At 44.9% G+C, this 72,089-nt stretch overlaps 1 protein-coding gene across 1 annotated transcript; it reads right to left on the bottom strand.

Annotated features, from left to right (window-relative positions):
* Positions 1-25,878: 25,878 nt before the first annotated feature.
* On the bottom strand, positions 25,879-48,013 carry sstr5 (somatostatin receptor 5). The gene is made up of 2 exons (XM_002932283.5): positions 47,450-48,013; positions 25,879-28,588 (listed from the first exon to the last, which is right to left on the bottom strand). The coding sequence occupies exon 2, from the start codon at positions 28,519-28,521 to the stop codon at positions 27,412-27,414; it is 1,110 nt and encodes a 369-aa protein (XP_002932329.2). The 5' UTR covers positions 28,522-28,588; positions 47,450-48,013; the 3' UTR covers positions 25,879-27,411.
* Positions 48,014-72,089: the final 24,076 nt, after the last annotated feature.

Below are 72,089 nucleotides of genomic sequence, written 5' to 3'. Positions count from 1 at the left end.
TGTGTAGGCACCTGGGTCACTCAGTAGAAGGAAATATGATTTAAAGACATCCTGTTCCGAGCCTGCTCTCTCCCAGCGCATATGGAATATATCAGCGGTTTGGCTCCGCTCATGTGAACAAAACCTCCAGCTACTAATGAGAAACAGGTCATAGGAGATTTCATGTTCTGCTCCCATGTACAAGCTCCAAAACCACTTCTATTGTTCTGTTCACTCTTTCACTGCCTGGCAGGTTTGCGGCAGGAATAATGAACGTTTTATCATTGCTGTCGCCCAGGGCTTGCCGACTGGAGCTGACCAGGCTAGACATGGGTCTCCAGAGGATTTTTATGGTCTCCAAAGTGTCCAGAATCTCTATAAACATTTTATATGGCATCATTATTTTTAAAACAATCTGTATTTGATTATTGGCCAACTTGGTTGAAACATTTGGACAGCACAAGTCTAGCCTGGAGCCAAATAATTAGGCCAGCAGAGCAAGGGCACCGTGTGGGGCTAGCGATGCACCTGTTTCCAACCCATTCCTTCTAAACTAGGACCTGACCCAGCATGAAGTTAGGATAGAACTTTGGAACACATGCTGACATCAGGGCCGGAACTAGACCTAGGCAATAGGGGCATGTACCTAGGGTGCAATCAGAGGTGGCGTAATAGGTAGGGGAGTGGATTGATGGGGACACTTAAGGTGGTCATACACCTTCAGATCCGCTCGCTTGGCCATGTCACCAAGCGAGCGGATCTTCTCCCGATATCCCCCATCTATACGTGGGTGATATCGGGAGAATCCAGGCTAATAGGCCAAATGATCGAATTATGATGACGGGTATAGGCAAAGTCGGTTCGGGGACCGCCTCAACGAGCTGATGCGGTCCCCGATCCGACTAAATTTTTTAACCTGCCCCATCGATATCTGGCTGATATCAGGCCAGATATCGGTCGGGCAGGCCCGTCGGTAGTGCCCCTACATGGGCCGATTAGCTGCCAAATCAGTCTAAGGGACCAATATCGGCAACTAGAATCGGCCTGTGTATGGGGACCTTTAGGGTTCTGGCACACGGGGAGATAGTCACCCGCGACAAATCTGCCTTGTCACGGGCAACTAATCTCCCCGAAATCATCCCACTGGCGAAAATGTCGTCGGTGGGATGGCACAAGCTGCGCAGGCGATTTTGGCAATGCGCCGAAAATGCCTCACATTTTCGCCGGTGGGATGGTAGTTCGGGGAGATTAGTTGCCCGTGACAAGGGAGATTTGTCGCGGGCGACTAATCTCCCCGTGTGCCAGAGCCCTTTGAGAGAGAAGTAGGGATTGGATTCAGATAGTGGCAGGCAGTAGCAAGCAGCAGTATTGGCCAAGGGTGGGAAAGCTTTGGTTTGGCTTATGGACTATGGGGGATTACAGTGAACAATGGAGGTTGGTGTTGGGGGACCAGTGGTGTGCAGACCAAGCTGGGTGGAGTCCTGTTGCACCTTGGGCACCAATAATACTTGGCCCAGCAGGCTCTCTGATGCATAAGGAACTGGAGTGATCTGGGGAGGTTGTGAATCTAAAGTAAAACCTCACCCACATCCGAGTAAGCCCCACCTCTAGTGATCTGAGATTGGAACCTTTACAGTCCATGCCTAAATGATTTTTAAAACAGGCCCTGGCATTTCATGTACGCTAAGGATTAAACAGGCCCAACTTAAGGCACCAGTCTATGTTGGATAAGTCTTTAAAGAAGACATATCATATAAAAACTAAGAATGTAGCAGTGAATTATATTCCTCTAGATATAGAAGGATTGTGCTTAAAAAAGTTGTGTTTCGGACTGATTTATTGAGAAATTCCAGTAGCCCCGCCCCTCTGTTCCACTTCCTGCTGGCTGAATTCTCTGGATGTGCAGGGGGGGCGTTGGCTTTCAGTACACGGCACTGCAGGATAGGAACCAATCAGCAGCTAGGCTGACCTGATAGGGAACTGAAGCCTGTTTTTGCTTGTGTGACTGTAGGGCTGTGATTGGCTACTCCCCCTCCTACTGTGCTTCTGGCAGGGACTGTTAGGCCACGCCCACCCATCATTTGAAACACAGACAGGGAACGGATAGGATCTATAGGAAAGTAAAGGAGCTATTTTCACAAATAGGATTAATGTTTAGCCCAAAGTGAAACCAGCACCGTATATTACTCATAATTGCCTACAAAATTAGTTTTTTTTTTCCATTTATCCAATATGTCTCCCTTAAGTAGCTTCTCTGGCATTTGCCAGAATTATACAGGAGACCATTGGGTAGATATTGTATCATTTCTTGATTAAGAAGCTTCATTGGCTCCACTGGGGCAGCGCTGCGGAATGCGTTGGTATAAATAAAGGATTACAGTTGATAAAGAGAAATTGTATGTAGGGAATGAAAGGGTTAATCAATATAACCCTCAGGCAGATGGGATTTGTTGTTAACCAGCCTGGAAACCCATTCAGCACTATTCCGGGAGATTTTCTCTATAAAAGCGCCAATTAGAGTTTGCCAAGTGACCTTTGCGTGTTTCTCCGGTCGCTGCGCATTTGCATGCTGGGAGGCCGCTTTATGGCAGAATGCTGCACTTGCTCTGTCATTATAGCTGTGGGCTGTCACAGGCTTTTAGTGCGGCGGGGACGCTGTGTAGGAATAACTAACAACATGGCAACGCTAACGACTGAAATCCTTTCTTTTCTCCCCGCGTACAATTGGCTTTCAGCGCCTCGGGGGCCACATAAACTTTCTCACCGATGTGTCATAAATAACGTGTATATTAACTTGTTGCAGAAATGTAACGTACAGCCCTGTTATTGTTGGGAACAAGCCCGGATACTGTTAGATTAGTATAAGTTCTATTTATTGGGGGGGGAGCCTAACCAATTGGCACCCCCACACTTCAGTGAATAGCACTTTCCTTGTGAATATACACTGACAACTTTCTTTGTCTTTTTAAAGAGCTATATATCTTCCATAGCATTGTTGCCCCACCCAAATGTTGCTGCACTACAACTCCCAGCATTCTCCCAGCATCTTATCATTATAAAGCTTGATGAGAGCGGTACTCCAGCAACTGTAGCCATAGATTCCTAAAGCAAGACTGTGCCCTTTTTTGATGCGGCCACCCTCTTTTTTGCCGCAACCACGCCCTTCTTTTACATGGCTGCGCAAGTTTTTACGGCAAAATTTCACGGAAATTTCACAAAAAAGTTTGCCAATGGAGAAATGCAGAATTTCACTGTGAATCCATGCCTGGCAAAAAAAATTCGGTCATCAATAGACTTAAGGTGGATCGATGGGAAGACTGATATTATTTATTTATTATTAACATTTATTTATAAAGCGCCAACATATTCCGCAGCGCTGTACAATAAGTGGGTTTCATACATTGGACATACAGAGTAACATATAAAGCAATCAATAACCGATACAAGAGGTGAAGGGAGCCCTGCCCAAAAGAGCTTACAATCTACAAGATTATTATTATTAACATTTATTTATAAAGCACCAACATATCCCGCAGCGCTGTACAATAACTGGGTTTCATACATTGGACATACAGAGTAACATGTAAAGCAACCAATAACCGATACAAGAGGGGAAGAGAGCCCTGCCCTAAAGAGCTTACAATCTACAAGATGGCAGGAGCGTTGGCTATTGGTCGTCCCGTCGATCATGTGGGATGATCTGTGTTTAGGGCTGGAGGGAGTGGAGGGAACAAACGACCAATGTTCGCAGGAAAGATCGTAATTGTTAGTAGTGATGGGCAAAATAATTGTCACCCACGTCAAAAAAATTGTTGCATGTGTAAAAAATAAGATGCACCATTTTTGCCGTTCCGCGCATCTTTTCAAAGGTTTACAAATTTTTCGGAGAAGCAAAACGGGAGAGATTCGCTCATCCCTAATTGGAAGGGGTATGGCCACCTTTAATCCCCAAGGGCTGGCAGATGCAAGAGAATCATCCAATGGGAATCAGGCTTGATTAGTACATATCTTGTAGGTTTGTTTGACGTATACCCCAACGTCAATGGCTGCTGTCGGTAGAAGTGCGGTATTGGAAGAACAGTTCTACCCCAGCTGACACATAGTGATGGATAAGTGAGTCTATGGGGGCTGAATCCATCTCTCGGTGCCCATAATGCAAGTGTTGAGCCCCCATTCTCCTACCTCTCCAAGTGTTGAGCCCCCATTCTCCTACCTCTCCATGTGTTGAGCACCCATTCTCCTACCTCTCCAAGTGTTGAGCCCCCATTCTCCTACCTATCCAAGTGTTGAGCCCCCATTCTCCTACCTATTCAAGTGTTGAGCCCCCATTCTCCTACCTATCCAAGTGTTGAGCCCCCATTCTCCTACCTATCCAAGTGTTGAGCCCCCATTCTCCTACCTATCCAAGTGTTGAGCCCCCATTCTCCTACCTATCCAAGTGTTGAGCCCCCATTCTCCTACCTCTCCAAGTGTTGAGCCCCCATTCTCCTACCTCTCCAAGTGTTGAGCCCCCATTCTCCTACCTCTCCAAGTGTTGAGCCCCCATTCTCCTACCTCTCCAAGTGTTGAGCCCCCATTCTCCTACCTATCCAAGTGTTGAGCCCCCATTCTCCTACCTATCCAAGTGTTGAGCCCCCATTCTCCTACCTATCCAAGTGTTGAGCCCCCATTCTCCTACCTATCCAAGTGTTGAGCCCCCATTCTCCTACCTATCCAAGTGTTGAGCCCCCATTCTCCTACCTATCCAAGTGTTGAGCCCCCATTCTCCTACCTATCCAAGTGTTGAGCCCCCATTCTCCTACCTATCCAAGTGTTGAGCCCCCATTCTCCTACCTATCCAAGTGTTGAGCCCCCATTCTCCTACCTATCCAAGTGTTAAGCCCCCATTCTCCTACCTATCCAAGTGTTAAGCCCCCATTCTCCTACCTATCCAAGTGTTAAGCCCCCATTCTCCTACCTATCCAAGTGTTGAGCCCCCATTCTCCTACCTCTCCAAGTGTTGAGCCCCCATTCTCCTACCTCTCCATGTGTTGAGCCCCCATTCTCCTACCTCTCCAAGTGTTGAGCCCCCATTCTCCTACCTATCCAAGTGTTGAGCCCCCATTCTCCTACCTATTCAAGTGTTGAGCCCCCATTCTCCTACCTATCCAAGTGTTGAGCCCCCATTCTCCTACCTATCCAAGTGTTGAGCCCCCATTCTCCTACCTATCCAAGTGTTGAGCCCCCATTCTCCTACCTATCCAAGTGTTAAGCCCCCATTCTCCTACCTATCCAAGTGTTGAGCCCCCATTCTCCTACCTCTCCAAGTGTTGAGCCCCCATTCTCCTACCTCTCCAAGTGTTGAGCCCCCATTCTCCTACCTCTCCAAGTGTTGAGCCCCCATTCTCCTACCTATCCAAGTGTTGAGCCCCCATTCTCCTACCTATCCAAGTGTTGAGCCCCCATTCTCCTACCTATCCAAGTGTTGAGCCCCCATTCTCCTACCTATCCAAGTGTTGAGCCCCCATTCTCCTACCTATCCAAGTGTTGAGCCCCCATTCTCCTACCTATCCAAGTGTTGAGCCCCCATTCTCCTACCTATCCAAGTGTTGAGCCCCCATTCTCCTACCTATCCAAGTGTTGAGCCCCCATTCTCCTACCTATCCAAGTGTTAAGCCCCCATTCTCCTACCTATCCAAGTGTTAAGCCCCCATTCTCCTACCTATCCAAGTGTTGAGCCCCCATTCTCCTACCTATCCAAGTGTTGTGCCCCCATTCTCCTACCTATCCAAGTGTTAAGCCCCCATTCTCCTACCTATCCAAGTGTTAAGCCCCCATTCTCCTACCTATCCAAGTGTTGAGCCCCCATTCTCCTACCTATCCAAGTGTTGAGCCCCCATTCTCCTACCTATCCAAGTGTTGAGCCCCCATTCTCCTACCTATCCAAGTGTTGAGCCCCCATTCTCCTACCTATCCAAGTGTTGAGCCCCCATTCTCCTACCGATCCAAGTGTTGAGCCCCCATTCTCCTACCTATCCAAGTGTTGAGCCCCCATTCTCCTACCTATCCAAGTGTTGAGCCCCCATTCTCCTACCTATCCAAGTGTTGAGCCCCCATTCTCCTTCCTATCCTTCCATATACTCAATACCCCCCTGTGCAGCCTCGCTGCCCTCCTTCATAACCCTTATCATTAACCTGCTCCTTCCACCCCCCCTCTCATTAGCCTCACTTAAATGAATCCCTTGGAGAAGACCTGACTGATGGATTGTAACCTGCATTAGGGTTGCTTTTCCCCAGGAAAGGCAGAATACATGTTAACCCTTACATTTCCAAACACTGGGGCTATAAAGCAGAGTTACAGTTCGGTTATTACTTTAGCAGTAAGGGTGAAGACACACTGAGCTACTAGTAGCAGCTACTTTTTCATGGCTACTAAACACCAGAAAATACCCTGCCATAGACAATACTGAGAATTGCCTCTGCTAAAACACACATAGACAATTATCAGTAAATGATCAGAATTGTCTGTTTTAGTAGCCACAAGAAGTAGCTGCTACTAGTAGCTCCGTGTGTCTTCACACTTATTTCAATAGAAGCTACTGAGCCCCACAGCGCAGTCTTTTGTTTTCGGGACCCCAAACAGAGGGTAGGAAGGTGATCTGGTTCAGAATTTGTATTTAAAATTGAATATAGTGTGCTGTATGCTATTGGGCCCCCTTACTGACCTTAAATAGAACGACCATTGGGTCCAATGGGTAAAGTGCAGAGGATTTTAGTTCTGTGTGTGTGTAAAAAGAACCCGGCCAGACTTTTAAAATGTCTCACTTTGTTTTGTTAAATCCCTTTTCAACCCTGTGGGATTAAACAAAGAACAGGTCCCTTTGATGTTCTTCAACAAGATCTTTCGCTGAACTTGTTATCTTTCTCACATAAATGCTCCCTAATCCCCTTCTCAGGGGCAGAACGACAACCCTTGTGTTTTGGCTGCACTTCAAATGTCGACTAAACAAACAAGGTAGGGGTGAAGCGCAATTTGGCAACGACTTTATTACAGAAATATAGGTGGCATCTGGCTCTCTCAACTGGGAATAGTTTGAGACTTGCAGAACAAGGCTTATATGATAACAGCCATTAGCAAAGGTGGGAAGTCTGGGAAGAAGAAAATATAGTCTGTAACCTCAGGAATGCGACACTTACCTACAGACATAAGCAGACACACGCACACAGACATATAAACCTCCTATGAAGTTATCCCATCTCTCCAGTCTAGGGAGTCTGAACTTCATTCTAGATGCAAGAGGGGTCTCCAATGAGAATCCTGACTACAAGCACTAAAGGGTCATAGACCTTCGCCAACTGTGTCCTGTACCCTGATGATACTAGACTGCAACTCCCTGTTTATTCAAAGACTATCAGGAGCCAGAGGCCTAAAGCTGGCCATACACGCACCGATAATATCGTACGAAACCTTGTTTTGTACGATATTCGGTGCGTGTATGGCAACTAGTCGGTGAGTTGACCGATATCGCAGGAGGCTGCGGGTGGGTTAAAAGATTTTGATCGGGCGCCATAGAAGGCATCTGAGCAAAATCTGCCGTCAGGGCTGAATCGGCAGAAGGAGGTACGACCGATGGTCGCACGAACGATCGCAAATCACCACGTATGTGGCCACCTTAAGGGCTGTGACAGACGGGGAGAATCTCCCTTGTCGCATGTGACTAATCTCCCCGAAATGCCATCCCACCGGTGGGATGGCATACGCAGCGCCAAAATCGCCAAAGTTTCCTCTCAAGGCAACTTCGGTGATTTTGGCAAATCGCGGCACCGCATATGCCATCCCACCAGCGATTTACATTCTAGCCGGTGGGATGGCATTTTGGGGAGATTAGTTGCACGTGACAAGGGAGATTTGACGCACAGCGACTAATCTCCCCGTCTGTCACAACCCTAAAGGTATTATCAAGAGCCAATGGTTCTAAGGCAGGGGTGGGCAAACTACGGCCCGCGGGCCACATCCGGCCCCTTGGCCTTTTTAAACAGGCCCGTCGACGACGCCAAGTCTCATCACGCAAGACTTGGTGTCATTGGCGGGCCGGAATTAAACAGACTAAGGGGGCGTAACGCTGGCCTGGCCCTGCCCGCCCTGGCCCAGTCTGGCCCGGGGTTAAGTAAATGTGGCCCGTTAGCCAAAAAGTTTGCCCACCCCTGTTCTAAGGGTTAAGAGACACAGCGCTACTAGTAGCAGCTACTTTTTCATGGCTACTAAACTCCAGAAAATCACCTGCCATACTAGAGACAATAATCAGTAAATGATTTAATGATCAGCATTGTCTATTTCAGTAGCCATGGCAAGTAGCTGCTACTAGTAGCTCTGTGTGTCTTCACCCGTAAGAGTTGAAGTGTCCAAGAAAGAAGCATCAGAGGCATCTGTAATTAAGTCTAGGCCATATCGATGGAAAGATTCACTCGCACACAAGTTTAACTGTTGGACACTCGGTTACATGAAATTAGAAGCAACGCTGCCAGCCCCCTTTCTCTTTTCCAGCCTTTGAGGCATCTAATGATCGTCACCTAGAAGATCTGGAGCTGTTCCTGAGCAAGGGTTCCTACTGCCACTATCTCATACCGTTCAGAAGTTCATTGGCTTGATATTAATGCAAGATTTCTTTGATCTTTGGGTGGGGCGGGGAGGAGAATAAGTAGAGAAAAGAATGATATTATTGCAGCTGTTAGAGGTTTGCTCTTGGCTGGGGAATCCAGGGCTTGGAGCCAGAATACATTAAAGTGGTCTATAGGTTGTTAAGCAGAGGTTGGCTGTAACAGTTCCAATGCTTGCAAGGATTCAGAATTAATTATATGTTCATTTTAAGGTCTTTCTTAACCACTTCTGTGTCTGTTGTGTTCTTTATTCAGTATTCTTTTTAGCTCTGAGTGTGTGTAGGTGCCTCCCCAATGGCGTACTGTCTTCCTGTTTCCTTCAATGCACAAATGAGGTGCATGGGGACTGTGGGCTGGGTGACTGAGCCTTGTACCTTGACTGATACTTGTACCTTCAGTCCCTGGAAGGTTTATTTGTGGATCAAAGGAATCTTAGGAGGAAAGCAGAAAGAGTAATGGGAATAGGGCGGTAGGATAGGGCAGTAAGAGTGGTGAGCATCAGGGTTGGCGATCACATTCAGCTTTATGCAGAAGCAGTCGTCCATAGTTGGGCACTACTGTAGCAGCCAGCAACATCAACAATAAGCAAAGGTTGGGCTGCTTCCTGCAATAAGTATGGCTAACGAAGCATAATATCATTAATTGAAGAGCTCACTGTGCCTGGGGTAGGAGATGCATGAAGTGGGAAGGTGGAAGGGAGCAGAATTAAAATGGAGAAGGGATAAGAGAGAAATGGGAATGAAAGAGGGGAGAGCACAGTAAATGGGGAAGGGTGGAAGGAAGGGGCAGCGGGAAGAAATGGGAGAGAGGAAGAGGAGAAGGGCATGGGAAGAGGGGTGAAAGAAGGGAGAGGGCATAGCAGGGAATGGCCCACCCCACAAGTGAATTACTATTAATATTTCAGAAAAAAATCCAACCTTTTCAGAGAAGTACTTAGTAAAGTGTATGGGTAGAGCTCCTTCTGTGCACAGACTGAACATTTCTCCATGTTCACATTAACTCAATAGGACTTGCCTCAGTACCGGCATTGTGCTTTCCATTAATAGAGCCGGCCATATATGTACGTTGTAAAAATAAATATTATATTGAAGCTTTACAGGGCTTGTTTATGCTCTCTGGGTGCAGCGAAAATGCTGAGCCCACTTACACCAGAGCCCCATTTAACTCCTTTAGTAAATTAACTCTTAAATGATTTTCAAAACGTGTACCACCCCCCTGTAACACTTAAAGCTTTTATGTTGACGTATTCCTGGGCTATGCTGGCAATTGGAGTAAGGGGGAAGACACACTGAGCTACTAGTAGCAGCTACTTGTCGTGGCTACTAAAATAGACAATGCTGATCATTTACTACGTGTGTTTAGCAGAGGCAATTCTCAGTATTGTCTATGGCAGGGGATTTTCTTGTATATATGTAACTTTATTTATAAAGTGCCACAAGGGTACGCAGTACTGTACAAAATACAAAATTACACACAGGGAGGACAAGTGTTATAGTAAATACAATAAATAAGTATAAATACACAGGGAATAAGGTATGAGACACAGTAGGAAGGAGGTCCCTGCCCGTAGAGCTTACAATCTTGAGTTTAGTAGTCGTTAAAAAGTAGCTGCTACTAGTAGCTGTGTGGCTTCACCCTAGGAAAGAGACTGGAGATACCACGGCTGAGGTTAAGTTCTATAGTAGTAATGTCCAGTAAAAGGCAATTATCATTATCATGCAGTTATTTATGGAACATGTTCACCCATTCACATCATTACCTGCCTCAATGGAGCATACAGTCTAATTTACCCATTGTCATAAACTAGGGTCAGTTAATCAGGAGTCAATTAACCTTAAGGACAAATACAAGAATACCCAGGTAGGATTCAAACCCAAGATCAAAGGCAACAATACTATTCACCATTCCACCCTGTAGAATATGCTACAGCGTCCAATGGAGCTTTTCGCCAGATTAAATAATTATATCAATATAATAATGGACAACCTGGAATTTCCTAACTGATTGGCCAGTAGGCTTAAGGTCCCCATACACGGGCCGATAGTAGCTGTGGATATCGATCCCTTAGACCGATCCGGCAGCTAATCGGCCCATGTATGGGCACTACCGACGGGCCTGCCCGACCGATATCTGGCCTAATATCGGGCAGATATCGATAGGGCAGGTTAGAAAATCTAGTCGGATCAGGGACCTCATTGGCTTGTTGATGCAGTCCCCGGACCTATACCTGTCGTTATAATCCGATTGCTTGGCCCCAGGGCCTGGATTTTTCACGATATTGCCCACTCATAGGTGGGGGATATCGGGAGAAAATCCGCTCGCTTGGTGACATCGCCAAGCGAGCGGATCTGCCAGTGTATGGGGACCTTTAGTGATCTAATTCTGATTAAGCTATCCAATTGGCTGAAGAGAATTGCTCCATTTGCTTTCCGCCCCAAAGGTTTATTTTGATTGACTCTGACTCCCATGATCGTTGTCCATTAAACCAATTAGCAAGTTCTAACTTGTTACACTGCACGAATCAGAATGTAGATTAATATTAATGCAGTTTTACTCGTAGGGAGCTGGCAAGGAAATCCAAATGTGCTGCTGGGCTGCGGAACTCATTTGCAGAAAGTCAAGGATTTGGCCGCGTTTCAATATCTTCCTTTTAATGGAGATATAATTGACCCAATTACTTTCCCCTTGCGTTTTATTACTTGTAAAGGTTTCCTGGTATTCATTCTCACAAGAAAAGGCAGAAAGTCATCCCTTTCAGCCTTTGGAAATGCCAAACTGGGGAGGTGGAAGGGTAAAATAAGGACAGTGAAAAGTCCATAAAAACTTTAAAAGGGGACATCTAAAGGAGTTTATTAGAATCCCCTCTAACAATGCCGATGGCACAAAGGACAATGGAGCCTTCTTTACTTAGACTTTCAATTTAATGAAGAATTTGGTCAAGGTCAGGCAGATGAAAGGAGAGGCTTGTAGGGATCGGCTTACTCCTCTGCTCTGAATTTTGACCCATTAATTGATATCATGAAGCATTTTCTTCCCACAGGACACCAGCTGCAGAGTCTGTAATGTAAGAGTATTTGCATTGACAGGGCATATAGCTTCCAAAGTAATAGGCTTGTCAATATGGAGATCATCCTAGGCTGTGTATAGATGTACCGGCATCATCAGGAGCAGAGACATTCCAGCTGGGCATGTTTAAGTTGACGATTCAACTCTTTTAAACTGTATTGGCAGCTTATCTACCTGTGTAAAGGTCCCCATACACGGGCCAATTCTAGCTCCCTTAGACCGATTCGGCAGCTAATCGGCCCATGTATGGGGACTACCGACAGGCCTGAAATCGACCAGATCTCAATCGGGCAGTTTAAAAAATCTAGTCGGATCGGGGACCGTATCAGCTCGTTGATGCGGTCCCCTGACCGACTTTTCCTATACCCGTCGTTATAATTCGATCGTTTGGCCACAGGGCCAAATGATCGAATTATCCTGGATTCTCCCGATATCGCCCACCCGTAGGTGGGGATATCGGGAGACGATCCGTTCACTTGGCGACATCGCCAAGCGAGCAGATCGGCCTGTGTATGGGGACCTTTAACCCTCCCCGACTATCTCCCTTACAGATATCAGGCTAAAATTCAGCCAGATATCTATTGGGCAGGTTTAAAAACAAACAAACCAGGAGAGGTGTGCTGATGTGGGCCTTCATAGACCCTATTATAAGACCCTAGGGCTCAGAATGTAAGTGGCCCAATTGTGCCCTGATCCTCTCCTAACAATCTGTAACTATTATTTTTAAATAATTATTATTATTAACATTTATTTATAAAGCGCCAACATATCCCGCAGCGCTGTACAATAAGTGGGTTACATACATTGGACATACAGAGTAACAAATAAAGCAATCAATAATCGATACAAGAAGTGAAGAGAGCCCTGCCCAAAAGAGCTTACAATCTACAAGTAATTGCCCATATGTTGATTTTTGGCCAGACTGATTTTCTGCTACAGTAGTGGCCAACGTTGGCCCATGTAATAAGTTATTTATGCATTATGCCTTGTAATATTTTTTGGGAGGGGCTAATTTTGAAAGAATGTTGGCAATGTCAAAAAGCTCTATAAGACTTTATCTAGGGAATGCAATGTACATTCACTCCAAAGCTCAACCTATTTGAGTTTCTGGCTAGTCTCCCATCCGCTGGTTTGAGCTCCATTTTGGTGGCCTGCCCACGGCTTAGGAAGAAGATTCTATAGAGTTCCAGGGCCATTTGGTGAAATCCTTTGGAGGGTTCCATACAGACACTGGGGCCACTGGAAAGTAAGATTTCTGGGTTGTGATGGGGGTAAAGCATGGAATGGGTGGGTGGGTTGCAAGAGAATGGGTGGGTGGGCAATCATGGTTTCAGCACAGTGGGGCATGGCTAGGGCAGAGGGCCATTTTGTTTTTATTGGGGCCCATTCTACTTGTTGACCAGGGCCCTGGGCTCCATGATTCTTGGTGAAGGCCCTGGGCAGTATAATAAAAGGACTAGCAGACCCTGTTTTGCCTCACGTTTTACCAAGACTGGTTTGGGGGCTATATGGGGGCTAATAAGGCTTTTCTGCGCAGCCAATTAAATTGCAGTTAGTAGATGCAAATATTTATAAATGTGCAGGTGTGAGAGCTGGGTCCTGGGGGGGTTTTGCTATTTTTAATAACAATTACAGCTGCCATTTTCCCTACAGCTGTGGAAACAATCAGAGCCATATTTATTAGCAATCAGTAACATTTCTCAGTCGTTTGCGCTAGTCGTTGCCAGGGAAAAACCTTGCTAGTAGGAAAGCATGGGAAAAAATTTATATTGACTCACCATGAACATGAAGAAACTTCTGCCTACTGGAAAAAAAACATTTGTTTTCAAAATTGTGCAGGAAAAAAACTCAACCCTAATTTAAAGGGAAACTCCGGCTTCTGAACCAAAATGAGTTAAAGAGCTCCACACGGCACAGAAACCCCAAATATACTGTATATGCTGAAATAAAGCTGCAAAACAGCTCTTCTCTTTCTGCATCGTTTGAAATCCTGGCAGGGGAGGAGGGACTAAAACATTCATGTTACAAATTGTAGCAACTTCTCCGCAGCTTACAGACAGCATGCAGGAACTACATAACCCACAATGCATTGCACTGGGATGTTCCTTTCCTTATTGACATCACGTGTGCAGGGAATTGTGGGATTGGGAGGAGGCAGGCTGAGCGGAGGCGACTACTTTTACATTTTATCTCAAAGTAGCCAGCCAGATCAGCAGGGGAACAGGGGGAGGGGCTTAGGGAACGGTTCCCAACCATATTATTACGTTACAAATCATGAAAAGGCTGCATATTTTTAATTGGTGTATATTGCAAAGTTGCTTGAAATTACCGTATATACTCGAGTATAAGCCGATCGGAATATAAGCCGAAGTACCTAATTTTACCTAAGAAAACTGGAAAAACGTATTGACTCGAGTATAAGCCTAGGGTGGAAAATGCAGCCGCTACTGCTAAGTTTCAATAATCAAATAGCAGATAAATAATAGATAACTTTAGAGAAAGAAAAATGCTACAGCAGCAGACAAAAGCAAGTTTGGGAAGGCTAAGGAAGCTGCCATACTAATTATCAAGTACTTGCCATCCTGCTGTGTGCTTTGTGCTCGTCCCATTGGTTCTGTGCGCTGTGTGCGCTCCCATCATTAGTGAATCTCCATGACCAAAAACAATTACTTACAAGTCCTAAGTAGGCACAGTGCATCATTGGAGCTTTTTTATTTCTAAAGATCTGCCCTTAAGGAATTGAGGACGGTAGCAGTTTGCATCTGCGAGAATCCATATACCGTATATACTCGAGTATAAGCCGAGGGTTACTTTTTCAGCACATTCTTTGTGCTGAAAAACACGGCTTATACTTGAGTATATACGGTATGTTTACTTTTTAAAAGCTTAAGTTGTGTTTGGGTGAGTTCCCCTTTAATCTTCCCCTCAATAGATAGCATTGTTACCTTGAATAATGACAGTACACTGGATAATATTTACCAGCAAAATAAGAGGATTAATAAACGACCTCGGCACTAGTGATGAGTGAATCTGTCCCATTGCACTTCGCCGAAAAATTCGCAAATCTTTGAAAAGATTCGCGAAACGGTGAAAAATTTGCGAGATGTCGAGTGTCAAAAAAAATTGTAATTTTTTTTTTTTATGCGGGTGACAATTTTTTGAAGCGCCGAACTTTGTCGCCCGTTTCACAAAAAAATCTGCCAATGGCGAAACGCAGACATTCGCCGCACATCCATGCCTGGCCAATAATTTAGCCCATTAATTGTTTTGCAAAAACTACTGCAAAATTTTGCAGCAAAAAGTTTGCGGTTGCATCAAAAACTATTTTGACGCAACCATTTTGCCGTGACTGCAACATTTTTTGACGCGCAACTTATTTTTTCTCAGAAGATTTTCGCGGAAGTTTCGCGAAACAATTTGCCAATGGCGAAATGCGGAATTTTACCACGAATCCACGACAAGCAAGAAAATCGCTAATGGTGACGATGCACATCCCATTGTCTCCTACGGCATCTCAACTGGTTTTATGTGGCATCATTCAAATTCTCAAGTTTTTCTATTTTGTTCAAAATAAATCGGGCAAAATTGGGGATTTTTCTGCTTGATTTGCACAGAAATCTGTGATTGTTGATAAATGGACCCCCCTAATCTAATTGCCACTAGTGATGAGCGAATTTTTTCGCCAGGTATGGATTCGCAGCGAATTTCCACATTTCACCATTTTGAATTGTTTCGCAAAACTTCAGTGAAAATTCACCACGGAAAAATTTGGCACGCATCAAAAAAAAGTCAAATTGGGCACGGTCGCAGCAAAAAAAGACGCACGTGACAAAAAACAGACGCAGGTGACAAAAAAAGTAGAGCGTCAAATGTGTTTCACGGATTTTTTGCCGTTTCGCGAATTTTACTGATGTTTCATGAATTTTTCGGCAAAACGAACGGGACAGATTCGCTCATCACTAATTGCCACTAAGGGGCGTGATTACTAACATTGGAGATAAATATCACCGGTGATGTTGTCCATAGCAAATAGATTTAGTGATGAGCGAATCTGTCCCGTTTCGCTTCGCCATAAAATTCGCAACAAAACGGCAAGAAAATTCTCGAAACACATTTGTTGCGCAATTTTTTTGTCCCCTGTGTCTTTTTTCTTGCGACCACGCCCAATTTTGACTCGCGACAAAAAAAAACAAATTCTGCCCTATGAATTTTTCCGCTGCAAATTTTCACGGACGTTTCATGAAACAATTCGCCAATGGCGAAATGCGGAAATTTGCTGCAAATCCATGCCTGCTGAAATAATTCACTCATCACTAATTAGATTTAAACAGTCACTTACAAGTAAGAAAACAAATAAAAAATCTGATTGGTTGCTAGGGGCAACATCACCGGTGATATTTATCTCCAATATTAGTTCCTTGCCATCTGACTTCATACCCAGGGCAGAAAGAGCTTTAGCGATAGCATTTCTGCACAAAGTCGCCTTTCGGCACAGTGTTGGTAGCTGCGAGATGGGGTAGAAATTCCGTAGATACAATATTTACAAGGGGAGGCTGAGAGAATCGACACTTATTGAAATGCATATGATATTCTCTTCCTTGATGTGGCCCTTAAGAACGACAAAGATAATGACCTTGTATCTTGTACAGATAATGATGCGTCCGGGGAAATCATTAGATCAGATCTTCCACGGGGCTGCAGATACTGATGGCGCCACATTGGCGAGTTGCGTCGGTGGGAAAGCGGTTTTCCCCTCTCTAGCCGTATGCACTGCATAAAAACTAATTGCTAGTGGGCGCGTGGCCCCATGGAGCCAATTAATAAAGACAACGGCCTTGCTATAGAAAAGGCAGAGGCGTGATCCAACCATGTAAAATGGATCAGCCCTGATTCACTCATAAGATTTCATAATATAACCCCCCCCCTTTTTTTAATCAAATTCAATTATTTGACACAATCTATAATAAAGCCATGTTATGTTCCAAACAGGGTCTCATTTTTTACCTTGGGAGACGCCTGCTCTGATCCGAAACCGTGGGGCCTTCGAGCCGTCGCCATCAAACAAGACATCAATCATGGAGGAAATTGCAAATTAAGAAGAGAATTGGTATTTTCTAAAGGCATATTGCCTGCTAGATGAGATCATTCTGCGCATTTCCGACACATATATTTCATATAAAACTCTAATGGAACGGAGGAAAATTGTCCACATCATCAATATATGTTTCCATTAAAGCCCAACATCCCCTCTGTTTGTTCCAGCAGAATATTATCCATGGCTTTCATGTTTTATTATCTCTTTAGGATGATGCCACATGGGTCATTTTTGTTTTAACAAAACCCTTGAAAACTCCCCACTATGGCCCACCAATGAAAATGCACATAAATGGCGTAATCGTGCAAAAATGTCCGCCAGTGAATTTCCAAGCAGTTGTGACAAAATGGCCCTTGTGTCTTAACACTTATAGGGGCCGTACCCGTGGCAGAATACCTGCAAAGTGATCAGGATCTGGTTGGAAAAGCCATGGGCACAGCTCTGTCTCCTTTATACTTTCACCGCCAATGGGTGTCCTGCAGGGGGAGTTGTTTGGGATACACTCGGCAAATAAGGATAATCTGCAAGAAATGGAGTAGAACCAAGTTCCCCATTAGAACCAAGCCAGACAGAACACTGCTTCTTGCGTTTTTGACAACCGCTTCTGGTTTTCGTGATGCCACTTTCCGGACCACAGAACTTCTGTTGGGGGCAAGAAAAACAGGGGAGGGGATGCGGATGTGGGGTCTGCTGACCACTATTTTCCCAGGAGTTACCAGATTTCATGCCCCTTCCCCAGTCTCCCGTCACATTACCTTTTTCCCCCTGTTTTGTATCTTTTCCCCCAATTTCCCAGCTGTCCAGCACGTCACTTTAAAATGTACTTGTAGGAGGGCCAAGATCCCAACATTATACCGCTGGGCAAGTGGGTTTATTTTGCACCCATGTTGGTTTGGGTAGAAGCGTGTTGGGTCCAGAAGCTGGGCCAGGGGAATGTAAGTGGCTATAGGGCATGTCTCTATCATGAGTTTAATTAATAGGGCTTGTGCTTTAAATGTTTTTTGGCTCGGCTTTCCATCCAGTTGGCATATGACAGGCCTAGCTGGTAACCAGGGCCTGGTTTGGTGTTACAAATTTACTGGCAACGTACTTGCCAGTCCCTAGTTTTTCTGCCCCAGCATGTCTCTGCTCCACCCCAAAGCCCTCTCTCTGCTCCCCAAAACCCTGCCTACTCACCTAACCTAAAGTGCAGCAGTTCCTTCCTGGCTCAGCCGTCCACTGAAACATCCCAACTCTGCCCCCAAAACATCATAACTTTGCCCAAAACGTCCCAACAACCTACTTTGCCCCTCCCCTGCCCTCTACTACATCATACGGTAAGGCCCAAAGAAAAAGATGGCAACCCTGTTTTAGCTATTTCTTCAATATCCAAGGTATATTTTGTCTCTTGCACTAAACAGGGCAAAGCTTGAGATTGAAACCATGTTCACTTTATACCTACCTACCCAATGGCCAGGCTCTACCGAGTCACTTTTTAATGAGGAGTAGGTAGTAAAACAAAATACTAGCCCACAGATAAGCCCTCTGTATAAAGGTGCCCATACACGGGCCGATTCTTGCTTCCGATATCATCCCCTTAGACTGGTTTGGCAGCTAATCGGCCCGTGTATGGGCACTACCGATATCTGGCCTAAAATTGGGCAGATATTGATCGGGCAGGTTAGAAAATATAGTCGGATTGGGGACCGCATTGGCTCATTGATGGGGTCCCCGAACTGACTTTGCCTATACCCTTCGTTATAATTCAATCGTTTGGCCCCGGGGACAAACGATTGAATTATAACGAAGGGTATAGGCAATTAGCCTGGGCAATTAGCCTGGGTTATATCTGCTCACTTGGTGACATCTGAAGGTGTATGGCCACCTTAAGTAAAGGGTTTATCTGCTATATCAAAGCCTAACAAAGGTTGAATCATGGGGAAGGTGGGGCTTTGTTTATACAGAACCCACTATTTCCACTGAAGCAAATGAATTCAGGATAAAACAAAACAGTTTTCCGTTATTATTTTATAACAACGATAAAATTGTAAAATCTATACGTCAGTTTATATATTCGTTGGACGCAGCCTTTCTTATGCAGTTAAAAAACCCATTTCTGATACATTTCGCTAATGTTTCATTACGATGATGGCGCCGGCAGAGGAATGGCCAGGAACGCTTTCCCCGCGTCTCATTGCTTGTGTTGTATTTAGTTATGCATTGGAATAGAAAGTAATATTATATTCGATTTTCTACGGAGCTAAAGTGCCCACGCTGTGCGTCTTTCCATTTGCACTTATATGATGAAATGCCCAATTACCAGCTAAGTATCTATGGAGCTTTGTCAAAGGAAAATGTGCAGCAGGCTTTTTCCATTTGTGCAAAACAATCCTCGTTTAGCAGCGTTACGGGAAATGAATGCCGAGCGCTCCGGCTTAATTTGGATTCAGCTGAAATCACTTTCTCCGCGATTCCATAATGCCATTTTGTTATCAGAGGATCTCGCTCCTACAAACAGATGCATTCATTATCTACACCATGGAACACTTATGGAAATTAATCTGCCCAGCTTTGAACATAAACATTTTTTTTCCCAGTTTTGCACAATGGCTTTGGGTTTTAGTACGGTGGCTCAGTGGTGGGTTTTTCCAGGTACTCCAGATTTCCTTTAGGCACATACAGGCCGGCTCATTGGTTCCTAATAAATCTGCCCCTAGTGTGTGTGATAATGTGATAGGGAGCATAGGTTGTAAGTTTCACAGGGGCAGGGACTGATGGGAATGTGATAGGGACCTTAGATTGTAAGCTCCACTGGGGCAGGGACTGATGGGAATGTGATAGGGACCTTAGATTGTAAGCTCCACTGGGACAGGGACTGATGGGAATGGGATAGGGACCTTAGATTGTAAGCTTCACTGGGGCAGGGACTGATGGGAATGTGATAGGGACCTTAGATTGTAAGCTCACTGGGGCAGGGACTGATGGGAATGTGATAGGGACCTTAGATTGTAAGCTTCACTGGGGCAGGGACTGATGGGAATGTGATAGGGACCTTAGATTGTAAACTCACTGGGGCAGGGACTGATGGGAATGTGATAGGGACCTTAGATTGTAAGCTCCACTGGGGCAGGGACTGATGGGAATGTGATAGGGACCTTAGATTGTAAACTCACTGGGGCAGGGACTGATGGGAATGTGATAGGGACCTTAGATTGTAAGCTCCACTGGGGCAGGGACTGATGGGAATGTGATAGGGACCTTAGATTGTAAGCTCCACTGGGGCAGGGGCTGATGGGAATGGGATAGGGACCTTAGATTGTAAGATCACTGGGGCAGGGACTGATGGGAATGTGATAGGGACCTTAGATTGTAAGCCCCACTGGGGCAGGGGCTGATGGGAATGTGATAGGGGCCTTAGATTGTAAGCTCACTGGGGCAGGGACTGATGGGAATGTGATAGGGACCTTAGATTGTAAGATCACTGGGGCAGGGACTGATGGGAATGTGATAGGGACCTTAGATTGTAAGCTCACTGGGGCAGGGACCGATGGGAATGGGATAGGGACCTTAGATTGTAAGCTCCACTGGGGCAGAGACTGATGGGAATGTGATAGGGACCTTAGATTGTAAGCTCACTGGGGCAGGGACTGATGGGAATGGGATAGGGACCTTAGATTGTAAGCTCCACTGGGGCAGGGACTGATGGGAATGTGATAGGGACCTTAGATTGTAAGCTCTACTGGGGCAGGGACTGATGGGAATGTGATAGGGACCTTAGATTGTAAGCTCACTGGGGCAGGGACTGATGGGAATGTGATAGGGACCTTAGATTGTAAGCTCACTGGGGCAGGGGCTGATGGGAATGTGATAGGGACCTTAGATTGTAAGCTCCACTGGGGCAGGGACTGATGGGAATGTGATAGGGACCTTAGATTGTAAGCTCACTGGGGCAGGGACTGATGGGAATGTGATAGGGACCTTAGATTGTAAGCTCCACTGGGGCAGGGACTGATGGGAATGTGATAGGGACCTTAGATTGTAAGCTCTACTGGGGCAGGGACTGATGGGAATGTGATAGGGACCTTAGATTGTAAGCTCACTGGGGCAGGGACTGATGGGAATGTGATAGGGACCTTAGATTGTAAGCTCACTGGGGCAGGGGCTGATGGGAATGTGATAGGGACCTTAGATTGTAAGCTCCACTGGGGCAGGGACTGATGGGAATGTGATAGGGACCTTAGATTGTAAGCTCACTGGGGCAGGGACTGATGGGAATGTGATAGGGACCTTAGATTGTAAGCTCCACTGGGGCAGGGACTGATGGGAATGTGATAGGGACCTTAGATTGTAAGCTCACTGGGGCAGGGACTGATGGGAATGGGATAGGGACCTTAGATTGTAAGCTCCACTGGGGCAGGGACTGATGGGAATGGGATAGGGACCTTAGATTGTAAGCTCCACTGGGGCAGGGACTGATGGGAATGTGATAGGGACCTTAGATTGTAAGCTCACTGGGGCAGGGACTGATGGGAATGTGATAGGGACCTTAGATTGTAAGCTGCACTGGGGCAGGGGCTGATGGGAATGTGATAGGGACCTTAGATTGTAAGCTCCACTGGGGCAGGGACTGATGGGAATGTGATAGGGACCTTAGATTGTGAGCTCCACTGGGGCAGGGCCGCCGGCCTACCCGCTCACCCACTGCCAGCCCATTCTCCCAGCCCGAGTACCATATAGATCACTTGCCTCCATTACTGACATTCATGGTCATTTCCAAGGCAAGTCGGCTTCAGTTTGCTCAGTAAATTGAATAACGAGGAGGAATCAAGTAGAAAATAAGTTCAATTTATTTGAATTCTTCAAAATATCAGATTTACTTTTCACACCAATAAATTATATGTACAACACATCATTCCTGACAAGCAAAGTCCTTCATTTTGGTTGCTATACATAGAAATATACAGAAAAGTGGCTTTCTTGTAACTCCATCTGTGATGCAATTAGCTCCACAAGATGTTCCTCTAGGTACCAAGACCTGTAAAGGGAAGGTCATACCTCTGCCTTTTCTCAGAGGCTTTTATCAGTATTAATGTCATTACACGTGTGTCCAGATGACAATTTTTCTCATGCACCATGATATTTCCTCAAGTCTTGGAGATGTATCCTCAAGTCTTGGAGATGTTTCCTCAAGTCTTGGAGATGTTTCCTCAAGTCTTGGAGATGTATCCTCAAGTCTTGGAGATGTTTCTTCAAGTCTTGTAGTCATGACGAGGCCAAACTTCCCTATGAAACTATGCTAACAACATTTCCCCTAGGGCTCAGTTCACTAATATGCAGTGTTGCTTAGAGATAAGAAATATAATTTGGGGTGATACAAGTATGGGATAACCACAAGTGATAACACCTTGATAAAGCTGCACCTTGTTCTTGAAGCTCTGGGTGCCAACTGTTTTGGAGATAAAGCAGCCATATTGAAAAGGAAAAGTGAGTCTGCCAAATTTTTTGGTTTTGACTCTTCTCTTACTGGGTCATGCCCAGTAAGAGAAGATGTTGGAGACCCCTGTTTAATTTATGAAGGCAATGTGTAAACATATACGTCAACATTATGGGGTCAGATGGTTGTCGAGAACACACAGAGACGTCCATAATAAGGGTGGGTGGACACTGGAGGCGAAGAATGTTTTTTAAAGAAGGTTCCAAGGGGGTGCAGATATATGGGATAGTAGCTCTCATATTTCCTAATCAGTCTGCACCCACAGGAATGAAGATCAAGACTAAATGCAACAAGGCCTAGTTTTTTGCATGGGTACAGACCCACTGGGAAATATGTGAGGAGTGTGACAGAACTACAGAGAAAGTATAACTTTTTGGTCACCATTTGTACGTACCTAATACATTCAGTGAAAGGCACTAAGAAATATAGGCACATGATAGTGAACTGTACTCATTGCCCCACACATGCTTGATTTATATAATAAAGTTTAAAAAAAATTACATTATACTTATTGTATTGCCCAGGCATAGATTCCTCAACTCCATTCCACTGGCTTCTCTGCTTATCCCCCCACTGCTACTATAGGCATCATCTCTCCCTACTATACCTTCTATCCCACAGCCCCAGTCCCTTCCCAGAGGCTATTATCCTCCCACTGCTACTATAGGCACCATCTCTCCCTACTATACCTGCTATCCCACAGCCCCAGTCCCTTCCCAGAGGCTATTATCCCCCCACTGCTACTATAGGCACCATCTCTCCCTACTATACCTGCTATCCCACAGCCCCAGTCCCTTCCCAGAGGCTATTATCCCCCCACTGTTACTATAGGCACCATCTCTCCCTACTATACCTGCTATCCCACAGCCTCAGTCCCTTCCCAGAGGCTATTATCCCACTGCTACTATAGGCACCATCTCTCCCTACTATACCTGCTATCCCACAGCCACAGTCCCTTCCCAGAGGCTATTATCCCCCCCACTGCTACTATAGGCACCATCTCTCCCTACTATACCTGCTATCCCACAGCCCCAGTCCCTTCCCAGAGGCTATTATCCCCCCACTGCTACTATAGGTACCATCTCTCCCTACTATACCTGCTATCCCACAGCCACAGTCCCTTCCCAGAGGCTATTATCCCCCCACTGCTACTATAGGCACCATCTCTCCCTACTATACCTGCTATCCCACAGCCCCAGTCCCTTCCCAGAGGCTATTATCCCCCTCACTGCTACTATAGGCACCATCTCTCCCTACTATACCTGCTATCCCACAGCCACAGTCGCTTCCCAGAGGCTATTATTGTGGGGGCACAGCGGGGGTCCCTTGAGGGGTGCATGGCCCCTGCAGTGGTATCCCCGGTGGGCCCTGCACCCCCCAGTACAACCCTGCCTGCCCCAGTGGAGCCTACAGTCTAAGGTCCCAATCACAGTCACACACATGAGTGTCAGTTCCATGGGAAACCCATTAACCTGCCTGTATGTTTTGAAAATACACGTACATAACCTGTTAAATTCTTATTCCTCTTATATTCTTATCCTTCTAATGTTACTTGTGTCACATGAAAGACTAAAACACATTTAACATAAGAAATAACATACCCCTTGTTGTAAATATATATATATTTATATAATATATATATATTATATATTATATATAAATATATAATATAATATAATTAGAAGTCATTTCCAAGTTCGGAGACTTTGTATGGTCATGGATCTCCTTGGTGACTTCTAATATTCTTCTATTTTACCCCAGGGGGTGCATTATTCTCATAATAAGCTACACCCTGACAACTGACATCTTCTTTAATGGTAAATAAATGTAATAACAGAATGTATACTTTTCTTGTAAGCTCAATAACTCAGAATTCCTGCAGAGGGATTTAACAGGCACTTCATTTAATGGATCACTTTTCCATTGTAGAAGCAGCGCCGCAGCTCCAAAGGGGATGATATATTTTGGTTCCGTGTATTTTTTTTTAGAATATATTTGGTTCTGTAAGCCTAAACAATGAAGAACGGAGCAGCCATGGTGTCGGTTTAGCAGTATATCCAGCTGAGCAACAGGCCAGAGGCTGCTCTAGGTTACAGGCAGCTCTTTGTTCAAACAGTAATTAAGGAGACACTTCATCAATTCTACATTATGCAAGGTCAGTCCGAGCCGGTCTCCTCCTAATCTCTTTGCCTCTCACACTCCAGACACGGGAGCGGAGTGCCTAGGTAGCCTCTGGGAATGGATAGTGGCATTTAAAAAGGAAAAGCCATTTATAATGTATTAAAGCTCTTCAATCCTAGGTTCGATGCTTGGGTGGGTTTCTCTGGGTACTCCAGCTTCCTCCCACACCCTCAAAACATACAGGTTGGTTCATTGGTTTCTCATAAAATTGTGATAGGGATCTTAGAGTGTAAGCTCCATGGGGACAGGGACTGATGGGAATGATGTGTATTCTCTGTACAGTGCTGTGGAAAATATTGGCCCTATATAAGATAATGACCAGTGAAGATGACCATGTTCAGAGGAGGACTCAGGTCACAGGGATCCCCAACCTTTTAGACCCCTGAGCCATATTCAAATGGAAAAAGTGTTGGGGAGCAACACAAGCATGAAATATGTTCCTGGGGGTGCCAAATAAGAGCTATAATTGCCTACTTAATAGCCCCTATGTTGACTGGAAGCCTACAGAAGGCTCTGTTTGGCATTATACTGGGTTTTTATGCAACAAAAACTTGCCTCCTCACCAGAAATTCAAAAATAAGCACCTGCTTTGAGGCCACTGGGAGCAACATCCAAGGGGTTGGGGAGCAACATGTTACTCAGGAGCCACTGGTTGGGGAACATGACTCAGGACAATAGACACTCATGGCTACCTAGAAGGTAAATGGACAATATAGAAAGGGATTAAGCTTCAGTTTTGGATGCCCATTCTGAACAGTAAGCATTAAGGGGGCAACAAAGTCATGGCAAGTGGCCCTAGCACATCCATTTTCCTGCAAAACCAGCAACTTAGTCATTGAAGCAGCAGTTCCAAAATATACAGTGGTTTGTCTCTTCCCTCTGTTACTATGCCCCTAAATAGAAGTGTAAGATCACTAGATTGAACCCCATAGTTCAGGCCAGTCCTGTTATTACCCTCTGCCATAGGGGGAGGTAATAGGACAGGTGGGGCAGGAAGGGGAAAGCCTATGTGCCTTGCCCTCCCATCATGAATACATTGCTGCTGAATGCTGGCAGTGCTGTATTCACTGGTCCATGTCCTACAGACAAGGCAGAAACACCCTTCCATAAAGCAGGGAAGCCCTGCAACAGGAACACCATGCATTTTCTGTTACTTTACACTGACAAAACAAAGGTGAACAAACAAATGTTAACACATTACCTCGTTAAAAAAATACATTCATCTGTCTTAATAGCATTCCCGGTTCCCCAGCCATCAGCTATTAGTTGATAACAAGCTGCTACAGGCTGGGGATCCATAATAATATCATGCCTGGCGCCCCGGTGTAATACTGCAGTTGTATAGGAAACCGGAAAGTTATTACAAGAAGGTCTTGATCTCCTATGGGCGGGAGCCTAATTACTATTGGTGTGAGCATTCAACATTTGCCTTGGGGGGGAATGTAAATTTTTATATAGATTTGAAGTGTGAATAATTCATTTTTTTACCATTAAATAAATACATTTGCCTACTAATTTGCTCTAGGCACATTTTCTTCTAGTTGATCTGGAATAAGAGTGGGGTGGAGGTATTGCTGTAATGAAATTTGCCCGTTTTAGTAATATATAGCAATAAAATTGTCACTTGATTTCATTAACCTTACTAAAAACTGACCATTAAAGCTGATTGCTTATTGGTTGCTATGGGTTACTGTGACTTCATTTGACGTTATGGGTCAGGGATGTCCAAACCTGCAACCCAAGCAGTTGTGCCGGATTACAGGTACCAAACAGGCATGCCTACTTTACAGGTCCCCCATCAGAACCCTACTTGACCAGCAAGAACCCTGCTAGTGGGGGACATAAGGTCCCCTTTAGTGATGAGCGAATCTGTCCCAAACGGCAAGAAAATTCGCGAAACGGTGAAAAATTTGCAAAACGCATTTGCCGCGCAATTTTTTTTGTCTTTTTTGTAGCATCGTGACTATTTTTTTGTAGCCCGTGCTTTTTTAGATGCAACTGCGCCCAATTTGACACCCGACAAAAAAAATTCTGTGCGCCGAATTTTCACCGAAGTTTCGCAAAATAATTCGCCAATAGCAAAATGTGGAAATTCGCTGCAAATCCAAAAATTCGCTCATCACTAGTCTCCTTGTAAGATTCTGAACAAGGCAATATGGCGCATACCAGGGGCCCGTATTAACGTGGCCCCTATACACCCCAATGACTCTTTACATTTTATTCCATTCTGCAGATCATCAAAAGACTTTTCATCCATGCAGAGATGACAATTGACATGCAGGCTTAGACCATTCCTTATTCACATTTCTCCTTTGAAGCCCCTTCCTTACGTCAGAAGCACCTCAACGTCCTTTATGATTGCGATTATGAATGATAACCTTGTCCTTTATGGATTTGTTGTCAGTCATCTAACCCACAGTTTCATTACACAACACGTGCCCCTCTGGTATTTAACATAAAGAAAGGCCAGCGAGCATCGGGCGCCGTTCCTTGCAGCCTCTTGAAAGTGCTGAATGTTTTTTCACGGATCAGTATTTTGCAAAAAGGAAATGTTAACCCGACCGTGAACTGGACAGGGTGGTTTTGTTGGCTCCAATTTTGGACAGAAAGCACATTATCGGAGAAAAAGAAAGCAATACAATGTGTGCGGGGTCGGAAGAGCCTCCGCAAATTGGTCTTTGGACAGTTTGGATAATGCATAGATGGCGAGATAGAAAGGCAAAAACATCACTGGTAGCAGAGAAAATGGATCCAAAGGTGATAGCTACTGAAATACTGTGAATAATCTCCAGCCCCTATTAAATATATACACCCTTTCATCTTTAAATATATTCTCTCCCGAATCCTTTCAGTGCTTCACTCTCGATTTCCATTTCATAAAAGCGGCATTTTTTCCCCTTTTTTTCTTTTTTGCCTCAAGTGCTCTTTGCTTTTTTACATGTTTTTGAAGAGGGAAAGAGAGGGTGGGGGGGGTCACATTTCAGACCTTGCTGGTTTGCATGTGGCCATTAAACTCCGAGTTCCGTGACGGGAGCATGGTCTCTTGGAGGCGACTGCTTTTCTCCTGCCTGTTCTCGGTCAGGTCGGCGTCTTTGATGCCGTTGCTTTTGCGTAGGCATAAAACTTTCTGGAAACTCTGCTTAAAGTTGTCTGAGAGGAAGCCGTAAAGGATGGGGTTGGCGCAGCTGTTGGCGTAAGAAAGGACCACCACAAAGAAATAAACTCCTGCAAAGGCCGGTTCCTCGGGCACAAAGAAAGACAAGTTGACTATATTAAGGATGTAAAAAGGTAGCCAGCAGAAGACAAACACGGCCACAATGATGACCACCATTCTCGTCACCTTGCGTTCAGACCTTCTACGTCGGGTGGAACCAACACGAAGACCCGAGGACTTTACTTTAATGACAATGAGAAGGTAGCAGAGGCAAATCACCGATAAAGGTCCAAAGAAGCCCAATACTGAAGTATAGATGATGAAAGCAGCAGCCCAGACACTTACTGGATCCGGCCAGCTTATGTTGCAAGTGTGGTAATCTGGCTGGACCTCGGAAAAGATGATCACTGGCAAAGTCACTAGAAAAGAGAGAGTCCATACCGTGGCGCTGATGAGTTTCGCTACTCTAGGTCTTCTCCACTTGGTGGACTTTATGGGGTGAACCACAGCCAGGTACCGGTCAATGCTCATCACGGTGAGGCAGAAGATGCTAGTAAACTGGTTAACCCCATCCACCGTCATCACCAGTCGGCACAGAAAAGTCCCGAATGGCCAATAAGAAATGGCATTTTGGGTGGCGAGAAACGGCAAACCCAACATGAACAAGACGTCGGCCACAGCCAAGTTCAGGATGTAAATATTAGTGACTGTCTTCATCTTGGCGTAGCGCAGAACAACATAAATGACCAACGTGTTACCGCTAAGTCCAATGACGCACACCAGAAGGTAGATCAGAGGGATGATAAAGGAACTCATGCCGGACACCGAAGGGTCAACCACTGTCTTGTTGTCAGATGCATTTTTGAAAAGGGTGAAATTTATGTCCTTCATTTCCGCCTCCAGATTAGAAGCCATTAGCAGAGGAAGTGGATCCATTCTCTCGGCCCAATTAAGCAGGATCTTCAGAACCAAAAAGGAGTTATCGGCCGTAACATGCCTCCCTCTGAAACACATAGAGAAGAAACAGAAAGAGTTAATTGCTGCATTTGTTTAACAGGAAAAAAAAGACGTTTTTCTGCAAAACTACAAAAAAAACCCACAAATCCTGTTTTCTGTTATTAATTCTAAATCGATCAAACTGGCAGCTCCCCGGCTGAAATGCGTTGGTGCGTTTAATTAGCAGAGCCAACGAAGAATCTAATTCGATTTCGGCTTTTAAATGGCAAAAGCACTTTCAAAATATTAGTAAGCAAATGAATATGGGGGCGGGAAAGTCAGAAGCAATGTAAGTGCGTTCGTTTGCGGTATGAAACGAGGGATAAAAGGAACGTTTGGGCCGACCCCTCCCCTCAATATCAGGCAGGTTAATTAAAGTGTAGCTGATCCATATTTATACTCCTGTACTTCTACATGGTGGCCAATGCAGAATTGTGCTTAGTACAGGGGAATCCCTATGCTGCCATAGGTTTATGGTATCTCTCTGTACAGGCTATGAGCAAACTTAGGGGGCTGTTCCTGCTGAATTGTGCTTAGTACAGGGGAATCCCAATGCTGCTATAGTTTGATGGTATCTCTCTGTACAGGCTATGAGCAAACTTAGGGGGCTGTTCCTGCTGAATTGTGCTTAGTACAGGGGAATCCCTAGCTGCCATAGTTTTATGGTATCTCTCTGTACAGGCTATGAGCAAACTTAGGGGGCTGTTCCTGCTGAATTGTGCTTAGTACAGGGGAATCCCTATGTGCCATAGTTTTATGGTATCTCTCTGTACAGGCTATGAGCAAACTTAGGGGACTGTTCCTGCTGAATTGTACTTAATACAGGGGAATCCCTAGCTGCCATAGTTTGATGGTATCTCTCTGTACAGGCTATGAGCAAACTTAGGGGGCTGTTCCTGCTGAATTGTGCTTAGTACAGGGGAATCCCTAGCTGCCATAGTGTTATGGTATCTCTCTGTACAGGCTATGAGCAAACCTAGGGGGCTGTTCCTGCTGAATTGTGCTTAGTACGGGGGAATCCCTATGCTGCCATAGTTTTATGGTATCTCTCTGTACAGGCTATGAGCAAACTTAGGGGGCTGTTCCTGCTGAATTGTGCTTAGTACAGGGGAATCCCTATGCTGCCATAGTTTTATGGTATCTCTCTGTACAGGCTATGAGTGAATCTTGATAGTCCAGCTATGGAGAGTTCCATTTTGACCCTGTTCATCTGGCCATGACACTATATATCTATATTCAAGAAGGCTCCTCCTCCTAAAGACAATGGTGGCTTGCCCACATAACACTTTTATAGAAGCCTATGGAAATAAAGTGAAAGCAAAGCAATTATACATTCCCTTGTAATATTCCCATTGGACAAATACAAAAATAAATAGAAAAAAAAAGAAAATGTAGTATACACAGCATAGCCCTGTGTAAGTCTTACAAAGCTTCTTTCTTATCTGAAGGTCAAGACATATGAGCGCTTGGGTACTGGAATGCTGATATCTCTGTGGGCCAGGGAAAAGGATTCTGATCCGATGAGCTCTGATGCCTGGAGAGCTCCCAGATCTGTTCTTGCAGTCTTACCAGGAGCAGCTAATGCTAAATTGATATGTTGTTCCAGCTCAGTGCCACGGTGGAGCACCTACTGGCAACACTGCGCTTAGTACTGGGCCCGCTAGATTTAATGCCCATCAATTCATTAGAACAATGATGTTCAGACTTGTGTGGGTCATGCCCACCTTTGGGGCTTAGTTGGCCTCCTTAGCTTATAACAAGGTTACAGTCATTCAGCCTCTGTTCCCAGTGTCGGACTGGCCCACCAGGATACCAGGAAAACTCCCGGTAGGCCCAGGTGTCAGTGGGCCCTCCTGCTCCTGACCATTTGGCCTGTATCATGGTCATTCCCTATTTCTGAATGGGAAGGAAGAGTAGAAATAGATGGAAGAATAGATGCTAGCATGTAAATAAAAGAGACTAGGGGAATAAAGAGGTTGGGTGAGAGGAAAGGAGGAAAAATAGTTTGGAAAGCAGGCCTAGGGTTTAAGGTTTTCTGGTGGGCCCCTGGGTTCCCAGTCCGACACTGTCTGTTCCAAGCCTATCTAGGACAGCAAATAAGTGTTCACCTCCACATCTCACTCTAACTGACCTTCAAGCTGGGCTTTAGGAGTATGAAAGGCAGAATCAGGGTAGGAACTATGGAAAGCCAACAGAAGCATGTACCTTGGGTGTAACTGGGTGGGGGGTACAATTGAAAAGTAAGGATGGGAGTAAGCGGGATGATAGAGTACGGACTGAGTGGTGGGAGGGAGTTAAGACCGTGCAAACTCACCCAACAAGTGGTGTTGGGGTGATTGAGTTATCATGCAGACCATGTGTGCCATTACTACTTAGCCAGGCTCTGGGCAGAAACCAAAACATCACCTAACTGGCTCCCCAGTGAAAGTTCTTGGTCCATCTTGAGGGGGAGGGGATCAGCCCTACAGTTTGGGAATCACTGGATTAGAAGGATCAGTTGCTTGGGTTCCTTTCATAGTTCCCACTGACTTCAATGAGTGTGGAAGTTCAGGTGCCCCAAAAAACAAGAATGTCTGGTGGAATGGGGCATGTGCCTAGCTGGCAATCTGTGGGTTCTAGCAAATGCCAGAGGGGCTGCTGTAAGATGCCATAGTCACTATTTATTGGGCTGGGGGGGGGGGGGCTATTTGGGCCTCTGTAAACTTGAAATACCAGGGCCTATTTTGAGTCCCAGTCCAGACCTGCTCACACCAGTGGGGGGCAGTTGGAGAAACCCACAGAGGATCCACTATGTGTGATTAGGAGAATTTCTAGCTGAACTTTTGTAACTATAGAGGAAGCAGACCCCGTGGTTGTGGGGGGTTGGCCAGGGCACAAGAGGGCTTGGACCATGGGTCCACTTCCACTCTCGCTTTACCGTACCCCCCCCCACCAGTCTCCCACCCGAGAGCTAGTGGGCGAGGAGGGGGGACATGAGGGAGCAGTGGGCGGGGGGCATGGAGGGGCCACATCTGATGAGTTGGGAGACTGGATGCTTTACCCTGGGGGGGGGGGCGGGCAGCCTATCAGCACCACAAACATCACCGTCCTTATTATTCAGCCATAATGCTTTCTGTCCTTTCTATTCTCAAGAGTTTCTATTGCAATTTATTCAGCAGCCGTAGCCTAGCAACTGGGTTAAAAAAACAGAATAACAAAACAAAAAGATTCACAAAACAAATAAAAAATAGGAAACAAAAAAAGACGACAGAGACGGGCAAATTTCACCCCATGTGGGACCATAAAAATCCTCTCTAATTGCAGTCACCAGTCTCTTTCATCTGCGCCGCTAAATACCAGGAATGTTTTCTTGCTCACGCTTTGTGCGAGCCCCTCTATTTATTCCGCGTTCCCCATCAAGTCAATAGTAAGGATTGTGCCAATGTACCTCTCAGCATTGTTTTCATTCCAGACGTTCTGTTTAAAGGGACAATGCTGCGCAGCACTTCGGGCAGACATATGCACAGCGTAAAGGACTGGTGTTGGGATATTGTTTGCTTATCTACAGACCCCATACAGACCCATACAGACCCATACAGACCCCATACAGACCCCATACAGACTCCATACAGACCCCATACAGACTCCATACAGACCCCATACAGACCCCATACAGACCCATACAGACCCCATACAGACCCCATACAGACCCCATACAGACCCCAGCCATACAGACCCCATACAGACCCCATACAGACCCATACAGACCCCATACAGACCCCATACAGACCCATACAGACCCCATACAGACCCCATACAGGACCCCATACAGACCCCATACAGACCCATACAGACCCCATACAGACCCCATACAGACCCCATACAGACCCCATACAGACCCATACAGACCCCATACAGACCCATACAGACCCATACAGACCCCATACAGACCCCATACAGACCCCATACAGACCCCATACAGACCCATACAGACCCCATACAGACCCATACAGACCCATACAGACCCATACAGACCCCATACAGACCCCATACAGACCCATACAGACCCCATACAGACCCCATACAGACCCCATACAGACCCATACAGACCCCATACAGACCCCATACAGACCCCATACAGACCCCATACAGACCCATACAGACCCCATACAGACCCATACAGACCCATACAGACCCCATACAGACCCCATACAGACTCCATACAGACCCCATACAGACTCCATACAGACCCCATACAGACCCCATACAGACCCCCATACAGACCCCCATACAGACCCCATACAGACCCCATACAGACCCCATACAGACCCCATACAGACCCCATACAGACTCCATACAGACCCCATACAGACTCCATACAGACCCCATACAGACCCCATACAGACTCCATACAGACCCCATACAGACTCCATACAGACCCCATACAGACCCCATACAGACCCATTTCCTTGTAGATTGTAAGCTCTTTTGGGCAGGGCCCTCTTCACCTCTTGTATCGGTTATTGATTGCTTTATATGTTACTCTGTATGTCCAATGTATGTAACCCACTTATTGTACAGCACTGCGGAATATGTTGGCGCTTTATAAATAAATGTTAATAATAATAATAATAATAGAGACCCCCATACAGACCCCATACAGACCCCATACAGACCCATACAGACTCCATACAGACCCTATACAGACCCCCATACAGACCCATACAGACCCATACAGACTCCATACAGACCCATACAGACCCCATACAGACACCATACAGACCCATACAGACCCCATACAGACCCCATACAGACTCCATACAGACCCCATACAGACCCATACAGACCCCATACAGACCCATATAGACCCCATACAGACCCCATACAGACCCATACAGACCCATACAGACCCCATACAGACCCCATACAGACCCATACAGACCCCATACAGACCCCATACAGACCCATACAGACCCCATACAGACCCATGCAGACTTCATACAGACCCCATACAGACCCATACAGACCCCATACAGACCCATATAGACCCCATACAGACCCATACAGACCCATACAGACCCCATACAGACCCCATACAGACCCCATACAGACCCATACAGACCCATACAGACCCCATACAGACCCCATACAGACCCATGCAGACTCCATACAGACCCCATACAGACCCCATACAGACTCCATACAGACCCCATACAGACCCCAAACAGACCCCATACAGACCCATACAGACCCCATACAGACCCCATACAGACCCATACAGACCCCATACAGACCCATACAGACCCCATACAGACCCATACAGACCCATACAGACCCCATACAGACCCATACAGACCCATAGAGACCACATACAGACCCCATACAGACCCCATACAGACCCATACAGACTCCATACAGACCCCATACAGACCCAAAACAGACCCCATACAGACCCATACAGACCCCATACAGAACCCATACAGACCCATACAGACCCCATACAGACCCCATACAGACCCATACAGACCCCATACAGACCCATACAGACCCCATACAGACACATACAGACCCCATACAGACCCATACAGACCCCATACAGACCCCATACAGACCCATACAGACTCCATACAGACCCATACAGACCCCATACAGACTCCATACAGACCCCATACAGACCCCATACAGGCCCCCTTCAGACCCCATACAGACCCCAAACAATTTTAATGAACCTCTCAGTTGCCACCCAGCCAGTAAGTCACATGGCTACCAATATAACTGCTGATAAATTTGCAATTCCCCCTATTTCCTAAGTTTTTCCCACTGCTGCACTTACTTTTAACCTCTCCAAACCACTTGACCCTAAGCAAATTCAACGCCCCCGACATTCCTATTCCCCATCCCCCCACACACCCACCCACGACATCACCGCCACCCCTTCCTCAACACAGGCCAGTTTACTAGGGGGAAAAGGTGGCGACCCTATGGGAGCATACTTGGGTATGGGTGCTGACGTGGGGGGTGGGGAGAAATGAGGAGCCAACAGTGGGACGACAAAGGACCAGACTAGGGGTGCAGAAGAGGTACTTTCCTAGCACCCCACCACCACAGCACCCTAGGCACGTGCCTCTTCTATCTACCCCTTGTTTGGACCTTGCTGCGCAGAGATTGGTGGATCTTTAAAGAAAAACTACCCCCGAACAATGTAGGTCTTTTAATAAATATACTGCATAAACAAGCTCATGTAAAACCCTGCTTCATCTAAATAAACCAGTTTCATAAAAATATACTTTTTTAGGAGTATGTGCCATTGGGTAATCCTAAATAGAAAACTGCCATTTTAGAATTAATGGCCGCCCCCTGGGATCATAGGATTCCCAGTGCATACAAACAAATCAAGGCCCAGACTCTTGGGTCAATTTTACAATTTACATTTATTATTTTTTATTCAAAGATATTAGGAGGAACATGTACTGTTAATATGAATGCATTTTGTTACAACAGCGCCACCTGCTGGTCACTTTCCCAACATGAAGCAGTCAAGGAAGTCGTCAGGAAAGCTATAGGAGCCCTATGCAAACAAAATAACAAGTGGCTCTCAATGTAATCATTTTCAATCAGTTCAGTAACCTGTAGCAGCCAATCAGCAGTTAGCTTTGATCAGGCCAGTGCAATCTGATTGGTTGCTACTCATAACTGCACCCAAATGTTAGATCTTTATAAAGGGGCATTTGATTCACTCTCCTAATAACTCTGCACTGAAGGCTGCTAAATTCAGCTTCATTACTGAGTTTGTTTATAGCTGAAATTATATTTGCAAATAGGGCGCCAGTCGGAGGTGGCAGTGCATGGCAGATGGTTTCTGAAAGATGAAAATTGCTGAGGCTCCGATGATGGGGAGAAATGAATTAAAATAAAAAATGAATCCATTTTTGTCTTACAGTCCAGTGAGCAAGGAGATAATAGGCAATATTAACTTGCCCTTTAATTGTACTTTTGGTGATGGTCACAAATGAACAGATTCATTGTAATAATATAAATGATAAGGATATTAGCAGTCACTGAGGGGTTCTGTGACCATATAAAGGCACAAGGCTGCAGGCTGAGTTATACAGGGAACTCTGAGTATCACTCATGTATTATAAGGGATAATGTACCCCCTACTGTAAATGATAAGGATATTAGCAGTCACTGAGGGGTTCTGTGACCATATAAAGGCACAAGGCTGCAGGCTGAGTTATACAGGGAACTCTGAGTATCACTCATGTATTATAAGGGATAATGTACCCCCTACTGTAAATGATAAGGATATTAGAAGTCACTGAGGGGTTCTGTGCCCATATAAAGGCACAAGGCTGCAGGCTGAGTTATACCAGGAGCTCTGAGTATCACTCATGTATTATAAGGGATAATGTACCCCCTACTGTAAATGATAAGGATATTAGCAGTCACTGAGGGGTTCTGTGCCCATATAAAGGCACAAGGCTGCAGGCTGAGTTATACAGGGAACTCTGAGTATCACTCATGTATTATAAGGGATAATGTACCCCCTACTGTAAATGATAAGGATATTAGAAGTCACTGAGGGGTTCTGTGCCCATATAAAGGCACAAGGCTGCAGGCTGAGTTATACAGGGAACTCTGAGTATCACTCATGTATTATAAGGGATAATGTACCCCCTACTGTAAATGATAAGGATATTAGCAGTCACTGAGGGGTTCTGTGCCCATATAAAGGCACAAGGCTGCAGGCTGAATGGCACATTCAGGCATGGGGGGCAGCACTGAATCCAGTGGCTCTTGTGTGAGATGAGAGAGTTTAAAGAATACAAATGACAGTTGGTGCCACAGGGAATGCCCGTGCTGTACTATATATTATTATATATGAAGATTTTCCCCTAAGCACTAAATGGAGTTTATTATTATTTCCAAGGCAGATAAAGCGCATTTCCAGGTAAGCAGCATGAGAGCGGTCTCTGTAGGGAGCCCCTGCGCGTGGCGGCTGCGGTTTCATACTCGGAATACTAATTGCCCTTTTATTGCCAACTCCCCGTACTGCGCAGAACTGAAGTCCATTGTCTCTGTATCCCGCGAGTCCCAGATGGTGGCGGCCACTTGTCAGGCTTGATAAACCCCTGCTTTGTATCAGTCATTTCTATCGTCCTACAACTCCCTCCATTCATGGCTGCATTGGAAAGACTCACTCAGATTTTTCCCTTTATGCTATAATTACTGTTATTTGCTGCCAACATGCCATTACCTTAGCGTGAACAGATAATGCCTTCACGGGGAAATGAGCCATTCCGCCGCCATCCTGCCCAGCGCTGAGCGGCCTATCAGCCATGTATCACTGTGCGCGCTGATAGTAGCTAAGTGTGCCGCCACGTGACACCAGCAAATATTGTAGAAAAAGGCTACTTAACTCATAAACTCCTCCTTATCTGTAAGCCTGAGGCAAAGACAGTGCTAATCAGCAGCAAACTAGCAGCAATTTGCTTGGGACAATCCAAAATCATAGGGAATCATAGGAAAAGTTGGTGTTGGTTTTTCTTAGGGACAATTAAGGGCCACTAAACCTAACCAGAAAGCCATTGCGCCCCCTAGTTCCCTATAAAAGTTGATAAAAAAAAAAACGTAACTACTAGTGATGAGCAAATTTTTTCGCCAGGCATGGATGCGCAGTGAATTTCCGCATTTCGCCATTGGCGAATTGTTTTACGAAACGTATGCGAAAATTCACCGCGGAACAATTCGGCGCACGGAAATGTTTTTTGTCGTGCTTCAAATTGCCCATGGTCACGGCAAAAAAAGGGCACGGGCGTGGCAAATTGGGTACTGGCACATCAGAAAAAGGCGCGGTCGCAGCAAAATTGGGCGCGGGCACAGCAAAAAAGGCACGGTCGCATCAAAAAAGTGCGGGCGACAAAAAAAATAGACGCGGGCGACAAAAAAGATGCAGCGACAAAAAAAAACGCGAGACAAATGCGTTTCACTAATTTTTCGCCGTTGCGCAAATTTTATGGCGAAGCCAAACAGGACTGATTCGCTCATCACTAGTAATTACACATGGAAACCAATTCACCAAAGAGAATTCTACTAACCAAAAACGTCATTAAAGATGCAGGAGAATTAACCAATGAGAATGCTGATTCCCAGCACTGTGTCAGCCATCTTGCTGGTACCTTACATATAGAGATAATTATGTTATTATTTCCCCCTCATTATATGGCACAGGAATCAGACATGGGGATAAAGGGACAGACTTGTTCAGTGCTGGGAAACTGGGCTTAATGCTCCCAACTCCAATTGCAGGAACAGAGAACAGGGAGCCGGATTTACACAGATCAGCTGGGATTCTCATTGGGGGATTTTGTGCATTTTAAAGCAGCCGCTGGCTGTGGGGATTTGGGGAAAAGTTTTATTGTGCAATATTGCTTTAAGAATACAACCCTGATGTTGCTGGACTACAGCTCCCAGCATGCCTCACTCTTCATTATATGTTCCATTACTCTGGGATTTGTAGTCCAGCAACAACTGAGTAAAGTTTGGTTGAGCAGTGCAGCAGGGTTTAGCACATTGCATATCAGATAGGAAAGCATGCTAGGGTATGGTTTAAGCACTTAAAAGGGATGTAAAATTCCCTAAATCTTTAGCGCCCCCTAGCTTTCCACAGAGGGCAGCCAAAGCCTTATTACTAGGGATGTAGTGAACCTCAAAAAAAAAGTTTGCGAACTTACGCCAAAAAGTGCGAATATTCGCAAACTTTGCGAACCCCATAGACTTCAATGGGAAGGCGAACTTTAAAACCTAGAAAAGCCATTTCTGGCCAGAAAACTGATTTTAAAGTTGTTTAAAGGGTGCCACGACCTGGACAGTGACATGCAGGAGGGGGATCAAGGGCAAACATTTCTCTGAAAAATACGTTGTTGACACAGCGTTGCGTAAAACCGCAAGCTATTCCTATGTATACGCAAAGGCAGCTGGCAGACCTAGCGGAAATACGCGGCGTATTTTGCTATTTCGCACTATTAGCACCATGGAAACGGGATTTGCTTACACCAGTACTAGGCTGAAAAACGCCATGTGTGGCGAGAAAAATGCAGAGAAAAAACGCAGCGCCCCCAATGTTCGCGCGAATTAGTTCGCTACATCTCTACTTATTACAGATTCAAGAGAATTCTCCAATCAGAATCAGCCACCTTGGAATATCTAACATCCCAATATGCTTTAGTTCTTAATAGGCTACAGAATGGTGGGAGTTGTAGTGCAACAATATTTGGCATGGGGCGACAACATGTGCTGTGTGAAGAAAAGCTTTGCTAGCAATAGTAAGCACGTCCCCAAACAGATGGCAATTGAATTTACTGATGTGTGCTCACTGCCTAGAACCAGAACAAGCCCCCAGGAGACCCCAATGAGCTCCCTCTGCCGCTAACGCAAATGGTGAGTGTTTATAATAATAATCTGTATATCTGTGTGTATTTCAGGGAACTGGCAGCGACGGGCAGTCTGGGGAAAAGAAGTGACAGCAGACAGAAATTCGATGCCAAGACGTCGTTGGAGGGCAGAGTGGGGTGTAATCCCTACAGCAGCAATTTAGACTTCCACTATGAAATAATAATGTTTTTTATTTACCCACAATGCAGCATGTTTCCCACAATTCCATTGCTATACAGCCCAACCCACTGAGGCTCTGTTTCTTGGGGGGGTTTCCATATGTTGGGCACCCCTAGTGAATCTAACTGCTAATATTATGTCCCAGGGTGGTCCGCCAGGTTGGGGAAGTTTTTTTAAGGGTGAAGACACACAGAGCTACTAGTAGCAGCTATTTGTAGTGGCTACAGAAATAGACAATGCTGATCATTTACTGATAATTGTTTCTACGTGTGTTTTAGCAGAGGCAATTCTCAGTATTGTCTATGGCAGGGGATTTTCTGGGGTTTAGTAGCCGTGAAAAGTAGCTGCTACTAAGCGACTCCATGTGTCTTCACCCTTAAGAGTGCCAAGCCTCTGTTAGTGGTGCATAGTGATTGTACTCACTGGGGGCCCCCATATATAGACACCCATGGGCCGGTGGCCAAGGAAGCAGCTTTACAGGGCAGCCCACAATTGCATATATATATATATATATATACATAAAGAAAAAGCTTTAAAAAATTCCCTCACCCACCGCTGGAGATTGGGGTCAAATCCGGCAGTTGATCTAGGGGTGTGTAGGGGGGCAACCTTGTCCTCTGGGTCCTATAGGAAGAGGAAGATGGGACCCTGGGGTTTACCCAACATATTGGCACCCCCCAGTCACTTAATCTTGAGTTGGGAATCTTGGGAACCCTAGAATTACCAGTTGCTCAAGGCTGGACCATTAGGCATTGGCGCTCACCGTAAGGTTCTAAGCATGTATGGGTGCAAGTACCTTTGTGAATAGCCCCAGAGTACAAAGTTCTGCATCTATCTTAGTGCTTTGCCCTTGCGAATGAGCCCCCTTATCTGTATTTCGGCACTTGCCTATGGTGACGAACGCCATGTAAACCCCATGACCCCACATTAGACATAGAGATGAAATAACATTGAGTAATCAGCATTTGGACTGCTAACAAAGGAGATGGTTGGCACGCTGCCTTGGCACTTACTATAAACCCTTGATGTCACAGTGGCATGACAAGGTTCCTGCGGGGGGCGATATTACCCTCTGCGCGCTGGGGGGATACCAGGGAAAGCTGGGCTTGTCTTTGACTGATCAAGATGTTGGCATGACATGAAGTTCAATGGGGAAGGGAACTGTCTGATCAAGACCCCAGTGCCCACGGCCGTCTCGTATCCGGCAGCTAATGAATGAAGCGTCTCAGGCTGCCCTGCGCGTCTCTTTAATCTTCTTTATTCCATGGCACATAAAAGGGCTAATATGGCAGAGACAAAGGGAAGGGGGGGGGGTATGGGTATAATGTTCAAAAGGAACACTTTGTCCTACTTTTAGGCTGTTGGAATGGAATAAGCTCAGAATTACTGGGTCAGGAGTCCAGAACAGATGGGTTGGCATGCTAGTTTCTTGGGAATTATGGTTTCTGAGCTGCTAGAGGATGCTGGGAAATGTAGTTCAGCCATGGCTGAAAGGCTACAAAAACTATAGAACCTAGTAAGGGTATATAATGGGCAATAATGCCATGGTTTGACTGCAGACCCTTGGATCCTTCAGAACCCCACCACCCCTTCCCTCTGCCGGCCACCCCATCTCCCCCCAGTAGAAGCACATTTAGATCTTTTAGAATCTCAGTGGCGCAGTCTGACATGGGATACTACCCCTTTCACTCCTAAGCACAGGGGGCGGACATGCCAACTAATACTGAGACTGGCAGTTCAGCTGGAGAATTACTGGTCGATATAAGATTGAAATGATCTTCCATGGTTATTTTACAATGACCATTTTGGGTTAGAGTGCCCCCTGTAGGGCTGCTGGGCACATTGCATGGGCATGGTAAAAGAGTACAGCCGGTTGTGTAAGGGTTAGTCTTTGACAGGATATCCACCCCCTGTATTAGCAAACTGCCCCCTCCCAAGTGTGTAGAGTTCAAGGCTTCCGTTGTTGGATCGACCCACTCAGTACCAGGCAAGTTCCCATTGACTCCATGTTACTTAGTTACTGCCCGTACAGGAAGCACCCTGTGCAACTGGCAGACTCACTAGTTCACGCCATGCCAGTCCGGCCACCAACAAGGGCCCCCTTACCCCCGGAGACACATTACAATGGGACCCCCCCATCATATCCTCTAATATTTGCTCTGCTCTCAGCAAGGGAAAGTTCATCCCTGCTATCCAACTAGCCATCAATGATTAACCGAGATAAGGCAGACGCACTGTACAGATATCGGATGAGCCTGGCAAGAGATGAAAATACAGAAATATTTTTTTTAAAGGGGAAGTAACGCCACATTGTCACTGAGGCTACACTGCTGGTTCTGGCTGCTGAAACAATGTAGCTGAATCCAGCCAATGCTGATTAAAGTGGTAGTTAGTAGGCGGCTAATTGTTTTGAGACACAAATAAAAGGGCATTTTTTTTAAAGATAACTTTGCCCATGGATTTCAAGATCCACACATTTGGCCAAGTTGCCCAACAAGCGACACTTATTTAGGAACACAGATAGAGGGCTTAATGTAGCCTTCCCACAGGATTCCCAGCTTCAAACCATCAATATATCAATGATCAATCTGATTTCATAAGGGACAGATAATCAGTTTGGTCGAGATGAGCTGACAATTCAGAAGGACACAATATCTGTACTTGCACTTGGGGACCTTACAGGGGGCCAATCATGTTCCTACTTTCCTACTATTATTTTATAGATGTTTATAAACTCTCCAGTTACATAAGCCGACGCTCACTGATAGCAGAACCATGGACTCTTCCCCGGGGTGAGGAGCGCTGGGTTTAGCTGAACTCACATCACCGTCAGAATGCAAAGACTCTCAATGACACGTTGCACTGGATTTACCCAAAAAACATTCTGAGAGATTTCAGTGTGCGATATTTGGTGTATTTTTGTGGTCCTATGACCTCCCCTTCCTTGCAGCGCTAGATTGTAAGCTCACTGGGGCAGGGACTGATGGGAATGTGATAGGGACCTTAGATTGTAAGCTCCACTGGGGCAGGGACTGATGGGAATGTGATAGGGACCTTAGATTGTAAGCTCACTGGGGCAGGGACTGATGGGAATGTGATAGGGACCTTAGATTGTAAGCTCACTGGGGCAGGGACTGATGGGAATGGGATAGGGACCTTAGATTGTAAGCTCCACTGGGGCAGGGACTGATGGGAATGTGATAGGGACCTTAGATTGTAAGCTCCACTGGGGCAGGGACTGATGGGAATGTGATAGGGACCTTAGATTGTAAGCTCACTGGGGCAGGGACTGATGGGAATGTGATAGGGACCTTAGATTGTAAGCTCCACTGGGGCAGGGACTGATGGGAATGTGATAGGGGCCTTAGATTGTAAGCTCCACTGGGGCAGGGACTGATGTGAATGTGATAGGGGCCTTAGATTTTAAGCTCCTCTGGGGCAGGGACTGATGTGAATGGGATAGGGACCTTAGATTGTAAGCTCACTGGGGCAGGGACTGATGGGAATGTGATAGGGACCTTAGATTGTAAGCTCACTGGGGCAGGGGCTGATGGGAATGTGATAGGGACCTTAGATTGTAAGCTCCACTGGGGCAGGGACTGATGGGAATGTGATAGGGACCTTAGATTGTAAGCTCACTGGGGCAGGGACTGATGGGAATGTGATAGGGACCTTAGATTGTAAGCTCACTGGGGCAGGGACTGATGGGAATGTGATAGGGACCTTAGATTGTAAGCTCACTGGGGCAGGGACTGATGGGAATGTGATAGGGACCTTAGATTGTAAGCTCCACTGGGGCAGGGACTGATGGGAATGTGATAGGGACCTTAGATTGTAAGCTCACTGGGGCAGGGACTGATGGGAATGTGATAGGGACCTTAGATTGTAAGCTCCACTGGGGCAGGGACTGATGGGAATGTGACAATGACAATAAAGATATATTCTATTCTATTCTATAGGGACCTTAGATTGTAAGCTCCACTGGGGCAGGGACTGATGGGAATGGGATAGGGACCTTAGATTGTAAGCTCCACTGGGGCAGGGGCTGATGGGAATGTGATAGGGACCTTAGATTGTAAGCTCACTGGGGCAGGGACTGATGGGAATGTGATAGGGACCTTAGATTGTAAGCTCCACTGGGGCAGGGACTGATGGGAATGTGATAGGGACCTTAGATTGTAAGCTCCACTGGGGCAGGGACTGATGGGAATGTGACAATGACAATAAAGATATATTCTATTCTATTCTATAGGGACCTTAGATTGTAAGCTCCAATGGGGCAGGGACTGATGGGAATGTGATAGGGACCTTAGATTGTAAGCTCACTGGGGCAGGGACTGATGGGAATGTGATAGGGACCTTAGATTGTAAGCTCACTGGGGCAGGGACTGATGGGAATGTGATAGGGACCTTAGATTGCAAGCTCCACTGGGGCAGGGACTGATGGGAATGTGATAGGGACCTTAGATTGTAAGCTCACTGGGGCAGGGACTGATGGAAATGTGATAGGGACCTTAGATTGTAAGCTCCACTGGGGCAGGGACTGATGGGAATGTGATAGGGACCTTAGATTGTAAGCTCCACTGGGGCAGGGACTGATGGGAATGGGATAGGGACCTTAGATTGTAAGCTCACTGGGGCAGGGACTGATGGGAATGGGATAGGGACCTTAGATTGTAAGCTCACTGGGGCAGGGACTGATGGGAATGGGATAGGGACCTTAGATTGTAAGCTCTACTGGGGCAGGGACTGATGGGAATGGGATAGGGACCTTAGATTGTAAGCTCACTGGGGCAGGGACTGATGGGAATGGGATAGGGACCTTAGATTGTAAGCTCTACTGGGGCAGGGACTGATGGGAATGTGATAGGGACCTTAGATTGTAAGCTCCACTGGGGCAGGGACTGATGGGAATGGGATAGGGACCTTAGATTGTAAGCTCACTGGGGCAGGGACTGATGGGAATGTGATAGGGACCTTAGATTGTAAGCTCACTGGGGCAGGGACTGATGGGAATGTGATAAGGACCTTAGATTGTAAGCTCACTGGGGCAGGGACTGATGGGAATGTGATAGGGACCTTAGATTGTAAGCTCCACTGGGGCAGGGACTGATGGGAATGTGATAGGGACCTTAGATTGTAAGCTCCATTGGGGCAGGGACTGATGGTGAATGGCAGATGCCTTACAGACCCTAGTAATAAAGAGTCCTTCAGTGGCCAAATTACATGAACATGTGAACATGAACTCCAACTCAGCTTTCTCAAGTCTCAGTGTGACTAGTAAGTAATAATGAGAAAATAGGCTTGTAGCTAACCCTAGCCCCACTATGATAGATAAATAGATACACAGATAACGATAGAGAAATAGATGATAGATGATAGATAGATAGATAGATAGATAGATAGATAGATGATAGATAGATAGATAGATAGATAGATAGATAGATAGATAGATGATTGATAGATAGATAATAGATAGATAGATAGATAGATAGATAGATAGATAGATAGATAGATGATTGATAGATAGATAGATAGATAGATAGATAGATAGATTACAGATAGATAGATAGATGATTTATAGATAGATAGATAGATAGATAGATAGATAGATAGATAGATAGAGATAGATAGATAGATAGATAAGCAGAGAGATACATAGATAGATGATAGATAGATAGATAGATAGATAGATAGATATATTAGAGATAGATAGATAGATAGATAGATGATTTATAGAGAGATAGATAGATAGATAAACAGAGAGATAAATAGATAGATGATAGAGAGATAAATAGATAGATATATTAGAGATAAATACATAGAAAGATAGATAATAGATAGATTATAGATAGATAGATAGATAGATAGATAGATAGATAGATAGATAGATAGATAGATAGATAGATAGATAGATAGATAGATGATAGATTTGTATGCCATATGTATCCATCCAGGGGGGCACTGGACCCCCAAAATGTTTACCACCCAGGTTCCTATTTCAGTTGAACTGGTCCCCGGTGCCAAATACTGTGTGGCCCTTGGTGCCCCTGCTGTGCTGGGTACCCCCAATAACATCTTCCACAGTGCTGTGCTAGGGGCAAAGTGCAAAAATAGTGCACAATTTTTAAAATTTTTACCTTGCTCCATTATTGTTCTAATGCTGCGCCCGTACATGCCCCTCTCTGAATTCAGAGTGTTGGGGGCTTTTCTATAATTATCTGAGTAACTGAAAGACTGAATATAAGGGTAAATGTATCTATTGCCCTTTGTATAGGTTTATCCTGCCTTCCTATGCTCATCCTCCACTCTGGCATTCATACCACTAACTGGTTGCTATGGTCACTAATAGAGAAGCAGTCAGAGAACAGCTGCAATGCCATACTGGATAGCTGAAGAACATAGTTAAAAAATACAAAACAGATTAAATAAGGACCAACTGCAAATGAAATTAAATATCAAATTGAAAGTTCTCAGTAAAGAAATTATTGATAATTGGTCTATGTGTTCTGGGTGCTATAAACATTGGAACTATATAAACAGGAGCTTTCTATTATGGAAAGAAGTTGGCCGGGCTGCTTAGAAATCAGTGCAGGCTGCACCATTAATATCTATATGCACTGATTGTGGAATACAGATGATCAGAGTATAATCTCTATCCAGCTGGCAGCACATAAGGGAAGGGAAACACAATGCAAAGAGGCTGAGATGTTGCCATTTGCAGACTAAAGAGCCCAAGAGCAAACAGTATGTGCGGGGTATGATAAGGAAGGAATATAGAACATTTAGCTCTGGTTCCCTTGGGTGACAGGCATGGGGGGGGGGCCTTATCTTGACAAGACATATATGCACTGTGCTACTGCTCCTCACAAGTCATATATCATGTTCTTTCATGACTTAACCCCCTGCCTGCCAGCAGGAAGATAAAGACTGACGCACTGTTATTTATGCCTATAGGAAGGGGTTAATTAAAATCAGATCTAGTGGTGGCTGCTTGGTATTTTCTATAATAATCAGTGTCTGGAAGGAACAGTGGGAACTGCCTGGCCAGCAGGGCCCTGAGGCACAGACTTCCATAGGGAGAGCCATGCCTGGATACCTAGGGCATTAACTGGGCAATAACAGAACCCCCTAATGGTACCATTAGAACAGATTATGGGGCGACATAATAAGCTTGGCAAGTGTCTGGGCTAATGAGTTGTAGTAGGTCAGGGAGAGCGTTATAATGAACAGAGTGTGAGTGTGTGGCATGGCAGGCAGGGGAGTGTGTGTTCATTCTACAGAGATTTGTATGTGTGTGTAGGAATATGTCTGTGTGTGTGTATGAATATGTCTGTGTGTGTGGCATGGCAGGCAGGGGAGTGTGTGTTCATTCTACAGAGATTTGTATGTGTGTGTATGAATATGTCTGTGTGTGTGTGTGTGTATGAATATGTCTGTGTGTGTGAGTGTATGAATATGTCTGTGTGTGTGAGTGTGTGGCATGGCAGGCAGGGGAGTGTGTGTTCATTCTACAGAGATTTGTATGTGTGTGTATGAATATGTCTGTGTGTGTGTGTGTGTGTATGAATATGTCTGTGTGTGTGTGTGTATGAATATGTCTGTGTGTGTGAGTGTGTGGCATGGCAGGCAGGGGAGTGTGTGTTCATACTACAGAGATTTGTATGTGTGTGTATGAATATGTCTGTGTGTGTGTGTGTGTGTGTGTGAATATGTCTGTGTGTGCATATGTGGGTGTGTAGACGTGTGTGGGTATCAGTGTGTTTGAATGAAAGTGTTAATTCCAGCAACAAGCGTCTGATGCAGGAATGCTACTGGGGAAAGTGCGACAATATAACAGGGGAAGTATATTACAAACGGTTGTGAAGGTGACAAAAAAAACCGTAATTGCAAACAAAACACAAACAAAATTCCAATGCAGAAAGGCAATCGCTGCGACAGCTACAGGTGTCTGATTAGCTGGACTGTGTGTGCGACTTGTCCCTCTCATAGCAACTTAGTCTCCCAACTTAGTATACCAATTTTTATAGCAGCCAGCGGCAATGACCATGTTCAGGGGATACACAAGTCCCCGCAGGGTGTCGGGCAGTCGGCGACTCCAGCTCCCTTACAGCTCTAGCGGTCGCAGGCGACACTTGGCGTTCTCAGCCTTAGGGAATTTTAAGAGAAAATAAAGCACTTATTCCTATTATTGGTGCAATTAGAACTTCAGATCGGGCTACTGATGCCAACTCGGTGCCGAAATGCAAAACCAACGCCAATTCGCCAAACTTACCTTCCTCTGGCTGCGTCTGTCTATCTGCGACTCCCCATCTGTGGCGAGACCTGGCCACTTCTCAGGCTGATATGGGCACTCCCAGCCTTGCCTCCCAGCCCGGTGTCTCCGATGCGCCCAGTCACCAATTCTCCTGCGCCAAGACGCAGCGCAACGCTCCTTGCGTATCTGTGGTTGCCGAACAGACAAATCCCATGGCGGTAGGTGAGCGCATCGCTTATAATGGGAGGGCAAGCGAGTGAGGATCACTGTCACAGGGCATGTGGGCAGCGCAATGGAAAGGTGCTATTAGCGCCTCTGTGACGGACATGCAGGTACAGTTCTACAGGCAGCTCATAGCTCTCTGCAGTACAAAGTGCTGCTTATATTCCTCCTTTCTGCCCTTCTTTTCCTCCTGTCTGTCCTTTTATTTCTAATGTCTGTGCTTCTGTTCCTCCTGTCTGTCCTTTTATTTCTAATGTCTGTGCTTCTGTTCCTCCTGTCTGTGCATCTGCTGCGACTCCTGTCTGTGCTTCTGCAGCCTGAGGTGTGGAGATTAGATGCCGTTGCTAATGTATATATTAGCTTGCTGCTCAGGGTGTCCTTCCCTCCTGAACCAGGAGAAATACACACACACCCTGCTCTCTATGAACATCCCCCTCTCCACCTCCCTGCTGATCAGCCAGGCACAGGTTAATCCAGTCTGGCTCTGTGAATCCAATGGGGTTTGATTGATCCAGTTCTTGAGAGGGTTAATGTTATAGAGAGGGTTCATGTTATACAGAGGGTTAGGTTATAGAGAGGGTTAATGTTATAGAGAGGGTTCATGTTATACAGAGGGTTCATGTTATAGAGAGGGTTAATGTTATACAGAGGGTTAATGTTATAGAGAGGGTTCAGGTTATAGAGAGGGTTCAGGTTATAGAGAGGGTTGATGTTATAGAGAGAGTTAATGTTATACAGAGGGTTCATGTTATACAGAGGGTTCATGTTATAGAGAGGGTTGATGTTATACAGAGGGTTCATGTTATACAGAGGGTTCATGTTATAGAGAGGGTTGATGTTATAGAGAGGGTTAATGTTATAGAGAGGGTTAATGTTATACAGAGGGTTCATTTTATAGAGAGGGTTAATGTTATACAGAGGGTTCATGTTATAGAGAGGGTTAATGTTATAGAGAGGGTTAATGTTATAGAGAGGGTTAATGTTATAGAGAGGGTTAATGTTATACAGAGGGTTCATGTTATAGAGAGGGTTCATGTTATAGAGAGGGTTAATGTTATACAGAGGGTTAATGTTATAGAGAGGGTTCAGGTTATAGAGAGGGTTAATGTTATAGAGAGGGTTCATGTTATAGAGAGGGTTCATGTTATAGAGAGGGTTCATGTTATAGAGAGGGTTAATGTTATACAGAGGGTTCATGTTATAGAGAGGGTTAATGTTATACAGAGTGTTCATGTTATACAGAGGAAGGTGTCATATGGGATACATTGGATATATATTGGATATATTGGTGTCATATTGGAGTGGGGGTTCTGAAAAGGCTTTAGTTACCCTGGGAGGGGGGCTCAAATGCTCAGCATAGAACCAAAAAGTAGTTATTAGTTAGTTTTGTTCTAACCTCCCAAATAATGCACCTGTCAAGTTACATAGTTACATATGAACCTGTAGTCCTACTGGTGTTGCTGAACTACAACCCCCCCCCCCCCCCCCCCCTCACCGCACCATGGATGACTGTGCTCTCAGGGCTGCTGGGAATGTTAACGTTTCCCAATCTTGATATAAATAAATAAATAAATAAGCAAAACAGCTGTCAGATATAGCAATAAGGGAATGCATTATAAGTGGGCATGGTAAAGCAAGTCTGTAGTCTAAAGAGCTTGTACTCCATGTAAATGTAGATGTGTTGCCTCTCAGTAATAAGCACATGGCTCCCCGGTACAATGTACGTCTAGTCCTGGAATCGGCAGTGTTGTAGTTCTGTTATTCACGACTTGCCCACAGGGCAGTGAGACTCCTACCATCCTGCGAGTGTCCCTAGCAGCCTCTCTCTGCCCGCGCTCGCTTCTTTATATGGTGCGGCTTTCTACTATTTATAGCGGGTGCGATAGCTCTACTGCTACTATATATATATATACTGTATATATACTGGAACAAGGGCAGCACTCATAGGACTTAAAGAATTGTGAGCAAAATGTAAATGCAAAAATATTCTATTTTTGCTCACAATTTTACTTTAAATCCTAGGAGTGCTGCCCTTGTTCCAGTGCATTTTTTTGGTACTAGCACCCAGGTTTTGTTGCACAAATGGTGTGCACCCTATGGACTATTATATATATGTGTGTGTGTGTGTATGTATATATAGCTAGTGATAGCCAGATCAGAGAGATTGATTTATATATAGAGAAGCTTAGACAGATAGATGATGATAGATGATAGATAGATAGATAGATAGATAGATAGATAGACAGACAGACAGACAGACAGACAGACAGACAGACAGACAGATAGATAGATAGACAGACAGACAGACAGACAGACAGATTATATATGGATGGATGGATGGATAGACAGACAGACAGACATCCAAACAGACAGTTAGGAAGGAAGTGACAAAAAGATGTAGACTAATGGGTAATGAATGATAAACAGATACATAGATGATATATAGATGGATTGATGGATGGATAGATAAATAGATAGATATATAGATAGACAGATAGATAGACAGACAGACATACATCCAACAGGCAGTTAGGAAGGAAAGGTTAACAGAGGAGTGACAAAAAGATGTAGATTAATGGGTAATGAATGATAAACAGATACATAGATGATATATGGATTAATGGATGGATGGATAGATAGACAGACAGACATCCAAACAGGCAGTTAGGAAGGAAAGGTTAATAATGAAATGATAATGAATGATAAACAGATACATAGATGATATATAGAGGGATGCATGGATGGATAGATAGACAGATGATAGATAGATAGATAATAGATAGATACAGGGCCGCCATCAGGGGGGCACAGGGGGGACAGTTGTCCCGGGCCCGGGCGTTTAAAGGGGGCCCGGCCGGGCTCTGTTACTGTTATTGCTGGTATCTGCTGTGATATCCCGAGCTCTCCGCTACATGTGCGCTTTTTTAAGCTTGCGCCCTGTGCGTACTGACGTCACACGCACGGGGCGCAACCCTATAAAAGCGCACATGTAGCGGCGAGTTCGGGACATAACAGCGGATACCAGCAATAACAGTAACAGAGCCCGGCCGGGCCCCCTTTAAACGCCCGGGCCCCGGACAACTGTCGCAGGGGAGTAGGAGCCGGAGGATGCAAAAAGATGCTGGCAGCGGGAAGGGGGGGGGAGAGGACTGGAGGATTCTTGGGGGGGCCCTGGGGGAAGGTGGAGGATGTTTGGGGGGGGCCCTGGGGGAAGGTGGAGGATGTTTGGGGGGGGCCTGGGGGAAGGTGGAGGATGTTTGGGGGGGGCCTGGGGGAAGGTGGAAGATGCTTGGGGGGGCCCTGGGGGAAGGTGGAGGATGCTTGGGGGGGCCCTGGGGGAAGGTGGAAGATGCTTGGGGGGGCCCTGGGGGAAGGTGGAGGATGTTTGGGGTGGCCTGGGGGAATGTGGAAGATGCTTGGGGGGGCCCTGGGGGAAGGCGGAAGATGCTTGGGGGGGCCCTGGGGGAAGGTGGAGGATGTTTGGGCGGGCCTGGGGGGAAGGTGGAGGATGTTTGGGGGGGCCTGGGGGAATGTGGAAGATGCTTGGGGGGGCCCTGGGGGAAGGCGGAAGATGCTTGGGGGGGCCCTGGGGGAAGGTGGAGGATGTTTGGGGGGGGCCTGGGGGGAAGGTGGAGGATGTTTGGGGGGGCCTGGGGGGAAGGTGGAGGATGTTTGGGGGGGGCCTGTGGGAAGGGGGAAGATGCTTGGGGGAGCCCTGGGGGAAGGTGGAGGATGTTTGGGGGGGGCCTGTGGGAAGGGGGAAGATGCTTGGGGGAGCCCTGGGGGAAGGTGGAGGATGTTTGGGGGGGGCCCCTGAAGGAAGCAGCAGGATGCTTGGGGGACCCTGGAAGAAGCAGGAGGATTCTGTGGGGTGGGGGGGTGGTGGTGGGGGGGAGCGGCAAGAAGCAGCAGAGTGGGCCATTGTATGGGGGACACTGGGGGAGGACCACCAATGTTTTAGGGGGCCCTGGGCAGGCTAGCAATGTTTTAGTGGCACTGGCACTAATGCAAAACGTAATCCTTGGCCACAAATGTTTTAGGGGGGCCCTGGCTACCAAGGCTTTAGTGGGCCCTCGCTACCAATGCCTGTGTGTCCCTTGTATTGATGGGAGGGGCCATTGGGGGTGTGGGAGGGGCCATTGGGGGCTTGGGTGGGTGGGGCCCAGAAAATTTTGTTGTGAGGGGCCCCGTGATTTCTGATGGCGGCCCTGGATAGATAGACAGATAGATAGATAGTTAGATAGATACAAAGAAAGGATAGACAAACAGACATCAGAAAGACAGGCAAGTAGGGGAAGAAAGGTTAACAGATGGGGGACAAATAGAGGTAGAATAATACATGGGTAATGATAAACAGATCAGGGTTGGGGTTAGGGGGTGCCGGGGGACGCGGCTGGGGGGGGGGGTACACCGCAAGCAGAGGCACCATAATATGTAATATATGTATAGAGAGGGGCAGCTATTATTATAAGCAGATACATCTATATCTTGTATGATCATTAGCAGTGAATTTGGTAATTCCTAATGTCCAAGGGGCCAATGGAAAGGGGGCTATATACATGTGCATAGTGTGCAGCCCCCGGGGCATGTAGTATATGTACATATATATATATATATATATATATATATAAAGGGTAGGCGGAATGATCCAATTGGGAGCCTGTTTGATGTCCACTTTGCTGTAAGATACAATCATTTATTAAAAACTCCCACATTAGAGCCCGTCCTGGGATTCCCATAAATAGAATGTTTTTCCCACTGTTTCCAGTGAAAGCTGAACAAACCCACCTGGCCTCGCACATCCACTATCAGCAGCATTAATATTTTACGGGAGATTTAATATGAATTATATATATATATTCTACAGAGAAGGGGCTTCCAAAGCCGAGTGCCTGGCAGAAAATTGCATTTTATTACAACTGTGATTGTCCCTCTTTCTTTTGTTCTATAAAGGGGCCCATAACAGGGCAAACACTTGCCTTAAGGGCTACAAATAAATGCTGCACTGTATATACAGAACTTACTGTCCCAGCCCAGAGGTTCAGCAGCCCTATAGCAGCAATGATCCAGGCCTTCAGTGTTACCGCCAGCAGCTCCCCATCTTGGGTAGGTTTGCCACTTGGCCGGTATTTGGCCACCGGCGGTAAATCACCCGCTAGCGCCGGCACCGGTACAAATTTACCGGCAATGTACTGCCAATGACTAGTGATGAGCGAATCTGTTCCGTTTTGCTTTGGTGAAAAATTTGCGAATCTTTCAAAAGATCCGCGAAACGGCAAAAATGTCATGCGGCAAAAAAAATTGTCGCCTGTGGCTATTATTTTGTCGCACGGCTATTGTTTTGTCACCCGCGGCTATTATTTCGTCGCCTGCGGCTATTATTTTGTCGCCCGCTGCTATTATTTTGTCGCACGGCTATTGTTTTGTCGCCCGCGGCTATTATTTCGTCGCCCGCGGCTATTATTTTGTCGCCCACTGCTATTATTTTGTCGCGCACCTATTGTTTTGTCACCCGCGGCTATTATTACCCTCCCATTTAATGGCCTCATCCACCTTTCTTATGCCTAGCCCACCAGTTTCCCTGCCCCTTGTATCTTAGCCCCACCCCCAATTCCTGTAACATCCCACCCCCAACCCAAAGGCCAGTATTTTTCACAGAAAAAGGTGGCAACCCTAGTCTTGGGTGGTCTTAAACTGGTACAGAAGCCCAAAACATAAGGCTTAATCAGAACCCAGATGGTAAGAGCCAATCAGAAGGCTACGTCATCAAACCATGGGTTTTAATCTGTGGCTGCTGGGTCTGTAGCCCAATTGTTAGCCCAAAGGCTCAACCACTTGATCCGCCCAAATTGGGTGGCTGAATTAGGTTCCATTTTGCTCATTGGGGTACCTGGCCAACCAAGGCTGCATTTGGGCTACTTGCCAGCCATCTTTGTTCTCCCTTTACTATACTATACAAACCCGTTTGAGCTGATAAAAAATACATTTTAGTGATTTGTTTTGGCAAATAACTGGCAGATTGAGGCGGCAGAAGGTGGCACGACGCTGCGCAGACACAACTCGAGTTATTTTCAGTGCGGCTCGTCTGGAGTCGGAAGGCAAAGTTTCACTCTCTGTTGGATGGAAATGTTTCATTTTCTCAGCAAATGTAGGAATATACGATTTTATCAAGAGAAAGGGTGATTTATAAATTGATTTATATTCTGTAGAAGTTTTCTGTTTAAGGCAGATTTCCCATTGTCATAACATTTATTAAGGTAACAGTAGTTTGGTTTCCTCGGTTTTGCTTAACTTTCCAATTGTTATGGGGTTATATAATAAAAGGCACTTTTATTTGCCCAGGAGCAGTAACCCATAGCAACCAATCAGCAGGTAGCATTTACTGGTTACCTGTTTAAAAGCAAACACCTTAGTGGTTGCTATGGGTTACTGCTCCTGTGCAAGTTTAGTGTTGTTTATTACATATGGGGGTTACAGCGGTGTCTGCATTGATATAAACAGTAGGTTTACATATTTCTGGCATTGTCACGAAGGAATTTTTTCCCCTCTGCGGCAAATTAGAAAGGCTTCAGATGGGATTTTTTGTCTTCCTCTGGCTCAACTAGAAGTTAGGCAGGTTATATATAGGCATGATGGTTGGACGTGATGGGCGTATGTCTTTTTTCATCCTAACTTACTATGTCATTCAGAAATGTAGAGCTGACCAATAGCCTGGCCAAGCTTCCCTTTAGCTGGGAGCCTGTCCAGGTGGGTATGTAGACATCAGGGCCTTGTCTCCATGACAGGATGACCCCTAAAATGTTCAGATATTTAGGGCAAAATGGTCATCCGGCCCAGTCTACGTGTGGCCTTACTAAGGGTAGTTGGGGGCCCAGGGGGTGGAGCATATGGACATTAGCCACAACTAAGAGCCACGTGTGTGTTCTTCTTCTCTTCAGTTACTCCATGTTACTAAACACCTTACAAAATGGACTTTCCCAATTGCCCAAGGAAAGGGCTAATTAATCCCCACTGGCAACTGTAACTACAACTTTCCTGCTTTTCTCTACAAACGGCTTGTGATGAGTTGTCTGATTGTCATTGTCCTACTGCCATGCCCCCCAGCCCTGGAACAACCTGCCCAACAACAACATCACCTTACCTCCCATCAATGTCACTGTGTATAGTATAACCCTCCCCTAGGGCTAAACACCAACGGCTCCACAATCATTACATTTCCATTGTTTCTTGGGAGCTACAATACAAGGTTCAGTAAGGATCCATGTGTCACAAACACATAAATGAAATTAAAGGGGAAGTAAACCCTTCTGTCCTGCACGGCTCAACCAAACTTTACTCAGATGTTGCTGGACTACAAATCCTAGAATAATGTAACATATAATGAAGGTAGAGGCATGCTGGGAGCTGTAGTCCAGAAGCCAGCTAATTACCAGACCTAGAGGATAACTGACTTTGGCTACTTTATTTCAGGAGTCAGAACTAGAGACTGAACTTTATAGAGAAGGAAACAAGATCAATCTGAGAATCTGTCTCACCGGAAAGGATCTATAGGAAGAGGGGAGGTCACATTGTGCAACTTTGCTCCAGTTCTTGTATCCCATAGCAACCTTTCTACTGTAGAATTGATTACGTGACTTGGGCAAGGTTCAACAGTTCAAAGACTCCATTAAAAAGGGAACCCAGACTAGGGGGAATGGGACCTCATACCAAAGGGATGTTTGAAGGTCAGGGGTGGGGGAGACTTTGAGGGATGGAAAGTCACAGCCATGAGCAAAGGGCAGATCTACCAGAATGACAAGGTTATTCCTCTCTTGTATCTAAATACCCCCAGCATATTCCACTGCACTTTACAGAGATGCTGCATTATTCAGTGCCCCAGTGAGCTTACAATCTAAGGTCCCTATCACATTCCCATCAGTCCCTGCCCCAGTGAGCTTACAATCTAAGGTCCCTATCCCATTCCCATCAGTCCCTGTCCCAGTGAGCTTACAATCTAAGGTCCCTATCACATTCCCATCAGTCCCTGCCCCAGTGAGCTTACAATCTAAGGTCCCTATCCCATTCCCATCAGTCCCTGCCCCAGTGAGCTTACAATCTAAGGTCCCTATCACATTCCCATCAGTCCCTGCCCCAGTGAGCTTACAATCTAAGGTCCCTATCACATTCCCATCAGTCCCTGCCCCAGTGAGCTTACAATCTAAGGTCCCTATCACATTCCCATCAGTCCCTGCCCCAGTGGAGCTTACAATCTAAGGTCCCTATCCCATTCCCATCAGTCCCTGCCCCAGTGAGCTTACAATCTAAGGTCCCTATCACATTCCCATCAGTCCCTGCCCCAGTGAGCTTACAATCTAAGGTCCCTATCATATTCCCATCAGCCCCTGCCCCAGTGGAGCTTACAATCTAAGGTCCCTATCACATTCCCATCAGTCCCTGCCCCAGTGAGCTTACAATCTAAGGTCCCTATCACATTCCCATCAGTCCCTGCCCCAGTGAGCTTACAATCTAAGGTCCCTATCACATTCCCATCAGTCCCTGCCCCAGTGAGCTTACAATCTAAGGTCCCTATCACATTCCCATCAGTCCCTGCCCCAGTGAGCTTACAATCTAAGGTCCCTATCATATTCCCATCAGCCCCTGCCCCAGTGGAGCTTACAATCTAAGGTCCTTATCACATTCCCTTCAGTTCCTGCCCCAGTGAGCTTACAATCTAAGGTCCCTATCACATTCCCATCAGTCCCTGCCCCAGTGAGCTTACAATCTAAGGTCCCTTTCATATTCCCATCAGCCCCTGCCCCAGTGGAGCTTACAATCTAAGGTCCTTATCACATTCCCATCAGTCCCTGCCCCAGTGAGCTTACAATCTAAGGTCCTTATCACATTCCCATCAGTCCCTGCCCCAGTGAGCTTACAATCTAAGGTCCCTATCACATTCCCATCAGTCCCTGCCCCAGTGGAGCTTACAATCTAAGGTCCCTATCACATTCCCATCAGTCCCTGCCCCAGTGGAGCTTACAATCTAAGGTCCCTATCACATTCCCATCAGTCCCTGCCCCAGTGGAGCTTACAATCTAAGGTCCCTATCACATTCCCATCAGTCACTGCCCCAGTGAGCTTACAATCTAAGGTCCCTATCCCATTCCCATCAGTCCCTGCCCCAGTGGAGCTTACAATCTAAGGTCCCTATCACATTCCCATCAGTCCCTGCCCCAGTGGAGCTTACAATCTAAGGACCCTATCACATTCCCATCAGTCCCTGCCCCAGTGGAGCTTACAATCTAAGGTCCCTATCCCATTCCCATCAGTCCCTGCCCCAGTGAGCTTACAATCTAAGGTCCCTATCACATTCCCATCAGTCCCTGCCCCAGTGAGCTTACAATCTAAGGTCCCTATCACATTCCCATCAGTCCCTGCCCCAGTGAGCTTACAATCTAAGGTCCCTATCACATTCCCATCAGTCCCTGCCCCAGTGAGCTTACAGTCTAAGGTCCCTATCACATTCCCATCAGTCCCTGCCCCAGTGGAGCTTACAATCTAAGGTCCCTATCACATTCCCATCAGTCCCTGCCCCAGTGAGCTTACAATCTAAGGTCCCTATCATATTCCCATCAGTCCCTGCCCAGTGGAGCTTAAAATCTAAGGTCCCTATCACATTCCCATCAGTCCCTGCCCCAGTGGAGCTTACAATGTAAGGTCCCTATCACATTCCCATCAGTCCCTGCCCCAGTGAGCTTACAATCTAAGGTCCCTATCACACACACACACTAGGGTCAGTTATATCAGGGGCCAACTAACCTTCCTGGATTTAAAGTGTGGGGGTGCCCAGAAGTAACCCACACAAACATGGGAAGTACATCCAAACTCTATAAAGGGTTAACCTTGAATCAATTCTTTGGCGGCTCCAAATATTGACCTCCCTTAGCAAACGTGCCCTTCCTTTGTCTGGCAAAGTTAACGGATAACGACAGACTTAACCCCTATTCTGGCATTACGGAAAACCCTCAGGGGGAAAATTCTGTCCTTCATTGCTGTCAGGGTCCATATCTGTGCTGAAGAGCTTGCATTTTAGCTGGTGTAAATATAAAGAAACAACACATGCCCCAAGCACTGAGCCAAAATAAAACCCTACTGTTCAATGTGATATATATATATGTAGTTTCTAACAAGAACGGGGAAAGGTCTGGATATGCAGAATCCATGCAAGGATCAAAGGGCAGGCTGCGCAAAAATAAAGATTAATTTCAAAGATCAAAGGATCAATGGAGCAAACATTTCCCCTGGAAACAAACAAACAAGCCGGGAACGGTGGGGCTTCTCCTTCTGACTCCTATCAATTGACTTTGCCAGGGAGACGCCGGGGAATTCTGGGCAGGCTGCTGAATACTAACTCGCCTCTGGTTTTAATTGGAATAATGATATCGTTAGGCTCCTGCGGCGTCCCGGAAAGTGGAAGAATCCTAGCCGAGCTGCATTCATCTCTATGCGAAAGAAGGGGCCCTTGTAATAAATGCACCGAGCAGGGCTGCCATGATTGCAATGGGACTGCGTGTAAATGAGACACAGCCAGGCCTTCTGGTTTGTATAGAAATGGCCCTGGTAACCTTATACAGGGTGTTGGCCACCATGGGTACATTTAAATGAATTTCCCTGCAAAAAGCAGGATTATACATGGAATTGACCCAGTATTCATCCTGACATGTGTTCTGGGGTATTATACATGGAATTGGTACTATATTCATCCTGCCATGTGTTCTGGGGTATTATACATGGAATTGGTACTATATTCATCCTGCTATGTGTTCTGGGGTATTATACATGGAATTGGTACTATATATATCTGCCATGTGTTCTGGGGTATTATACATGGAATTGTTACTATATATATCTGCCATGTTTTCTGGAGTATTATACATGGAATTGGTACTATATATATTTGCCATGTGTTCTGGAGTATTATACATGGAATTGGTACTATATATATCTGCCATGTGTTCTGGGGTATTATACATGAAATTGGTGCTATATTTATTTGGCATGTTCTGTGGGGTATTATACATGAACTTGGTACTATATTCATCCTGCCATGTTTTCTGGGGTATTATACATGAAATTGGTACTATATTCATCCTGCCATGTTTTCTGGGGTATTATACATGGAATTGGTACTGTATTCATACTGCCTTGTGTTCTGGGGTATTATACATGAAATTGGTACTGTATTCATACTGCCTTGTGTTCTGGGGTATTACACATGGAATTGGTACTGTATTCTTCCTGCCTTATGTTCTGGGGTATTATACATGGAATTGGCACTGTATTTATCTGCCATGTGTTCTGGGGTATTATACATGAAATTGGTACTATATTTATCTGCCATGTGTTCTGGGGTATTATACATGAAATTGGTACTATATTCATCCTGCCATGTTTTCTGGGGTATTATACATGGAATTGGTACTATATTCATCCTGCCATGTTTTCTGGGGTATTATACATGGAATTGGTACTATATTCATCCTGCCATGTTTTCTGGGGTATTATACATGGAATTGGTACTGTATTCATACTGCCTTGTGTTCTGGGGTATTACACATGGAATTGGTACTGTATTCATCCTGCCTTATGTTCTGGGGTATTATACATGGAATTGGCACTGTATTTATCTGCCATGTGTTCTGGGGTATTATACATGAAATTGGTACTATATTCATCCTGCCATGTTTTCTGGGGTATTATACATGGAATTGGTACTATATTCATCCTGCCATGTTTTCTGGGGTATTATACATGGAATTGGTACTGTATTCATCCTGCCTTATGTTCTGGGGTATTATACATGGAATTGGCACTGTATTTATCTGCCATGTGTTCTGGGGTATTATACATGAAATTGGTACTATATTCATCCTGCCATGTTTTCTGGGGTATTATACATGGAATTGGTACTATATTCATCCTGCCATGTTTTCTGGGGTATTATACATGGAATTGGTACTATATTCATCCTGCCATGTTTTCTGGGGTATTATACATGGAATTGGTACTGTATTCATACTGCCTTGTGTTCTGGGGTATTACACATGGAATTGGTACTGTATTCATCCTGCCTTATGTTCTGGGGTATTATACATGGAATTGGCACTGTATTTATCTGCCATGTGTTCTGGGGTATTATACATGAAATTGGTACTATATTCATCCTGCCATGTTTTCTGGGGTATTATACATGGAATTGGTACTATATTCATCCTGCCATGTTTTCTGGGGTATTATACATGGAATTGGTACTGTATTCATCCTGCCTTATGTTCTGGGGTATTATACATGGAATTGGCACTGTATTTATCTGCCATGTGTTCTGGGGTATTATACATGAAATTGGTACTAAATTCATCCTGCCATGTTTTCTGGGGTATTATACATGGAATTGGTACTATATTCATCCTGCCATGTTTTCTGGGGTATTATACATGGAATTGGTACTGTATTCATACTGCCTTGTGTTCTGGGGTATTACACATGGAATTGGTACTGTATTCATCCTGCCTTATGTTCTGGGGTATTATACATGAAATTGATACTATATTTATTTGACATGTTTTCTGGGGTATTATACATGGAATAGGGACTATATTTATCTAACATGTGTTCTGGGGTATTATACATGGAACTGGCCCTTATTTATCCTGTCCATATTCAGGGTGTTATACATGGAATTGGCCCTGCATTTGGGGGGGGGGGGCAGTATCACTTAATTTGTAATACCATGGACCACTCAGTTTTGTTGCTACCCCCTAGATATATACATAATGTAACATTTCAGAGCAATTCTAAACTAAAATAACGGAAATATGTAATTCAGAGATCCTTGTTTTTTGTGTGATTTTATCCCATTAAAGGGGAACTAAAATTGCCATAAAAAGATCTCTAGTGAATGTTTAAAAAAAATCTTTCTTTATTATATATATACATTTAAGGACGTTTGTGCATGATAAGTGACCTTCTTCCTCTTCTTCTGCAACCAACTCACTGGTGCTGTAAAAACCCAGATCGTCAACTGGTTGCACCAATAGAAAAATGTCTATTTTTAGCTGTTTATATATTTAGCTATTTATAGCGGTGGCAGTTCCCCTTTAATGACCTATCCTGAGCTTGTCAAATTCGTTCAGTTACCGCATGGAAATTCTAATGGCGATAAGGATCATCAGAATGAGACTCGCTCATTGCACCATGGGAGCCATTAATCTACCCCTTTGCTGAAGGGGACAGGTCAACTACTACCATGGAAGACTATAATGACATTTAGATTACCCTAAGATTTAACATATTCCAAGGCGATCTGATGCCTTCATTGCTCCTTCAGTGCACTCTGTAATAAGGAGTTTTAAAAGGGTATGAAAGAAAAACGTTTTTTTCTTAAAGGCATACTAACCCTTTTTCTTTAACAGAAATGAAAAACAAAAAAACATTAACACCAAAAAAAAAAAATACTCTAACATAATAATGTCAATATATTAGCAGGTTTTCTAGTAGGTCTTCCGGGGTCAGGTCCTGAATATTTATTATATGAGAATGGAATGGATGGAGCGTTGTTTAGTTAACAGATAAAAGTGCTTTTGAAGGTTTAGTTATCCTTTAAAAGAGGAAAATATCATTTTTGGCAGTTCTTTTCATCTGTCAGTCATAGTTCAGTGGAATAATGCATTTATTTTAATGATAATTTGGGTTGTTTGCTGTTTCAGTCCCAAGCCAAAAAGAAAAATGAGCATCTTCAGGTCTAGGGTTTGGGAGTGGAGTAGCAGTAATGGCTGAGGCATCCTTATCATGACAATGCCACAGGCAGGGGCAATAGGAAAACAACCCCAAACCATCCAATCAAAAAGTCAATATGATCTCATGGATTGGCTGTGTGAGGTTGGTTGTTGTGGCCTTCATCGCTGCATCATTGTTGGGTGGCAAAACCTCACTTGGAAAACTGTGCAAGGGGTCTTGGGAACTGACACCTACATTGGCAGGACATTGTTTGAAGGCAGTTGTGTGCCTTGTAAGGACTCTATGGCACCACCTATGGGCTGATGTGTTGGACTGGGTCTCCAAGGTCCCACCAGAGAATCTGATTTCGACAGTGGAAGTCAAATTGTCCTACCCTGGGTCCCACTAGAGGCTGATCCCACCTGTAGATCTTCTGGTGCTCCAGAAAGCCAGTTTGACACTGCTATATATCACATTATAATTGGGGAAATATAATGAAGACAGATGGAACTTCAGGGTGGGACATCACAATACTAATACTACTTTGGCTGCCGGGGGCACTTCCCTTGTTGCACCTTCTAATGCAAACTTGTCTCCCTACAACCCATTCCCTATATTACCAGCCATACCATGACTATAGGCGATGCTGAGTGCAGCTATGGTCTGGACACAACCATCTTTAAAGGAAAACTATACCCCCAGAATACAGAACTCTGTCCATTCATTGGCTCATGTGACCTAACATGTATGTGCCTTGGCTCGTTTGTGTGCACTGTGAATCCTATGATCCCAGGGGGTGGCCCTTAGTACTTAAAATGGCAGTTTTCTATTTAGGATTACCCAATGGCACATTGTGCTAAAAAAGTATATTTGTATCAAAATGGTTTATTTCGATGAAGCAGGGTTTTACATATGAATTGTTTTATGCAATATATTTTTATAAAGACCAACATTGTGTGAGGGTATAGGTTTCCCTTAGAGCTAAAGCACTTGCGCCTGGGATGTAATATGTTCCTTATTAACTCATTTACTGTTCAAAAATAAGCTCAGAATATTATTTAGCCCATACATCAAGAACCCAAAATAATTAAAAAAAGGCAATATATTGTAAACGCTGTCTCATGGTTACGGTTCCCTAATCTCCATGCTCCCAAGATGCATTGCAGCCCCCCCCACAGCGATTTCCCTCCGAGATGTGCTCAGTGAATATAAGTAAAAAACCAATATTTATTTTCATAAGAGAGTTCAAGGCTCACATGACAGCCTGGAAATGAATATTGAAACGAGGATCAAACGGCTTAGAGAGTGAAATTGTATTTGCCGGTGAGATACATGGCAGGAGGTTGGAGCTAAAATGCCTAAAAATGAATAATGTTCCGTTTAGAGGGAGTACGGGGACGTAATTATACCGAAAATAGAGGCTGCCATGTTTAGATAAATGTGTTATAATTGTGCCTGGTTTATTACAGTTAATTTTGGTACAGGCACAAGAGGTTTTGATGAAAATAAAATGAAATATACGGATAAAAACCGAAAGCAAATTGTGAAAGTGTTTCAGATTCCTCCTCCTTCTGAGTCTGAGCTGTTATGGGCTAAGGGGGCCCAGCCTGAAGGCCAGTTAGGGGGGGATTTGGGGTGAGTGCTTATTTGTGCCCTGGGTACCCCTGGAACTATAGCAGGGTGACTGTTACCCCAATGTTTCTATATATCTGTAACCTTGTTATGGGCTAAGGGGGCCCAGCCTGAAGGCCAGTTAGGGGGGGATTTGGGGTGAGTGCTTATTTGTGCCCTGGGTACCCCTGGAACTATAGCAGGGTGACTGTTACCCCAATGTTTCTATATATCTGTAACCTTGTTATGGGCTAAGGGGGCCCAGCCTGAAGGCCAGTTAGGGGGAGATTTGGGGTGAGTGCTTATTTGTACCCTGGGTACCCCTGGAACTATAGCAGGGTGACTGTTACCCCAATGTTTCTATATATCTGTAACCTTGTTATGGGCTAAGGGGGCCCAGCCTGAAGGCCAGTTAGGGGGGGATTTGGGGTGAGTGCTTATTTGTGCCCTGGGCACCCCTGGAACTATAGCAGGGTGACTGTTACCCCAATGTTTCTATATATCTGTGACCTTGTTATGGGCTAAGGGGGCCCAGCCTGAAGGCCAGTTAGGGTACTCCAGGATACACAGTGACAAATAAACCCAAATATCCTAAAGCAACCTTCTTAAAGGAATTCCACCCAAGTGACTGTATGCAATCAACTCTTAATGATACCGGAGAAGGAAGTAAATAATGGGTTTGATTTGCTTTCTCAGGGAATAATCTCCTGGGCAAACTCTCACACCTATTATTTTTATAGGCGTACCAATCTGCATCATTGTGAAACTTTACAATATTAATTGAGTAATATTTACTAGGGAGTATTTCTGTTGGGGGGTAAATATAATAAAAGTTACAATGTTCAAGCCCATATCATCCAAAGGCCAAAATGGCTTGATTTTATTATTCTTCTCTCGGGTCAATGATTTGGTCACACAGATGGTCCTTGCTTTGTGGTTGGTTATGGTCTGCCTGTCCAATATGTTCCAATAGGTCCAATATGTTCTTTGGCCAAACAAGAATTTCCAGGTGACCCATAAAATAGCAGAATGAGCCAATACAGTATCAGTTGGAAAGCAGGTTGACTTGTTCCCATCTATGGTCCAATGGACTGCTGAATGGCTGAGCCACAGACAGTTTCTATTTGAGTACGGGCAATTTAAGCCAATGAAAGACTTTCCCATGTTCAACAAAATGGTCTGGGTTTTGATGATACACAATATCTAAAAATACATTCATTTCTAAAATGCAGCTCTCAGCGGGGTCCTTTAGTGCAATTAATATGTACAATCTGTTATATTGTTATGAATATTAATATGATCTGGGGGGGATTATATTTATACATCCTATAAATTCTCCTTATCCCGGTGCATGGAACACTCGCAAAATGAACTGAGGGATTTTGCATCTCTGGCTCCTCCTAGTGGCTTTGAGCAGAGCTGCACTGAGTTTATATTGAACATGGAATTAATAAGGATCAGTCAAACACATTTACTTGGTATTCCGCTAAGGGACATTCTTTATTTAGTAAATAAACACATGATAATTCTTTGTATAGGCTATGAGCTTAGCAGACTGTTCCTGCAGAATTGTGCTTAATGCTAACTTAGTTCCGTGGTGCCTCCAATGTACAGACTATGAACAGGCACAGAGCCACAGGGATGTCCCTTCCCCCAAAACCTTCAGATCATTCTGTCTGGGACTCTGGACGCACCCCTGACAAAATTCTGTAAGGGAATTAACAGAAGGGGGCAATGGCCAGCTGACCTCAGAAGAGCAAAGGCTTAAAACTGATCTTAAGCTTAGGCCTAACGTTATGTTGTGCCCTATTAAAGAATCAAACCACACTGGAATATATATATCAGTCAATGTTGCCCTTTTACATCTTCTCCCTTGTCTTTGGAAGGGCTGTGTGGGCCAAAACCTCCTGCCCGGGTTTCCCAAATTAGGAAAACCGGGCAGGACTCAATCGGCATGTCATAACCCCGCCCCCATGATGTCATGGCCCCACCTCCTTCCTTCCCTGCGACATCACAGCCCTGCATCTTGCCCGACGTCAGGTGGCAACCCTATATGAGTGACTTTGTGCAATTTATTTTTATAGAGACCTACACCATAAAACTACTCAGAGTGTTCTGAGTAATTTACATCAGTTTTTTTCTGTTTTTCATGATATTAGCAGTTTTAGCTGCCTGTACAGCGGCACAGAATTGCTGTTGATAGGATGGCAGCAGTATCTAAGTGATAGCGTAAAGATGAAAGGGAATACTACTTATGTACAGTACAAAAGTGCTCAGAAGAGCAGTTTACCCTCATTTCCCGGGGGGATTTAGAACCCCTTTATTAAAGAACCTATGATAGCTGCATAATATTTTGAAATTCAGCAGATGCTTCTTTTAACATACACTGTGTTATTCCTACACGCACTTGTAATGAAAGCTTTAGCCGGCTGGATGTGTCTGTAGCTCTATAATCTGCTCCAGCACCCATGCTGTTTTCATATTACCCGCTGTCACTGCGCCGAACGTAACAAAATAAAGCACAGAACAAATAAATAATGACTTTATATTTTTTTGCCGGCAGAATTGCTTTAGTGGCCTCTGGCCAAGTGCACTACTGAGCGGAAAATAGATTTCACAAAATACAGATTTTCTAAAAAAATAATGTTGATTTTGTTTTATAAGGGGATTATGACACAAAAACTGTAATACAAACAGAAAGGGGGAAAGCCGTAGGCCGGGCCTAGGGCGGCATGTCGGACACCCGACTCGCTAGGGACTGGGTGCAATTGGGCTTTTGAAAGTAATATGAATCTCTTGTGCCCAGTTCGTGCGCCTGTAGGCTGGAGTGAGCGCTATATATGCGATTTGACAAAACTGGAAAACTGGGCAGCAAACTGGAAAATGAGGTTCAATGTGGACAAGTGCAAAGTTATGCACTTTGGTAGAAATAATATAAACGCAAACTATCTACTAAATGGTAGTGTGTTGGGGGTTTCCTTAATGGAGAAGGATCTAGTTTTTAGGGTTTTCTAGGGTTTTTGTAGATCACAAGTTGTCTAATTCCAGGCAGTGTCATTCTGTGGCTACTAAAGCAAATAAAGTGCTGTCTTGTATAAAAAAGGGCATTGACTCAAGGGATGAGAACATAATTTTGCCCCTTTATAGGTCCCTGGTAAGGCCTCACCGTGAGTATGCAGTGCAGTTTTGGGCTCCAGTCCTTAAGAAGGATATTAATGAGCTGGAGAGAGTGCAGAGACTGCAACTAAACTGGTTAAGGGGATGGAAGAGTTAAACTATGAGGTGAGACTGTCGAGGTTGGGGTTGTTTTCTCTGGAAAAGAGGCGCTTGCGAGGGGACATGATTACTCTGTACAAGTACATTAGAGGGGATTATAGGCAGTTGGGGGATGTTCTTTTTTCCCATAAAAACAATCAGCGCACCAGAGGTCACCCCTTTAGATTAGAGGAACGGAGCTTCCATTTGAAGCAGTGTAGGGGGTTCCTCACGGTGAGGGCAGTGAGGTTGGGGAATGCCCTGCCGGGGGATGTTGGGTAGGGGGTTCCTCACGGTGAGGGCAGTGAGGTTGGGGAATGCCCTGCCGGGGGATGTTGGGTAGGGGGTTCCTCACGGTGAGGGCAGTGAGGGGGTTGGGGAATGCCCTGCCGGGGGATGTTGGGTAGGGGGTTCCTCACGGTGAGGGCAGTGAGGTTGGGGAATGCCCTTCCTAGTGATGTGGTAATGGCAGATTCTGTTAATGCCTATAAGAGGGGCCTGGATGAGTTCTTGAACAATCAGAATATCCAAGGCTATTGTGATACTAATACCTACAGTTAGTATTAGTGGTTGTATTTATAGTTTATGTATGTGAGTATATAGATTGGTGGGTGTGGGTTGTGTGTGCTGGGTTTACTTGGATGGGTTGAACTTGATGGACTCTTTTCCATGGTCTTTTTCAACCCTATGTAACTATATGCATATTATGGGATGGTGGGGGTGAAGGAGGCAGCCGGAAGAGCAACAAACCCAAAAACTTAAACGTAAAAATTTGCCATCTAAAAGCTTGTGAGTTTCTATAGCAGTCAATGGGAGTTGCCCTAGGCAAAGTTAAGCCATATTCTTAAGCTTGTGCATCCCCCTCTCTTAAATCAATGAAAAAATATGAAAATGAAGATGAAAAATATGAAGCTTTTGGTTTAGATTGATATTCCAGTTCGGTTTATATGTCTATATGCTGTGCTTTATTATTTGCATTGCAATTTACGCAGCTTTCCAATTAGTATTTCCCTAGCAGGAATGAGAAGGAGAGCTCTGCGTGGTTACATTACTTACATGCATGATTCATTTGCACTATGCACTATTCCATCATTTATAAATAGGCAAAGCATGTAAAACTGTAAGCTCCTTTATAAACATGACCCTGGGGTTACTTTATGCATGTGTAATGTTGATATGGAGCATTTATTATTAGTTTTAGTGGGAATGGTTCTTTAAAACTTTCCGGACTGGATCAGTGCCAAGGATGAGACGCCAAATCCAAGCGTATAAATAGGTCCCCTGGGTTGGGATATACATGTTTAAATTTCCTCTTTTATACAGTTCTCATGAACAAAACACTATACTGAACATAATTGACAGGATAGAGAACCTGTTAAGGGGCTATTTTGCCTTCCAGACCGAGTTGGAAGCTTGTTAGTCCCTGTATGTGTGGCTCCCAACAGCCTGCCTGTCCAAAACTCGGCCAGGTATCTAAACCAGTTTAAAAATCCACATTGGTGCACTTATGCAGTCTTCATCCATTGGGTCTCCCTTGGTCCCAGTAATGATCTGATTGCTGGCCTGGAAAGGTTGAATTATCCTAGCTTGGTCCAGATCTGCTCATTAGGTGTGATCAACAAGGAAGTGGATCTTATAGGGGTATGCTCAGCTTTAAAGGGGCCATTTATGGGTCAATATTACCTGGCCCTCACCCTTTATGTGATCTGAATGTTCACCTTGATGCCAAAGATCTAATCTCCCTAATATGATATCTAAACAAGTTTGAAAATCCTGAGTGAGGACCATATTAGCACTTTAATGTTGTCTTCACTCAATGTGTTTCCCTTGGTCCCAGTAATGATCTGATTGCTGGCCTGGAAAGGTTGAATTATCCTAGTTTGGTACAGATCTGCTGATTGGGTGTGATCAACAAGGAAGTGGATTTTATAGGGGTATGTTCAGCTTCAAAGGGGCCATTTATGGCTAAATATTACCTGGACCTCACCCTATTTGTGATCTGAATGTTCATCTTGATGTAGGAGATGTAATCTCCCTAATTTGATATCTATAAGTTTGAAAATCCTGATGGTTGAGGACCATATTAGCACTTTAATGCTGTCTTCACTCAATGTATTTCCCTTGGTCCCAGTAATGATCTGATTGCTGGCCTGGAAAGGTTTAATTATCCCAGTTTGGTCCAGATCTGCTCATTGGGTGTGAGCAACAAGGAAGTGGATTTTATAGGGGTATGCTCAGCTATAAAGGGGCCATTTATGGGTCAATATTACCTGGCCCTGACCCTTTATGTAATATGAATGTTCACCTTGATGCCAAAGATCTTATCTCCCTAATTTGATATCTATAAGTTTGAAAATCCTGATGGGTGAGGACCATATTAGCACTTTAATGCTGTCTTTGCTCAATGTGTCTCAATTGGTCCCAGTAATAATCTGATTGGTGGCCTGGAACAAGTGCATCATCTTGATGGTCTAGATTTGGTCATCCTGTGCTCAATAAAAAGCTGATCTTATATACGTAGGTATATGCTCAGCTTTAAGGTGGAGACACATGGAGCTACTAGTACCAGCTACTTGTAGTGGCTACAGAAATAGACAATGCTGATCATTTACTGATAATTGTCTCTGTGTGTTTTAGCAGAGGCAATTCTCAGTATTGTCTATGGCAGGGGATTTTCTGGCATTTTGTAGCCGTGACAAGTAGCTGCTACTAAGTAGCTTCATGTGTTTTCTCCCTTATAGTGGTTGATATTGCCTAAAATTCCTGATTGAATCCACAGATTATTGGTCCAAGAAAAGAGCCAAAGTGATTGCCTTCCTGATCAATATGTGACATGACTATTGCCAGGTCATATATTCAATCAGGCCGGCTGGATAAATCTACCAAGAGATGGCTGCAATGTGGTGTGGACACTTTCTCTCCTAATGGTTTTGCCCAAGCCTCCTTATATGATTTGTTTGTTGACCTTGGAGCCAAAAGATCTATTTTGTCTAATTTTATACCTAAACAAGGACCATATCGGTGCGCTAATACAGTCTTCCTCCAATGGGTCTCCCTTGGTCCCAGTAATGATCTCATTGTTGGACTGGAATGATTGAATCATCTCAATTTGGTCTAGATCTCCTTGTCTAGTGATGTTTAAACAACCCTGTTGGGTGTGGATCACCTTGGCGCTCTAATGCAGTATTCATTCAATGCATTTCTCTTGGTCCCATAATAATCTGATTGTTGGCCTGGAACAAGAAGTTGATCTTATAGGTCTGTCATTAGCTTTATATTGATTATTTATGGTATTGATATGATATTCCTGATTAAATCCACAGCTTAACGATCCAAGAATGGAGCCAATGATGGTCTCCTTGATCAATATGTGGCATGAACATGGCCATATATTTTGCCCAAGCACCCAAGTAATCGGATCTCTCACCTTGAAGGCAAAAGATCCAATCTACCTATTTTGACCTAGGTGGCCAGAACTGGGAAGAAGCCATCTTAAAGGGGCAGTGTACACCTAGGTTTATCTTCAGCAAAATATTTAGTATAGGTATGCTCGGGACCAGAATGCTCGGGACCAAGGGTATTCTGGATAAGGGGACTTTCCATAATTTGGATCCCCATACCTTAAGTCTAGTGATGAGCGAATCTGTCCCGTTTCGCATGGCCAAAAAATTCGCAAATCTTTCAAATATTTCGCGAAACGGCAAAAATGTTGCGCGGAAAGAAAAATTGTCGCCCGCAACTATTCTTTTGACGAGCGACTATTTTTTTGACGCCAACAACTATTTTTGCGACAATTTTTTGACGTGCGACTATTCTTTTGATGCCCACGACTATTCTTGTGACAATTTTTTGACGTGCGACTATTCTTTTGATGACCACAACTATTCTTGTGACAATTTTTGGACGTGCGACTATTCTTGCGACAATTTTTGGACGCACAGCGAATTTTTCCGCTGCACTGTTCAGCCCCCAATAAGGGGTAATTATATCTTAGTTGGGATCAAGTACAGGTACTGTTTTATTATTACAGAGAAAAGGGAATCATTTAACCATGAAATAAACCCAATAGGGCTGTTCTGCCCCAATAAGGGGTAATTATATCTTAGTTGGGATCAAGTACAGGTACTGTTTTATTATTACAGAGAAAAGGGAATCATTTAACCATGAAATAAACCCAATAGGGCTGTTCTGCCCCCAATAAGGGGTAATTATATCTTAGTTGGGATCAAGTACAGGTACTGTTTTATTATTACAGAGAAAAGGGAATCATTTAACCATGAAATAAACCCAATAGGGCTGTTCTGCCCCAATAAGGGGTAATTATATCTTAGTTGGGATCAAGTACAGGTACTGTTTTATTATTACAGAGAAAAGGGAATCATTTAACCATTAAATAAACCCAATAGGGCTGTTCTGCCCCCAATAAGGGGTAATTATATCTTAGTTGGGATCAAGTACAAGATACTGTTTTATTATTACAGAGAAAAAGGAAATCAGTTTTAAAATTCGAAATTATTTGATTAAAATGGAGTCTATGGGAGACAGGCTTTCTGTAATTCTGAGCGGGTTTCCGGATAAGGGATCCCATACCTGTACTTGTGTTGAAACTATATTCTACCTATTCATTTCATTGAAAGGACAAGTTAAGGAACAAACATTGCTGCATTTGATAGTGTTCAGTTTAACCAAACAGTTCCTAATTTATTATTTTAAACATGGGTTCAAGCATTCATAGGTGGCATATTACCCACAAATACATGCTTTGTGTCTCATAGCTCAGATCATATCAATATAGGAAATTATTTTTCTTTTTAAGTGAAAGAAAAACAGGAGTTACTTGATTGTGCCATGTCTGCCATCAATTTCCTTTGATCGTAAACGGGGGCCCGGCTCTCTATAGAGATCAAGGATTAATATGAAGCAAATATTTATTTTCCTCAGGGATGAGCGTCTCTTTGAAGTGCAGGGAAAAGTGGAAAGGGGGGGGGGGGGGAGAAAAAATCACATAAATAGCTCTCAGTTTACACAAACAGACTCACTTTAGCCTTGACCTTTCCTTGCATCTGATTGAATGTGGATCCCGCGTAGAGAAGCAGCACCTATTGTGCCGAGACACCCTCTAATCCTCTGGGCAGGGTGCCTTGATGTGACTGGAGAATTTGCTTAGAATATAGAGTTAATCAAGAGATGAGCCGCAGGAACGCAAGACGGAGGCTCTTATCCGATTCTTCCTGATTGAAGGATAAAAAGGTAATGCATTTTGTACTAGGAAATAAAAATGGAAATTGTATGGGTTTTACAAAATTCATCCAGAAGAAATTGGCAAGTACTGAAGCCAGAAGCAGGGTTGGACTAGCCAAATAGGAAACCATTCAGTAGGAAGGGCAGGCACTGCGGAAGTCCATAAAGGTAGAGTAGAAGCTCAAAATTGAAGTAAAATCAAAGGGACTTTATTTTAATAATACACATTCATGCTATAAAGAAGCCTTGGACTGGCCAAGCAGGATACCGGGGAAAACCCCAGCGATCCCCTGGATAAACTACAACATCATTTTTCCCATTTGTGCCACCATTACTGCACCGTGGGCAGGCACCAACTGCCACTCACCACTAGTGATGGGCGAAATGTTTTGCCAGGCATGGATTCGCGACAAATTTCAGCGTTTCGCTGATGGCGTATTGTTTCGCGAAACGTATGAAAACATTTGCCGAGGAAAAATTCGCCACGCGTCCAAAAATTGTGGTGGGCGACAAAAGAATAGTCGCGGGCTACAAAACAATAGCCGCGGGCGACAAAAGAATTGCCAGGCGACAAAAC

Source organism: Xenopus tropicalis, chromosome 9 (genome assembly GCF_000004195.4).
Source record: "Xenopus tropicalis strain Nigerian chromosome 9, UCB_Xtro_10.0, whole genome shotgun sequence".
NCBI lineage: Eukaryota > Metazoa > Chordata > Amphibia > Anura > Pipidae > Xenopus > Xenopus tropicalis.
This window is presented reverse-complemented; position numbering and strand designations above follow the sequence as displayed.

What these genes read in the sequence shown, in the direction of transcription:
- sstr5 (XM_002932283.5), bottom strand. Translation starts at nt 28,521, where the DNA reads ATGGATCCACTTCCTCTGCTAATGGCTTCTAATCTGGAGGCGGAAATG.